Raw genomic sequence first — 72,089 nt, forward strand, 5'->3', positions numbered from 1 at the left:
TCTGTTTCAAGTTTCCCAGCTGTTCATTACAATTCATTTTAATATTCCATTTCCAGAAAAAAATATGTATTAGAGAGCATTCAGTGACCTACTTGAGACAAGAACTTTTGAATAATTTGAGATTCTCAAAGGTCAGATCTGGTGCTTTTTTAGAATTGAGCAGAGATAAGGACCAAGGTACGTTTTATCAGTCTGTTTTCTGGGAATAACTGACATAAGGAGAAACCAGAAACAAGCCGTTTTTTCGTTTTGATCATAGACCTTAATGGCTTTTAATGGCTTTTTTGTATAACTGTTTAATGGGTTTAAAGGTGGTGACACAACCAGTATTCAATATGGGACAAAACCATACAGTGCAGGTCGGCTTTTGCAGCCACAGTTGTAATAAAAGGTCTGATTTGTTTAAAATGTTGTATATTGAATTTTAGGGTGCTGGTAATTTTCTTGGTGTGCTTCTTGAAAAGGTTGGAGTCCAGTATCACCCCAAGATACTTGAATTGGGTTACTGTCTCCAATTCCACTCCGTTCAAGAGAACAGCATATTCAATGTAATTACACAGAAACACATTACACATTCTCCCACTAGTACTGTTAGTACCCGGTAGAGAGTTGGGTTCATAAATACTCATTTATTTCTTTAAATATATTCTCTCATCACCCCATCCTCAAGTTGCTTGAAGTTTGTGATGGTTGTTTTAACCTGTCAATCTAACTACGCTGCTCTGACATGGTCTTATTGGTCACATAAGGCGTCAATCACACTTAGACCAGCTGTCATTGGTCAGACTGGGAGGTGCACACACCTCCCATTGGTTAGAGGTAGAAAGTCCCACCTCTCCAGCGAGGAGCTTGTAGACAGTAGAGCACTGCTCTAGTAGACAGCGGCAGGAACGACCGTGGATCATGGATCTATTATGAGACATCCATGATGCCGTGGATCTATTAGGAGAACGGTTTGAATGCACTTTAAATATCCAGTCAGAACAAAGACACCTCCTAACGACAGAGCAAATATTGACACCATTCACATCCGGAGACTTTTGACCACCAGGAGGAGGTGTTGGACATGATGAGAGTGACAGGAGGTAGCAGGAGGAGGCCTCCAGGATCAGTCATGTTCAGACATCAAACATGAACACTATTGGAGGGACATGTGCCGGTGTGCAGACAGGAGGTGGCATGAGAGTCAACCAGTAGGTCAGTAGTCAATCATAGGTGCCTGATTCAATCCAAATGATCAAAGGAACAATACAGACAGAGTGGGTCCTTCCAGTCTGGGGAAACTTTCATTGTTTCACAGATAAGAGTTCAGGATGGGGGTTGAATTATCTCACACCTTGTTCACCTACTTTCTGAAGTAAACATCTATAGAAATGTGTGTCAAACAACAAGGCTTACTCAGAAAATGTCACTTTATTGGCAGTTGTTCTTATTATTCCTAATTTTGGCAGATAAGACCAGCTCTGAGCAGGCGGTCTGGCCTATAGGAGATTGCTTTGAGACATTTAATAAAGATCAAGACTGAATACAAAGTGGTATTTTGTTCAACTCAGTATTTCCCACCAGTTCTACAAAGCTATTGCTGACAGAGGGATGAGTTCAATGAGATTTCTTGGCATCTGATGGGTGGACTTCACAATCTCCTGCCCCATCAAACTTCCATGGGCCATTTTTTTTTTTCAAAACCCTGAATGCTTTATTGAAAATATGCATACATAACACTTTTCCTACACAACAATACAAAACAGTACAATCACTTTTGTAAATAACACACTGAACGCAAACCCATACATCACCCCTTCCCGCCCTTCCCAAGGAACTTAGAGCTGCTACAGTAAGCCCTTAGTATTCCCCACCCAGCCCCCACCCACACCCACACCCACCACCTTCACCTCAGAGAGAAATAAGACAGTTAAATCAGAAACAACTCCCTTGGTAAACTTAGACAAAAGAACAGAGTAGACACCAGGTTGCAAAGAGACATAGCATGTGCCACCAGCAGACGGATGAAGGATGATAACTGTAACTCTTGTTTTGGGTTCTTTAGTGTATGATTTGCCTCAAGTCTTCTGAAATAATGTCAGGTGTGGAAGAGGAGTCCATTCTGCGGTCCAGGCTTTGAGAAAAGAGCGTGAATATCAGACCATGACACAGGTAACCTACAGAAAACAACACTGGGCGCCTCAAGTGGTCTGGCTTCCATAGGGGTTAGAGGAGTGACACCTGTCAACCAACAATGGCACACCAAGAGAGAGATTTTGGTCAATTACACAGACATGCGATAAAGGAGATTTTCACATGAAGGAAACTCTTTAAAGGCGAGGGGTGGATAGTTCAAACCTGATTTGATTGTAGGTAACACACTTCCTAAAGACTCTTCCCACTCCTATTGGCATGGGTGTTACTGTGCATATTTATTTGAAATAGTAGTGGTAGATAAAATGCAACTGAGTACAAAGAAACAAAAACAAAAAAATGTACAAAAGAAAGTTAGGAGGGATTATAAAGATTACAAAAAAGTGAGGACTCCAAATGTCTGGTTATATTTTAATATGATCATACAGGGATAGAGGTCAACCAAAAATGATATAATGTGAACAAAAGATTTAAGTAACAAAAAAACATAAAGTTCAATAAAAACAGACAGAAAAGCACTGTTTTTAAACATTTTTACTGTATATCAGTCTGTAGCAAATAGTCATTACATACCCTGAAAAAGGGAGGAAGAAAGCTTTGAATGGTGCACTGAGCACTGGATAACTTGGCTGCAGAGCAACGGGGGAGTTAATGCTGAATTCTCTCTAAGCTCCAAGAGTGGTACCCCCCGAGATGAGGCTGCTATGCCTTATATGCAAGAGGTTTGTAATGTCTACAAGATAAATCAGTCACTGCTCTTGGGTGCATAGAGGCATAGAAAGGGCTCGTTTCCTTTCGCCGTCTCCTATTATGTTTGAAATCTTTGCCAATGCAACCTTTTAAGACAAAAGAACGGCAAGTGTGGCAACTCTTAAGGCCGTAAGAGCCTTATGGGTTTGTGCCATTGCAGTAGGTGTAAGAGAGCAAAAAGACCACTCAAAGTGCAGTGGGGCTGGGGGGGTGTCATACATACTGAAGGTATGTGTGCAACTGTATGAACAGGAAGGCAGTTTGTCTGTGTTTTAGGAATCCAACAGTACTCCCCAACACTGTGGGCTCAGAGCATGGTTCTAGTTATTGGTGCCTCTCCTCTCTCTGTGCTAACTACTCGTCCAGTAATTACAATCATTGACTTCTCATATGAAATGACCCTTTGCTAATAAACACAACAACTTTACAGCTTTTTTGAAACATGCCTCGATCAAATTAGCCTTTCTAAAATTTCCTTTTCTTTTTTCCCCCACAAAGATGATTTGATGCCAATAACTCGGTGCCGTTAGAATGCCACATGGTAAGGGCAAAAAAAAGAGGAAAAAAAACAAAACAAGGAAAAAGGTCAAATGTAAAAATCAAAGCCCCAGATTAAAATAAAGTTTTTTCTTTTACAAAATGGCTCTCAAGTATTCTTTGTTCCACAGATTGAGGTCCCTATGGGGCTTTGGATAACTTAGAATTGGTTTAAAATCCTCTTTACAATTTCACTATGGGATTGGGAGCAGAGGGGGGAGGGAGGGGAGGGGCGGGAAACTTCTGCTGGTGTGAATTGAACACACATACAAAAAACACGTGCCAATTAAATCTGCACCCACAAATGCCAATTCTCACATTAATGTGTGTATGCATAATCACTCTCGCTCTCTCACTCACTCTCACACACATGCACGCGCAAACGCAAACACACACACACACAGAGGAGGGACAGCAGTCACCGGCGTGCAATCTAATCACACTTGAACCCTTTCACATCTGAAAGCATGTGTTTTTGAGAAGGGTCAAAGTACATGTCCCGACAGTGGAAACCCCCAGCTCACCGAAAACATCTGACCCCCCCCCTCACCGCTGATATGTGACCTGTGAATCCCTCTGTCCTTCTCCTCTTAGGCAGATGTAATGGAGTTGTGCGGTAGCTAGCTCGACGGAGGGGGTTTTCTAAGGGAGGGGGGGCTGTCAGTTGGAAACAATACAGCGACTGTCCTGTTAGAAGTTAAATTAAGGAATAAAAAGTTTGTTTTCCTAATGTCGAGAAACAGAAAGTGGAATCTTCACGCTAAAGCTTTCCACGGGCACTACTCGAGCTAAGATTCACCTCTTAAATGAGAATAAACGCTATGACTATCATGAAAAAAAAAACTCCAACATTTAGCATAGCCTTGTTTTTGTGTTCTTTGTCAGCTGGTCGGTCAGTGTTTTTATGGTGGATTTTCAGCCTTTGTCCAACTTATCAAATGTGAAGAATATAGCAAGAAGAGGGGAAGAGGAAAACATACACAGAAGGTTTGCTATATCCCCCTACGCGCCATCCTCCCCCAACAACACCCCACCCATGTCCATGGAGACATTATACAGGTAACGTGAGAGACAAAACAGGCAGACAGATGTAGTCCAATGAGTAGACGGCTGGTCTGCCGTGTCCGTCTGGAGGCATCACGGGGACTTGATGTGCTCCAAGCTCAAGGTGGAGGTGGGTTTCCAGGGAAACTCTCGAGGACCTGGCATGGCTGGCGACCACGCAGCAAGATGGAGTAAAGAAGGGTCAGTTGGAGGAGAACAGCCTGTTAACACCTCACCAGTGGATGGCCGTCGTATCCCGCTGGCTGTTGACTGGTTTTCCAGGCCTCTGGGTCGGGATTAGGTTTTGGATGAGGACTTGAATTTTCAGAGTGTCCGTCATCACCATCACCATTTTTTCGAGGCCAGTCAGGAGACAAGTTTTTCTCACATGTGTTTTCTCTTTTTTGTCTTGGTGGCTTTTGTTTGTTATTCTTGACTTTCTTCTTCTGTTGTTAAGATTTTATTTGCCCGTTCAGATTTAGTTTTATTGTGGGATTCTTGGATTGTTGTCAAAGAGAGATGTCATTGCTCCATGAGTGACCATCAACTGTCCATATTACTGCAGTTCTCTGTGGAAGAAAACAACATTAGGTAAATACAGCTGTCACAGTAACTCTGGTGGCTAAAAACCACAAACAGCAACATTTTCATATCTAAAGCTACAAATGTGGTGAATACCATGAGTTAATAATCTTCCTCTTTGGGATAAATAAAGTCATTCTTATCTTATCAGATGCTTCAAACCACTCACACAGATTGATTTGAAGGGATAGTTCAACATTTTGGCAAATCTGCCTATCACCATAATCCCTATAGTCACAGCAGTAGGTTCGTTACCTTTAATCATCGGTGCATGTTGTTTTGAGATCTGCGGGACAGAGACGTGAGCTGCTCAGTGAACACAGTGGAGGTGAATGGTACAGGTCCCCTGTTCCTCATTAAACTCATCATATACACAATCCAACAACTCCACAACGCTCTGGTGGACAAGTTGTGACCTGCACATTCACCACGCTATGAAATAATCATGTAACATTACGAGACAGAGTTGTTTTAGAGGCAAATGCAGCCGGAACTACATCCCAGACATGGCTGCTGGGTGGAGTGATTTGAAAAGTGCAAGTAGTTCCAAGTATTTGCTTTGTGTGTCGTAATGTTACATGATTATTTCATAGCGTGGTGAATGTGCAGGTCACAACTTGTCCACCAGAGTGTTTTGGAGTTGTTGGATTGTGTATATAATGAGCTTGATGATGGACAGGGTACCTGTACCATTCACCTTCATTGTGTTCACTGATCAGCTCACATCTCTGCCCCGCTGATCTCAAAACAACATGCACAGATAATTAAAGGTTAATTAAACATTGAACTATCCCTTTAAGGTTTTGCCTGCTGAAACAGCTAAGCCATTAGTCAGTTACCACAAGCAGAGGCTATACATGACTATTTTTGAGTTTACAGCATCCATGTGCCCTGTGGCGGGATAAAACAGCTTTGGCAGTTACCGTTGAGTCCGTCTGCCTCTTGTGAGTCGAGGAAGGGTGCAGGACCCCAGACTCGCACTGTGCCGTCGTCTGAGGCAGAAGCCATGAGTCCTGGGATGGCCGGGTTCCAGCTCACACAGTTAACGGTGCGTGTGTGGCCTGTTAGCTCAGCAATGGGAAGCTCGCCACGCCGGTGCCAGATGTACACTTTGTGGTCTGAGGGGAGGGGGATGAGAAGGTGAAAGTAGAACCACAGATTAACCCTTAGGGGTCGGAGACAATTCTGGTTGTTTTGAATTTTGTTATATTTTACCTTTATAAACCAAATAGAAAATGTTGACCATTTCCATGTTTGGGATCTTTTTTTTCCCAGCACAACTTCACCTATATTATCTGACAGTTATTTTTTCACTTTAACCTATTTTATTAACATATTGAACCCGAAAGTAAATTTAAAATCACATATAGTAGTATCAGCTGATTCTACCACAAAAAAATTGAAATCTATCAAAGGAAAGGCGATGCGTGCCTGTCCCATCCCACTTTTACGCTCCGATAAATAGTTCTGTACTATCAAATTAAAACCGTCATCAACATCAAACAAAAACTGGGAGGAAGTTTCAAATCTGCATTGTTGAGTGAAGTCGACAGCAGCGCTCCAGGTGACACTTGACAGCCCCAATCGTGGCATTATGACATCTAGTATTTTGTACCTTCGCTGCCACTTGCAATGAAGTCTTCATTGTGTCCTCCAAAGCAGGAGTGGATGGTGTAGAAGCCCTGGGTCACACCTTGATACTTCCTCACCAGCACCCGGTCCTGAAGGTCCCAGAGGTGTACTCCCTGGAAAAAATGTTTTACATGAACAGACTTCAACTATGGACGCATCAAACAACATGCAAGTGGGGTTTCGAAATTGATCATCTTAACCAATAATTAGCAGTGAGCTTGGTTAAAAGGCTTACCTGAGTTGCTACATTTAACAAAGCTAATCTTCCGTTATTTGAAACAGTAAAAGACATGATAGGGTGGTCCTCCTGAACTCTGGGAGAACAACAGAACAGAAAGTCAGACACATCCAATATTATGTAGTGAGGATGACATTTTTTACATCTTGAATTTGAAGGACTCACAATAATACACTGTAAAAATATTTAGCTTTCCTGGAATCTATCAGAATGTGTTGTTCAACATCAGAGAAAGTACTCTGCAGAAAGTACACTCATGCAGTATACAGGTTCTTATGAAACCTCTTCAAAACATGAAGACCTGTACTATATGACTGTGTGGACTGTACATTCTAATTGCCTTATGAATCCAGCTAACAGTCAAGCATTAATATTTGTTCCATATAGACTTTTCTGAGAGCACAATAAACCTTTAAATATTAAAACCCTTATATCTAAATCATTTAGAAGGAAGGCAGGTATCAGAAAGTTGGCACGCACATGTTTCTGTCGGTAAGGTCCTCGAAGTTGTACCCCCGGATACGTTGGTGGGTGTCCGAGGCCAGCACTGTCCTGCCATCGCTCAGGCACCACAGGCACTGCACTCTGACGCCCTCCCATGAGTCCAGCAGATTCCCATCCAGGTCCTGACAACACAGACAGCAGACCTCTCGTCTTAGGGGGTTTTCACACATACTGCTGCTGCAGACCAGGTGCAAAAATGATACATTGTTTCATTTTTTAACTCGTATGGTCCAGGTTCACTTGTGTTTGTTTTCACTTGAGTCCGATCGCTGTACCGCTGACAGGGCGCCATGTTTCCATGACAACTGACCAGAAAAAGACGCATGGTACGTCACGTTTACGTAACCCCCGACTGTAAAAGTGAAACGCTTCATAACGCTTAACTTTAACAATGGAAACAGCAGGATCCAGGTCCAGCTGCATTCATGTAACAAACGGACCGCAGCAGGGCTCCACTCCCCTGCAGGACGGCCCCTGTGCGGCCATTTTGGTTCCCACCTGAGTGGTACTGTTGTGTTCACACTGATCCAAACACCCTTAGTCTTAAGAGGATGAAAACATGGATGAAGTCTACAACCATGAGGATGGAAGAGGATGCCGTAGAACCAAGAGTGCATCAATCAGACATGCGAACTGATCCTATTCTCTTTAGAATAATGTAGCTCAAACCATTGTCAACGACACAGACAAAATTAAATGTCATAACATGGGTTCATCAGGTTCATGCATAGAAAATCAATACATTGTAAAAAGTACAATTATCTGGAAGCTTCGTGTTTAAGGTCAGCACAATACTTTAGCAGCTGCTCTACAGACACTGGAACTCACACACTGTGTCATCCCTTTTCTTAAAGCCCCTTGCTATAAACCTTCACACGTAGCAGACATTCAGCACTGACTCAACACAGACACAAAACATTATACCCGAGAGGGAAAAGGCGCTTGTTAATAAACACACATAATAATAACAGTGCTGTCCATTGAGAACAAAGGAGATTGGGCCATCCACTTACACACTGATAAAACTGCCCCCTCTGTCCTCCTGTGACGAAGCGTTTGCCATCAGGGTTCCAGGCCACGCTTGTCAGGCTGTCTTCATGGGACTGGGACATTTTGGTCCGCAGCTCCCCCGTCTGGTCGGCAAGGAGATTAAAAGAGACAGTGGAAGGCAGAGGAGGAGAGAAAAACAAGGGGAAGGGAGACGGCAAGAAGAAAGATTAAGTAAGCGGGGGAGGGGTGATTCAAGGAAAAGAAAGGGGAGGGGACAAGAGGAGAGAGGTCATTGAGTACACACAATATACAGAGTGTCTATACACGGCTCAATGCATGTTTTCTGTTTCCACTTGTTTACTGAATTGGAATTAGACAGCTGAAATCTTTGACACGACTGATACGTTCTAGAAAAAAGGGACTTCCATCAGTAGAGAATCATAAAAAGATAAAAACCAGAGGGATGTTACCTGAACGTTCCAAAGCCAGAGCTCGGAGCAGTCGTCAGGTCCACAGGCGATCAGGTAGGTGTCGTCGGGACTCCAGGCTAAGTAAGAGACCCCGTACGCATGACCCTCCAGGGTTCGCAGCAGCTTCAACTGGTGGCTCTCCTGCATAAAGACAGGATTAAGATGATTAGGATAAAATTCATTCAGAGACATTGAGAGTTAGGCTCTCATTTGCACTTGTATTCACATTAAAGTCAAATGTGGAAATTTGTGAAATGTCTAACCAAAACAAGCAACTTGATAAAATTCATTTGTTTTGTTACAATTCTATTTTTTACAGGGACTTGCCGGGTCATTTTCATGTTTATATCAGAAGGATTATCGTGTGTAAATACAAAGAATATATTCTACGTTCAGGTACGGTAAATTCAAAAAGAGAAAGCTGCCTGCAAAAATGTACAAGTCGACCTAACCGATAAATTCTAACAGGGATGTTTTTGCTGTGGATGAAGTGTGTGGTTCAACTTCTTTGCACTCACCGGGTCCACTTGCCAAATTATGACGGTAGTGTCTTTGGAGCCAGTGGCTAGTTTGGTGCCATCGTTTGAGAATTTGCAGAACCACACCTCATTACAGTGCTCTGTCAGAATCTGCTGAGTGTAACAGGGGAACTGCTTCCTGTGATGGGGAAATAAAAAGTTCACAAGTTGAAATATTAATTGTTTAAGACAGCAATGATGAGCCTCATAAAAAGAGTAGTCAAGCCACAGAGAGAGTGGAATGATAGGGGGGAGGGTATAAAGCAGAAGGTAGATAAGTTTGCAGAAGACAACATTTGGAAACAAAACAAGGTCTTTCGGTCTTGTGACATTTTGGTTATGTAATAACAGGAGGTCAACTGATACATAAATATCAGATGCTGCACTCTGACAGCAAGCAGGGTCTTGAGGGGCCAGAACAGCACGCTAGCTCTGCAGTACCAACCTGCTGCAGACATGATCGAGGAGGAGAGAGACCGAGTCCAGGCTACTGTCCAGCTTGGTGTTGTGATAGAGGCAGCGGTCCCTCTGCAGCTCCACTGCTTGCCGCAGCAGGGTCTGCAGCCGCCGTGGGGGCAGCATCACAGAAGGTGGCAGGTACGCTACAAGGACAGAGAAAAAGACACGCTGACCACACATGTGGGCTATGCATGGAGCTCAAGGGGGGTCGGTGTATTGTCACGTGTCCTCACTCTGTAATTTGTCCAGCAGTCTGCAGCGTGAGGCCGTTCCCTTGCCCTCCCACTCTGCTTTGGCCCTTAGATCCTCAGCATGGCTACACATCAGGTACCTGCACATTTCAAGCAAAACAGCAAAGTAGGAGTCCTTAGCATGGATGGTAAGATTCTACCCAAAGATACGGTGGCAAGAAAAAGTATGTGAACCCTTTGGAATTTCCTAGTTTTCTGCATTAATTGCTTTACATTCCATTGCAGGCCTGGAGTTTGCCCCTCCACAAGACTAATGGGAAAATGTCTTGTGGACTGATGAAACTAAGATTTAATTTTTGTATTTTATGTACCTATTTATTGTGTTGTACGTATAGTGCAAAAATGTAGCAGCATGTAAACATCATGTCAAAGATGAAGTCTGGTGGAGAAGCATCATGGTTTGGGGCTTTGCTGCCTCAGGGTCTGGACAGTTTGATGACTTCCAGAGTTTATCAAGGCTTCCTACAGGATAATGTCAGGGTGGCGAGTGTCCACCAGCTGAAACTCAGTAGAAGTTGTGTGATGCAGCAGGACAATGAGCCTACACATTGAAGTAAACTACCTCGTGTCTAGATAATTTAGAGTAGCTTTAAAAACAGAAAATCCACCTTTGAGAGCGGCCCAGTCAGAGCCCAGACCTGAATCCAATAGGGATGCTATGGATGACCTCCAGAGAGCCGTTCACACCAGACATCCTAAGAACATGGCTGAGCTGAAGCAGTTCTGTCAGGACCAATGGTCCAGGATTCATCCTGAGTGTTGTGCATGTTTAATGGTTATGTTCAATGAAGACATGAAATATTATAATTCTTTGTGTGGTTTTAGGTTAAGCAGATTGTGTTTGTTTATACTTGTGACTAACATGTAGAGCAGATCACATTAAATGGCCAATTAATGCAGAAAACTAAGAAATTCCAAAGGTTTCAAATACTTTTTCTTGCCACTGTAAATAGATAGATATATAAATAGATTCAACAAAAAATTCATAAGTTATAGCTACTAACCAACCACTACAGTAGTACTGTACTGCATTTGCTCCTTTACATTGAGCAGAATGGGCTAGATTTAATGCAGATAACACATACTGAAAAAACCTCCAGTTGCCTGTGGTGTAGAACAATTGAGGAACGGCTTGACAGACATATGTTGACAGCGTTAAGGACACATTTAGATACAGCTGAGTGACTGACCTGAGACAAGCAACAGATCAATAAATTATTCTGTCAACTAAGTGACAGTGTGTTAAGACAAACAGGCTCGTAGGTGATATCGAATGCCACTAATTGATTAGGTAACATATGAGAAGAGTTTCTCTGCTGAAAACATGGGGACTATGTGTTGACCACACTAGTGGATCAGGGCTTCTGATGCTATTAGACTGTGAGTCAATAGAACAAATAGATGGTATATGTACTGGAGAATCAGGTAAATGACAAGTTTGCAACATTATTGCTTTTTAAAATAAATGTTTAACTAGCTGTGGAAGCAATCAAAGTGCACACTCTGGCCTACAAACTAAAATCATGGGTAGAGACTGTAACTTTTAAGGCCCCATGATTACTGTCAATAGTCACCCCTCCCCCCCTCCCCTCGGTTCATCTGTGCGATGCTGGTAGCTCTGTCTGTGCAAGATAAACACACATCTATGAAAATAAACATCACCCGTGTGCCTACATTGAACCTTAAATTATGTACTGCATCAGATTCATCACTGTGTGATTGGTTAAAGTTACATATTTAATCCCAATGACCAACCACATTGCCAATTTACTAAGGTCTTATTTCTTAGAAAACAAGATGTATATTATAAATATAAATTTATTGCATGACTCGTCACCAGTATCAATAGCTGCAGCATCATTCACTACAGAGCTACCTATTGCACTAATACATAGATGTTGGTAGGTGTTTGTTAGCCAGGTGAAGTGTCTGAGGGCTGCTATGACAAAGAAAATGAAATGTGTAACAGTACCCGCTGAGTACGTGGATGCGGTCTGTGTTGTACTTGAGAGGCGTCAGTTCTCCCCGGAGCACTTGCAGAGCCTCCAGGACTTTGCCATCCTCCAGATACTCTAGGTATTTCTGCTGCAGCAGCAGGAACTTCATACGCTGACCAGAGGGAGAGAAATATTAATACACAACACAAATTGTCTGTAGTTTGACTCACTGACTTGGCTAGCATGACAAGTATGAAAAAGTTCAAATTTCTAGTGGTACTAAATAATCATATAAGAATAAATTTCCTTTATCCCATTTTTTGTCATTAAAGTAAATGTCAACACCATGAGCAAACTTTCCTCAAGCTGAAGACCACTGGAAAATGTTTTCAAGTTGCAATATTGACATTAGTGGCATTAAGAGTCTGCGTCTTATCTAAGGTATGCAGTGGGAGCCACAGCCCCGACAACTGGCACAGTTACATCTACTACACATAGACTCAAGTAGACATCCGCCCACAAATGTCCGCGAAGAAGGGGCACACACACACACACACACACACACACACTCCTCCTGCCTCTCCAGCTGGGCCTGTGATATAAGCATAACTGCCTATGACAAGTAAAGTGAAAGTCATGTTGACAATGATAACACTAACCTGCCACAGCTCAAGAACTAAAATGGCAGTCCAAATTATAGATGCAGATTCAAATCACCAGCTACATTAATTCTCTTAATAACCAAACAGGCAGGGGCTCTTCCACCAACCTGAAGGAGCATTTCTGGGGCTCACACTGACAGATAATTAGCATGCCAGCTAAGGCTAATTAACCTGCACTAAGCCCTCAGTTTCAAATACTGTATTTAATGTCATACTGATCTTCACACTGGTATAATGTTTAGGCAGTCCAGGTAGAGTTCATTTAACTAAACAAAGAGTGACAGAAGACTAAAACAGTCCAATTACACTTGACATGTATGAAATGGATCCACACACTTGAGTTAACCAGGATAAATACAGGTGGATCATCTTTCACATGCAGTCTCTAAAACTCCCAATTCCTATTAAAATGTACTCAGGCCCCCTGGAATTTTTCATGTTTTATAATCTTACAATACTGTGTTAAGGTAGATTTAACTGGACTTTTCAGTCATCAACAGAAAACACCCCTTTAATGTACAATTTAAATAAAATCTTGGCAAACTGATCCACGTGAATGACAAATCACTTATTTTCACCATTTTTTGAGTAATTGTTTGGTTCATAAAGCAGAAAACTGGGCAAAATGTTTTTTTTAGAGACCAAAGAGATGTCCCCAAAATCCTTCAGAAAGAGCAGAGAAACAGGGATGGTTAAAAAAAAGTAATCAATTATCCTAATATCCTCTCAGCTTATTCGTCAGTTGTTCTATTAATTGATCAACCATTTTAACTACTGTGAAACAGACTCATGCGCACCATGACTCTAATGTCCCATTCATTCCTGTCACTAAACTTCTTTCTTTCTTTCTTTCTTTCTTTCTGGGAGTCATCCAGAATATTTTAGCATTTACTGCTCCACAACAAGAAGCTGCAGTCCTGCATTCTAAAAGCAGCGTTCTAGAAGCGCCAGCTGTGCCTACTAACAGACTGACGGTCATTCAGCCCAGTTCAGGTTTGGGGAAAAGGGAGCTTACCACAATAGCATTAGGAGAATGCATCAGTGCTCTCAGCTCATTGAGATCATTCTCAGCCTGGACCAAAACAAAGGGAGTTTGGTGGAGGGGGTGGGAGGGGGGGACAGGGAAAGAAATGGTCAGATCAGCAGTTTCCAAACATGAACAGATAAAAAACCTAGAGTAATAGACAGTAAAACAAATCTATAGTCATTTATGTTTATGATGATGACCTGAGGCTATAACAATGGAGCTGGTGTCCATTTGCTATAGTTATAGAAGGCAGCGTAGAACATTTATACCTTCCATAGTGGCAAGTTTTACCTGTGAAATATTTTTCGGCATCGCAACATGGACGAGTCTGTCACATGAACAGGTACCGGTAGTTTACTATTGGTTTGTATTGTACTTAAACGTACCTGCCATTATACTCAAGGCTGACGTTCATTTCTGTCATGGTTTTATTATTCATGAAGATTCACATGTCAACTGTAATGGAGGGTATGCGTTTACGTCACGTTGCCCTGGGACATGCCCCCTTTCGTTCGGACTGAGTGGCAAAACAAACCTCCCTCAACGTGGTGATGGGGCGGTGGACGCGGTGAAACCGGGTAAAACATGTAGTATCAAAACAAACTGAGGTCAGAAGGACTCGACAATGATCCACCAGCTCCTCAAAACCATCTGGTCCATGTTGCCAGAAATCATTAAATCATTTCAAAATGACATCCATCGGCCATTATTAGATTTAAACAGAAATAAAACCACTGGTGTCTGCCCTCCTCCTTCAGTATCTACATGTTTATACAGTCACATTGTTTACGTTGTGTTTTAATCAATCCTGTAACACACGCCCACACATGCCGCGGTACCGGCAGAGTGACAGACAGGATGATTGTGGGGAGGGACGAAATTACAGCTGTTACTTTGGTCCCGACAGTGACTCCTGACACTTAAACCTGAGTTGCTTCTATACTGAAAAACTCTGACGAGTCAAAGTGTGGGATGTGTTAGAGACTAATTCATATGTCCAACCGTCAGAACTATGACACCTGACACGGTAAACACAGCTGATCGATTGAACAAAAATTACCGCTCAGGTGAATTTACTTTTCGTCATAGAAACAGGTTCTTGATGTAACTCGGTCAAAGTAAGACGTATCCACAATATTTTTTTTTCCCGTTTGGTCATCCTACTGTATATGCTGACATCATGCTGTACATCAGACTTGTATGGGCTCGGAGGAAATCGCCCCATTACTTTCCTTGATTTTAAACTTTGGCGTCTCTGCCACTCGTCTTTTTGCCACTCAGTGAGCGTTCCACAGAGACTTCCGAGTACCGTCCGTGACGTCACGCGCATACCCTCTATATGTTGGAATGAGCTACCCTGTCGCCAGAAAAGCGTAATACAACTCAGGCTGCTGATTTGAAAGGCAAGCAAATAAAAACATTGCAAGATATAAACCTACTGTTTTCATTATGTCGTATAGAAAGCTCACATTATACAGTCCTATGCTATGCTTTGGGTTGCTCTGATTAACATTCATTTTGATCATTTCTTATGACTGCATTTCTATGATACACATCACTTGTTATTTTGTATATATATATATATATATATATATATATATATATATATATACCATAGTTTCAAAACTACAGATTTTTTATTGCCAGACCATTCAGTATGCAGAATAAGAAATCATTTCTACCTCTACCATATTGTTCAGTTGACCAAGCAAATATTCTTTTTAACTAGTTGAAGTAAGATGCATTTCCCTTGAGCCCTAAATAATAACACTTATAAAGAGATAAAAGTATTATTCTAGCAAACACAAATTAGACAAATAACCCACTGACAGCCCTGTATCATTCTATTAAAAGTCTAAAAGTTGAACTTGGCTAAAATGGACTCTTAATTTACGTTTTCACTGACTGTCTTCTACAGAACCGGTAAATACCGGTAGGTTTGTTTGTTTAGTTTGATCATGCACACGAGTTTGAATAACAAGATGCTATCTGCTCCTTTCTTAACCAAAACAAGCTTGACGTGCAACTGTACAATTAAGACAAAGGATCCCAAGAGGAGTCACTACTTCCCTGTCTATCAAAGTGCTCGCTGTTATGTAACCATGGCAACCTGAGACCAACCTTGTCCCATTCCCCCTCCATGACATGGTTGCGGAACTTGGTAGCCGAGGGGTGTTCCAGTCTGCAGCCTGACTCCTGCATCAGCAGGTCCACTGTCTGACTGCAGAGACACAGAGAGGGGGGGAGAGGGGCAGACATAAAGACACATGACAGACGGGAGGAGAGAAGAGAAGAGAAGAGAGAGCATGTCTTTAAAAATTACAAATCAAACTCAATCATGCCAAATTATGTTATGTCAACTATTACAGCCAAGTCCGAATGGTGTAGAAAGTTCAGCACCATTATTGCATGAAATACCATTTGAACACAGCAGATTCAACTTTTCTCATCTATCTATATGTTATCAGTTATAATTAGATAACCATTCTAGGAATTGCAAATAGATGAGTGGGAGATCTGGAACAATAATCTTAGTAGAGAATATAAATATCATTGACTGACAATGCGATGGGAGGCAATTTCATGGCTGACAATATCTGGAGATAACCAGCCTGGAGCAGTTTGTGTCACCAGGGCATTATTTGTGGATTGTGGGAGGTTGACTAACATCAACCCCGCTTTCACTGCAGTTGACATCACCCTCTCAGCCTGTCAACCATGAACCATAACCATCTGTCCAAACACCACCTCTCTGCTAAGCACACTCCACCAACACACAAACAGACCCGCTCATATGAGAGTGTGTATGTGTATGTGTGTGTGTGTGTGTGTGAGATAATGTAAGTGGGTTGGGAGTGGGGGGTGGCTGACACCTTCAGCATGATGACATCATTCTCAGGTATCAATGGAGTGGCGCAGCAGCTTTGTGTTGAGCCTCTCATCTAGCTGGCTGCTACACAGATTTCACTTGCATTTCCCCAGCTGAAATGTAGGGGCTCTGTTTCATAGAAGGCAATGTCATGTATCCCCCCCTTACCCACCCTCTTTGTAAACATAGCAGTGTTAGGTCGTCCTTTATAATGCCTAATTATGGAAGCTCCACTTCCTCAGCAAGGCAGCAGCAGAGACCAGTGGATGTCTAGCTATCCAACAGGGGCTACCACGGCTACTTTGAAGAAGAGGGCCAGACACACATTTCTTGAAATCCCACTGTGCTATAATTAGATTCAAACACTGCGTTTCCATCTAAAACAGCTGGTAGAAAAGCGCATTCCTCAGCCACCATGAAACCAACTGATTCTGTTCAATTTCGAGACCAACTGTCGCCCCCATATTGACTGCCGTCTTTAAATAAATACATGCACGCCACTGTGACTGTTGACACATTGCTGACACAGTGACAGCGACAGAGAAATGGAGACGTTCGCCTGGGAACGAAGTTGTTTTGTTCACGAGAAGCCTACAGAAAGTGGCGATTAATCTAATCAATAAAAGAGTTGCTCGACATGACAGCTCAAGACGCGCAGAGAGTGCACTCTGAATACTAAAATAACCAGGGCAGTTTTCATAACCATGCTCGTTATTAAACTGTGGCCGACCCATTAATGTTCCTCCCACACAGCAGCCCTTGCAACAAAACCCCCCCCACAGAAAACCATGTTATTTTCCCGAGGCGTCCGAGCTGGAATATGAAGAAAATCCCGAACCATCAGGACGAAAACCGACGTTGACAAACCGCACATTAAACATTTCCTCCGCATTTTTTGCGCAACAGCAATTGAAACGCAAAAACGGACACAGAGAACTCGATAATCCTGCTTGTGAACTTAATTAACAAGCTAAATCAAGTTTCTCCCTCATGACATTGATTTTAAGCTTTCCAACGGTGACAATCGTTGAATCTTGTTTTTTCTGAATAAACGTTGCTAACGTTAGATGATGTAATGCCTTTAATTCAGTGCAAAATCTATAACATTGATTAACACTTCGTGGCGTGAGTGGCATTTAAGACACATTTCAGCCCATGGTGTGCTTGTGAAGCAGCTAAAGGTTGGATTGTGTTTTATGTTTGTGTAAGGGTTTAATTCCGAGGCACAACACCTCAACGCAGGCTAGTGCTATTAGCCATCAAGCTAACTGTTATTGTGCAAGATGGACCCCTTCTTTCTACCAACTGCCGAGCTCACAGGCTAGCTCCCCCATCCCCCCATGTTTGTGTCTGTCAGCACACTAATAGCGCTTTTACCAGCTGCAGTTTCGCAGCCTCATACATAACACCAGAGATATGGACTGCAGATTACATTTTCAACACTAAAGTTAAACGCTTTTCTAGTTTTTGACTCGACTGACACACTGAATAAACTTACTTTAGCCCCAGTCCTTGGAGATGTTGTCCTATTAATCGTATGACATCTTCCTCCGCCTGCGATAGTCGTTTCTTCTTTTTCAACGAACCAACCTCCGTGCCCGATGTCGTAGATGCAGCCGAAGTCCCCGAACCGGGCCCGGTTGACGACCCGTTACTGGTACCGACACTATTCCCGTTGTCTGTGCTGGAGAGAAGCCCGTTGGAGTGGGTTCCGCCGGCCGAGGATGACTCCCCGTTTTGTGCGCTGTTTAGGCAGGAGAGCTCTGAGGATTCTTGTCCTTGTCCTGCCCCGTTTGCCTGCATGCTGCTGCTGATGTTGTTGACAACACTTCGGTTAAAGTGGATGGCAGAAGTGGCTTGAGAGTGTGGAGAGTGCGTAGCAAGTCCTAGGACAACTCCAGAGAGGCCTGTTACAACTGCTGAAGCCCCGGGCTCTCCTGCTCCCTCCGCCGCCGAGGCTCGGTGCTTCTTCCGCGGGGGCGGCGACGCTCCGCCGGTGTCCGAGTCGGAGGAGGAGGAAGCGGAGGCCAGAGTTTCCTCACCGAGAGCGGCCGTGGTTAGAAGCCGGCGGAGCTCCGGGTGGGAAATGAAGGTTAAGCTTCCAGATTTGAGGCCTCGTTGTCGGGCTAAGAGCAGACTGTCACCGCAGCAGCCCTGACAGTTAGCCCGTTTTTGTTGTTGTTTCTCTCAAAACAGCTGCAGCTCTAATGGAGTCCTAACGCCCTGACGTAACCGGAAATTCCTACACTAGCAGGCTTCCGGGTAGAATTATAATCCATGGGTGGCGCATAGGAACTTAGTTAGCATAATAATTATCAAACGACAATAATAAATACATCCCATGGAAAATTAATTTGATTATTCCAGAGACATGGTTTTAATACGTCAGTAATTTCATATTAGCATTAACTTATGTGTGAATCTCATATGGTCTTTCTACAGGCGTTCAGGTTTTACATTTTAACCAGAGTGCGAATTATACAATGACAATTGGGGGGGTCAACATTTTACACAGCGCAGGCGCGTGCTTGAGTTAACAGAAGTCTTACAGTATCTTGCTTGTTCAATGAAACGTCTCCAGTCTGTTGATGATGATAAACCAAATTTTACACAATTTTACAGTTCATGCGGCACATAATGTACCACACAAACAACTTTTGTAGTCGCCAACAAAATATTCTAGAGTAAGTAAGTGTATTAAATAGCTTGGTAGCTACTTACATTCATTTACAGCAGTCCATGACACGGTGTGAAGTCAGTTTTAAATGTACGCGCCGACTTGGATGTGAACCAGTCAGTGACATGCACAGATTCAGGCAATGAAATGGTTTAGTCCACTAGGGGTGTCTGAAATGTTACTACAAGCATCTTCCTGGCATGACTATGGAATACTGTATATTGTAGTATTTATGATTACTAATAAGAAAAATAAATGTTTCAACCCCCCCTATCTGTTATTTGTACCTCTTTTAGGGGGGTCGAAGTCGTAATTAGGGGGGTCAAACCCCCCCAAACCCCCCTGTAATTCGCACTATGATTTTAACACTAAAGAAGAATATCATGTAGCTAAATTATTTATCTAAGAGAATAGGCCTCACAAGTATGTAGGCCTAAGTAAAACTCACAGATTTACCTACCACATTAATCTTAAAATCAATTCGCTTCACGTATATGATGATTATAGCGAGAACACATGTGTAACCAATAACATAGTTTACTTTCCATGTTCTAAATGTCACAGTAAGCAAATTCAATTAGCCATCCAAACCTGACCAGTTATCACTAATCAGCCCCAATTGCCATTCATCCTGAACAAGTCTTGTTCAGTATTGTTTGGCATAAATAATAAACATATTTTAAAAAATGCTATTAAAAATCTTACTGAGGGTAAACATTTAAAACATAAATGGGATTTTTCTCTCTCTCTTTGTTCTCTACCTGAATCTGAGATTTTTCTAAATAATCTGATTAATTAATATGCGTTTGCACTGACTGCAGCACTTATAAAATCACTACTTGGCCATTTATCTATCAAACACTGCCACATGAAAGCTCATTCAGTGGCTTGCTAAATTCAAGCACTGCCTTTAGACCACGTTACTGCCCACATTGCATGGCAAAAAAGAAAGAAAAGAGTAAATAAACAAAGAGATAAAACTTCAAAAGCCTGGTGCAAACATTTTTTTATTAACACAATATACATAGTGCAATCAACCTACATTATTTTACAAAACACAAACTTGAGGTAAAACAACAAAAAAGTAATTTATATGTCTGTTCCCATCTTGTAATTTTCATAGCACTCTATGAATTAAGTGCAAAGTGATACAATATTTAATGCAGGAGCTCTGTGAGATATTGAACTCTATTCCTGAATTATTTACAACTATACAGAATTCTGTTCTTAAATTTCCCTGTGGGTGAAATGATATTTGACAGTCGTAATATTCATAATAGTAGCCTATTGTTATGTTGTATTGGTCTATGCTTTATGTTGTTTATGTTGTGACAGTGTGTATGAGAAATGAAGCAAAATGGATGTTCTGCCCGGGGTTTTCAAATTTTGTTAATAAAGTTTCTTCCAGTGAAAAAAGTCACGACAAGTCCCCAACTTGGTGTGGAAGGGCAGTGGTCACTGGGCCGCTGTTGCTACTGGGTTTGTCTTTGCCTTTCATGAAAAAAGTTAGCAGCTCTCCTTTCCCTTTGACAAATATGGGCCCTCTTCGGATAAAGCGGAAACCATACTGCTTCAGGATGTCATAGCAGTCCTCCACCACCTGAGGGCAGAAAAAGAAAGTTTAAAGACTGAAATGGGCAGCAGTAGTAGTAGATGTTAGGGGTGCTGTATATGATTTTGTGGTGTGTGTGTGTGTTTGCAACCTGAATGTTTCCCATCACTCCAGTTGACTCCATTCTGCTGGCCACATTAACCGTGTTGCCCCAGATATCATAGTGAGGTTTACGAGCTCCGATCACGCCAGCCAGAACTCCTCCCTTGTTCAGACCTGAAGGGAACAGCAGGGAATTAAAAACATAAAGGTCCTACATTTGAAATTGGGCACAAACACTAACAAACACACACATAACACTGACCGATTCGAAGCATGAAGTTGTTGAAGGACTGTTTGTTGAGGTTGTTCAGTGTAACTTTCATAGCCAAGGCAAAGTCTGCCAGTTCAGCGAGGTGCTGCCAGCGCTCAATCAGTGCCTGGTCCTCTGGCTGTGGAATGACAGTATACATCTCTCATCAGCCTTAACAGCACTAGTTCAACAGCAGGCTGATACACGTTACTACTCTCTATTTGTAAGATAGAAGCTGCAGAGGTGTCCGACCTTGCGATTGCTGTATCCATTAGTGTTGCTCTCTGGTGTGAGTCCTGACGCAGCCATGTATGTGCTTCCTATCGTCTTGATCTTAGTGATGCAGCGAAACTCATCCCTGTCGAGCAACTGGTGGAGAAAGTGGACACCAATCAGTCTCAGGGGTCGGAACAAGGCATTTAAAACTGTTGCAGTTTTTTTCACATCATGATGTCCTTTGTGAGTAGGATAAGGATTTTTTTTAAGCAAAAAAGGTAAGTATATGAACTTTGATGAAAGGACAAGGCTAATTTACCACTTTACTTTGCCATTCCCATATTCATCACAGTAGTAACAGTAGTTTCAGTCATTTACCACTATTATTTAACATAATGCATTTTATTTTGTTGTTAATCAATTGTGGTGATTAACACATTTATTCTGACAAGACTAATTAGTCCAGGCAAAATAGCGTTTTACGACAGACTAATTGTCACAGAAGGTTTTTCACCATAAATCATTTCTATGAGGTGTCTAGAACAACATACTAAAAGTCCTAAGAAATCCTAGTTGGGGAAATATGTTTAATTCGCATCATTATTTACTCTATAAAGTCTATGGTGCCGACAACAATACACCCCAATGGGGCTATTTTTCCCTTTACTCCTATCACAATGAAACTTTACATGATGAAAGTATCCATGAAATGTAACATTTTTTGCATTACAAGTTTCTTTGAAAATGAATTTGAATATGCAAATGAGCCTCACACTAATCAAATATGCCCAAAATACACCCGAATAGGCTTCTTTTTTTCCTTTACTCCTACCACAATGAAACTTTACACAATGAAAATAGACATTAGAAGTAACATTTTTTGTATTACAAGTTTCTTGGAAAATGAATTTGAATATGCAAATGAGCAATACACTAATGGAATATGCCCAAAATACACCCGAATAGGCTCATTTTCTTCCTTTACTCCTACCACAATCACACTTCACACAATAAAAGTATACATGAAAAGTAACATTTCTGTATTTCAAGTTTCTTGGAAAATTAATTTTAAATATGTAAATGAGCTCAACACTAATTGACTTATGGTCAAGAAGCCATAAAGCCGCATGCAGCAACAGGGGCCAAATAACTAACACATTCATGTCCATTCAATAAGTTAACCTATGCACTGAGTGCTGTCACTTGCCACACTTGACTTATGCATACACACATGTCACTTGCCACACTTAAAAGACCTACTGTATATTGACCTTAAGAATTAATTGCACAGTCTTGTCTCCAGTTGCTTTCTAAATTCTTTTTTTTTTATTAGCGAACAAGCCTTACCTAACGACTTTCCTCCCAGTTTGCAGAGAACATCAGATGAAAGTCAGAATTCATCAAAGTCGTTTCAACGACTGTGTGTGATGTTATATTAAATATGCTGTTATGTTCAACAACATATGAGCGGGACTAAGAACTAAGTTATTTGGCCCCTGTTTTTGCTGCTTGCGGCTTTATGGCTTCTTGACCATAAGTCAATTAGTGTTGAGCTCATTTACATATTTAAAAAATAATAATTTTCCAAGAAACTTGAAATACAGAAATGTTACTTTTCATGTATACTTTTATTGTGTGAGTAAGTTTTATAAGTGTGATTGTGGTAGGAGTAAAGGAAGAAAATGAGCCTATTCGGGTGTATTTTGGGCATATTCCATTAGTGCATTGCTCATTTGCATATTCAAATTCATTTTCAAAGAAACTTGTAATACAAAAAATGTTACTTTTAATGTCTACTTTCATTGTGTAAAGTTTCATTGTGGTAGGAGTAAAGGAAAAAAAGAAGCCTATTCGGGTGTATTTTGGGCATATTTGATTAGTGTAAGGCTCATTTGCATATTCAAATTAATTTTCAAAGAAACTTGTAATACAAAAAATGTTACATTTCATGGATACTTTCATCATGTAAAGTTTCATTGTGATAGGAGTAAAGGAAAAAATAGCCTCATTGGGGTGTATTGTTGTCGGCACCATAGACTTTATAGAGTAAATAATGATGCAAATTAAACATATTTCCCCAACTAGGATTTCTTAGGACTTTTAGTATGTTGTTCTAGACACCTCATAGAAATTATGTATGGTGAAAAACCTTCTGTGACAATTAGTTCTATTTTGGGGTCCAAAATGAGCTAAATTGCCTGGACTATAATGCTTATTATTAAATTATCCTATCACCACTCGCCACTGTGGAGCTATTTCTTAACATGCAGATGAACTAATGACATGATTTTGCTTTAGAGAGAAAAGCCAATCAGTTCTCAGATCAGCTAAATCGCACCAGTACATTTCTGTGGCCTCCTCAGGCTTAGCTTTACCTCCAGCCACTAGCAAACTAGCAACCAGCTAACTTAAGACAACAATGGGCTTTATGCACAGCTCCACTACTTCCTGAAATAAGCCAGCTGGTTTATTTCCTGTTTTACATTATTGGACCAACTGATTAATCCAGGTGTGCCTGACCATTGTTGTGAGGTCAGACACACCTGGATTAATCAGTTGGTCCAATAATGTAAGACAGGAAATAAACCAGCTGGCTTATTTCAGGAAGTAGTGGAGATGTGCATAAAGCCCATTCACTTGCGAACTCAATGATATGACTATTACCTCCTTTAGACAGTTGTTTTTCTCCTTTTATATGACAAACCAACTATTGAAAATTGATTGTTGGCCTTGAGGCTCTTTTCATTATGTTTCTGAGCAGATTATGGGCTTGACCAATTATAACCAGTTATATTAGCTTAGATTAGATTTATTTGGGGGTGTTATAACCTTCCTGCCCCCCTATAAATTACGCCTTTGTGAGTAGCACTTTTAAACCTCAATATATACAACCAGATGTAGAAATGCCACAACTCACACTGTCAAAGTCAGAAATGATCTCATTGAGGATCCTGAGACACTCAAGTCCTCCGTTGTTGATGCTCTCCTCCGTGTAGAAGTCAGAAAAGTTGGGTATGGAAGCAAACATCACACCTATCTCATCATAAGACTGGCTGTACAGCTCCTATGAATGATGAATGAAAATGTCAAGTACTTACAATTCCTGAATATGTAATGAATTGTGATGACGAGGCACAGGTTCCATAATCACTTAAAGGGATACTTCACCCAAAATCAATAATTCACCAATTTTCTACTCACCGTCATGCCAAGGAAGGGTTTGAGTTCACTTTTTTTTAGTTCACATTTGAATCGTCCAAAACACACACTGAATGAAACATCCAAATACCTCCATACTGCTCGTCCGTACTGACCCAAGTGTCCTGAAGCCGCGACATGAAAAAGTTGTTTGTAAAAAAATGAATTTGATCCCTGGAACTCCAAAAGTGTTTTGATGAAAGTTCTCCGAACCCTTCCTTGGCATGACGGTGAGTAGAAAATTGGTGAATTATTGATTTTGGGTGAAGTATCCCTTTAAGAGGTGAAATTATCTTAAGTGTATGTTGCTGGTTAAGTTGCTTTAGATGAGTTATTTATGTTGCCTCTGATTGAGGTTTGAACTGGAATGGCTTTTAAATAGCATCATGCTGTTGGACATTCCTTCCCCTCCTCCTCCTCCTACTTGACATTCCTCACTCATATCATTTTCTTTTTTGATACTGCACCTAAAACACCCACATATGTAAGATGATCCTGTAACTTCGCACACACACACACACACACACACACACACATATGTACCTCATCTCTCTTCTTAGTGCCCAGGAAGTGTTTGGCCACATGTTCTGGCAGCATGTTGGTGACCAGTGCCTCATTCCAGCGTCTCATCTCAAATACTCTCTCCTTCTGGTCATGGACGCCAATCTTCCACAGGAACAGCTTCCTGGACTGACGTTCCAGCTGTGCACACACAGTGTAGAAAAGACTCAGGTGACACAGATTCAGTGACGCATTATTTGGAGATAAATAGGTGTGATGACGAAATTTGAGAGTTGCTTTAGTCTGTGCTGACTTTTGAAGTCTACAGTCAACAGGCTGTGGGTCAGCTGAGGGTGACACTGTGTGGGTGTGCAGAAGAAAAAGGACTCACATGACGGGCGTAGAAGTAGAAACCAATCATCATGATGATAATCATAATGGTCATGAGGTACTTAGATGGTACCGTAGATGTTCTGAAGACACAAAGACATCAGTATCACCTAAAGGCCTCTGATCTTATATTGTATTTTATTATTTATCTGTTTTCTCACCTGTAGGAGGCAAACTGTATATAGTCATATAGGTCATAAATGTCCCGCCAGCTGTAGATATTAACAGCTCCAGTTGCTGTCACAACCAGCACCATGAGGCCCAGTTTAATCAGATGGCTGACCTGCACCAACATGACGGCTGCGATGAGTGACATCACAGCCATGAAGCTGTAGTGTTTTGGGTTATCGACACAGCCTTGGTCCCCAAATGACTCCAAGACGGGGCCAGAGGTGCTGTTGAAGATGCGGAGCGATGGCGGGGCACAACTTAGCTGCAACATGCAAAAATAAAAAGACAGAGTAGTTTTCACTGAATGCCTGTCAGTGCCTCTGTAGCTTGGTTTTACCAGGTAGGTAAACCGTTTCTGGCATTTGTAACAAGCAAGGACTGAACATTACAGAGATGATGTTAACTCATTCCATTCAGATGGGCAATTAGAAGTTACAGTTCATTCATCAATTCAGTTAATACATTTTCTGTGTGTAAACATGAAACTGGCAAAGTGACATTTAAAATATAATCAATCAACCACCAATAAGATATAATTTATGAACTCGTGTGATGGTGATTATTTAACTACTCCATATAGTATAATAGTCAATCAGTTTTTTTTTTCATCGTCCTTTTATTTTTCCTTTGAAAGTGTGTCTGTCACATCAACATTACAGCTGAAACAGAAATAAAAAAAAGAATGTTCACTTTGGTTTCCTGTGTTCCTGTCAGACCTTGAAGGCAGCAGTGTGTGTAACAGGCTGCTCCTGTGGGGCTGTGACAAATGAGCCAGCAGGCAGCGAAACAGACAGCTAATGGACCCCACTGGGAACATGTAGTCAGACACATAAAAGCCAGTGATAGTTTGATGAGGACAAAGTGGAAACACACAAATGGCAAGACGTGCGCACACACACACATACACATACACAAGCCAATTTTGCACTGATGTACTAAAATTTTAATTCAGTGGATTAGAAAAAAAATACACATTTCCATGACACAAAAATACACACACTTACTCAGTGTATTAGAATTTGGTAACGTAGCCTACCATGTCGGCGATCACAGCCATGGTAAGAACAAATATTGCTGCCATGGCCCATGTGTTCCTTGCCCAGCGGGTGCGATCAATCCACAGTGAGAAAGACACCAACTTCTTGGAGAACATCTGTGATAAACAAAAAACACCATCATTATCATCAACACTGAGTGTTGTGTACTCAGAGGGTCACAAACGGCCATGTGCGAAAACAAATCCTCTCAATACGATGTGTATCTATAAGTTAACACCAGTCGTAATTGTTTGATGCTGAGAATACATTTTGCATTGTGAATTCATTTTTTTTTGTACATTCACACAATAAATTCTGCTTCCCACCACAACAACCATGCATGGATTTGTTTTGCTCTCTCACCCTGGGGAAGACGGCAGCCAGGGAGCAAACTGTGAGGATCAGCAGCAAAACTTCTCCTATGGCCAGAGTCACATAGTTAACAACCAACCTAGAACAGAAACACATTTTGAGTCAGCTACTGACAAATTAACAATCTTCTTCATTAATAGATGTTATAATTGGTGTTAGTCTGGTTTCACACATGGTCAAAGACACAACTGAAAGGGTAGAAAATCAGAGTCTGCATGCATAAAGATTCCATAATTAACAATGCATTCATTTTGGTGATTTAAATACAAACATATGAACTCACAGTGGGTCTATGAACACCTGCATTGCTGTGATGAAAAGGAGCACTATCATAGAGCAGCAGAAGGCCGCTCCGCTCCGTTTCTCCTTCTCAGAGGAGTAATGCTCCTCCAACTTTCCATCCAAGAAACGCAACGATACCGGGTTGATCTGATGGTCCTTCAATCTGAGAGAAACACGGAGTACAGCTGAGTACATTTGTTTCTAGTTATTATGGCCTTTCCCAACTAATGCCACTCTTATTCCTTTTTTTGTTTGTTTAATTCTCCTGTCTTCTTACATTTGTTGAGTTTCTCTCTCCAGCAGCTCCTGTTGCAGCCGCCTGTTGATCACTTGCTCCTCAACCATCTTATTCCTCTGGGAATAAGAAAGGCAGAGCAGATTAGACACAGGTGGGATTTTAATGTGTTTACTGTAGACGATTTCTCAAAGAATCTCAATGCATTTCTGCATCAGTGCACTCCTAATCCAAGTATAAACATCAGTCTCCGTGTCTGTATAGCAGATATTTACTTCCAACATAACAACGATAAAGGCTTCTATTATAGCTCACCTCCTGTTTAGACTCAGTGGGTGTGGACTGTGGTGAGGCTACATTCCCGTTGGTTGCTGTAGTGTTGATCAAGTTGTTTGAATTTCTGTTATTTAGTGTGCTTGGTTTCTGAGCCAAGGAAATCAGGAAAAACAGCCGTTTAAGATTTTTAAATACAAATCTGAATCTGTGTATTTGGATCATAAATGACAACAGCGCTGCAACCACTAACATTTCCACTGAGCTCATCCGCCACCTGTTCAGGCACCAGGACCAAGTAGGTGTCGATGCCTTTCTCCAGCAGGTACTCACACCTCTCTCCACCGTTCCCCGGCTCCAGTTCAAATTCTCCGTGCAGACTGTCCTTGGTGGACTGGGAAATATGCACTTTCCTGTGTCGCATAAGCACCATTTAAAATAAAGTACAGGCGATAGTTTGACTTTCCATGAGTATGTTGCTCTTACCCAGGAATCCCTCCAGACTCCATCTTATTGGCTACAGTCACGTCTGTGGACCAAACATCAAACTGCCACCTCTTCTGACCCAGCACTCCCCCCAGCACCGTGCCCGTGTGGACGCCCACGCGCATGTCCACGTCAGTTTTTGTCTTGTCTCGAACATACCTGGAATAAGAAAGCAGAAGATCAATATGGTAATTTTGAAGTCATCACAAGACACAAGAAAAAAACAGTTTCTTCTTTATTTTCTAATCATTCCATTTCTGTCTTCCTATTCTCTTATTCCAGCCATCATTTTCAAACCACAAATTTCTCTTACAGCAATATTGAACTCCTGTTGATATACAAATAAAACCTGTCAGTGGTGCCGGTTTCCTCTCTCAACCGTGATAATAAAAACGACTTACGAGATGGCTTCAACCATGGCAAGGCCCATCATTATGGAACAGGCTGCATGGTCCTCTCTGAAGTCAGGAAGACCACAGATACAATAGTAGCAGTCGCCAAGAATCTTAATCCTCAGTTGATGATGTTCCTGTAAAATGAGGGCAGAAATCCACATTAAAACTTAGAAACAGTAGATTACTAAAAAAAATAATAATTAAACAGAGACATACCTGTAAGATATAGTCCTGGGGGATGTAATACAGAAACTTCCCATCTCACATGTTTGGTAACCATGGTCATTTGGGTTAGGACCCCATATAGGGAAAAACCATTATAGCTGATGCTGAATAGTTGCTAGGTCAAAATTCCTATGCTAACTTAAGATAGGAAACGTGTATTACAGTAGTCTACACAAACTTCCTAACTTCCTAGACTTGAATAAACTGCCATATCTTTAGGATAGCTGATAATTTTTCATATTTTCACTTGGCTAACTAGTTTACTGCATATTGCTCCTCTTGTATTATTTCTACAAAACAAGTGAAATGTAAACAGGAACCATACTTCTAATTTCTCTTTAGGTTAAGTGTCCATCATGGTTTTGATCCATTCAAACATTTTTCTGAGAACTATAAACAGATGAGAGGAACTGTGAAAAGTAACACCGGTTGCTATGTTACAGACATAAAAGTTGATGACCAATGTCGAATTGAATATATAACATTTTTGGTAACACTTTACTTGACTACGGGTTCATGAGATTGACATAATACTGTCATAACCACAACATGACAGCTGTCATAAACATAATTGAATACTTATGACAGCTGTCGTTAAGTTTCATTCGGTAAGTTATGTCACTTTTGATGCAAAGTTGACATTGTTTGAGATGTAGGCCTACTTGTTATGAGAACTTGACATAAAGACAACATAACAGACCTAATTGCCAAAATGTTTAAATTATGTCAAGTTCTCATAACAAGTACATCTCAAACAATGTCAACTTTGCATCAAAAGTGACATAACTTACCGAATGACACTTAACAACAACAGTCATAAGTATTCATTGATGTTTATGACAGGTGTAATGTCATGGTTATGACAGTGTTATGTCAGTTTTATGAACCCGTATTCAAGTAAAGTGTTACCAAATTTTTTAAGATGAGATAAAAAAAAAAAGGCTTTGTTTATATAGGACCAAATCCAATTTGGTCCTATATAAACAAAGCCGTATGGGTTGCTTTAATCATGTGACTCATTATCCAAGTTGTATCATGAGATGAGGAGAGAAACACAGAAGGGAATGCAACAGTATGTAAACACATACTTACTGCTGCCAGCTTATCGAAACTTGCAAACAGTTCGTTGAGTAGTTTGACGAGCTCGTGGGCGCTACAGGCCGAGGACAACTGGGTGAAGCCCACAATGTCAGCAAACAGGATACTGCAGTGGAAATGGAAATGTCACAATGTAACGCTCAACAAGTCCCCACACACCCTCCACAGAAAAGGTTTTACGGAGCTGACCTGACGTGTTCATGGCGGTACATGTACATAGTGTTGAACTGCTGCTGCTGGACTTCTTTCTGATTGGCCTGGTTCTTCATGCCCTGCAGCATCTCATCAGCGATGTGTTTGGGCAGGATAGACAGTAACAGTTCCTCCTACATGCAGAGGCAGTCAAGAGAAATGTGAGTGCTGCCATGTTCAGCAGTGACAGAGAGAATAAATTGTCCCATGTGCGTACACAGCCTGACTGAGGCAGTGAAGGGATCCTGGAGAGACCCACTCATCTGGTCAGATTCACTGTGGTGGGCCGGTTCTCTCTGTCTAGAACCTGCTGGGACAAGACACCTTGGGAAATCTTCCTCCACTTTCCTCTTCCATCCTTCACCCTACGCATCATCACCTTATCTTTTCCACCCCCACCTCAACTACTCCCACAGTTCTGCTCCCGTTTAATTGTCACAGGTAAGAAGCTTGTGAAAGTGAAGGGATATAATTAATAAAAGCAAGGTTGGTTGGCTAACTGAGTGACACAAATGAAAGACTAGTCAGTTAGGATAATTAGTGTGTAAGCAGATAAACAACATACAGAATCTGTAACACTTATAAAAATATCTGCCAACAGTTTTGGAGAAGGTTGTATTGGTTGTCATAGGATGACCACATCGTACCAGGTCCCTGATGGTGTCTCCACTGGTGAAAACAACTGTCTCTCTAATCAACCCATTAGTCTCTCACTGAGCAAAACACTCCATAATTAGGCAGCACAGGGTGTTCTTCCCCACAGGTGTGTTTCTGTGGTTGTATATATGTGTGTTGGCCCAAAATAAAATAAAAAAGGATTATGTAGTTATGTGTGTGTACATATGTGAACCACTTACCTGCTGGGTGCTTTGTTCCACCAGGGTGAGTTTGACCTCTAGGGACTGGCGTGCTTCCAGAAAAGCTGTTCTGTATTTCCTGTCCGCCATGTAGTACGACATCACACCCACAACGGCTGCGCACAGGTACAGCATTATGTTGGCTAGAAGCTGAGGGGGAAGAGAGGATGTGTGTTTGCACTGTCACTTTTTAACTATTGACTATGATGCTATGTGGAAAATTTTCTCTCGAAACTTTGAAAATGACACTGTGTATTTTGTGGTCTGAATGAGGAAACAATTTGTGTATTTCCTGTCTGAGCATCTATAGACACATTTATTCAACTATTCAGCTGATACAGGACTTTGTTTCTGACTAAGATTCCACATTTTCCTTTCAGAGAGAAACCAAAACAGGTACAGTACTGAATGGAGTGTACACTTTTGGTTTTTCAAATTTTTACTTTGTGGGATTGAGGACTATACTACTGCATCTAATATCACATAAGACAAACGATTCAAAATAAGTCAAATATAATTACAAAATCATTACACTGTTTAAAGAATATTTGTGTCAAAGATACAGTGTGGGCATATTCATTTATTCTTTTTAAATCACAAAACTGTTGAGAAGAAACCTACATTTGCAATGGTACTGAGGTACAGATGCAGAAATCATTACAGTTGAATTAATACATTTACATAAATAATAGAATAAAATATAATAAATAAAATGTAAAAACTAAAAATCCCAGTAACGCCTGCCTCTCAATTCATATCTGTAAAAATCTCATTAGGATTTTATTATAGAAACAAGTCTTGCTAGTTCCAAAATTGGTGGAAACAACCTTTATGCCTGCTGTTGACTATGGAGATGTGCTGTATATGAATGCTTCTGCTCATTGTCTTGGCATGCTGGATAGTGTGTGAACCATGGGGTACTGAGATTCATTAACAACTGTAATCCCCTTACTCACTATTGTGTATTCTGTTCTGGACATCCTGAAGTGCTCAACCCCTCAGCCATTGGTGTTTATTTGCAGAACCATTCTGGGTATTACTCCCTCCTATTTGTCTTGTCTTTTTTACAAGGAAACATGGAAGTCACAATCTCTGATCTTCCGTTAATCTGTGATTTGTAGTTCCCAATGTACAAACTGAAGTGAGCAAGAAAGCATTTAGGTTTCTGTCACTTAATGCTTGGAACAAATTATAATCTGAACTTCAACTTCAAGCCCTGGTTCTGGTTCTGGTCTGTGTGACTAATGTTGTAAATCTAATCTGCTGTTTACTGTTTTTACTGTAACTATGTGGCTGTCCTCTTGGCCAGGTCTCCCTTGGAAAATTGATCTTTGGTCTCAGTGGGACTAACCTGGCTAAATAAAGGGGGAAAAAACAAACATGTGGGTGTAACTATTCCTTGACAGTTGCCAAACTCTTGACTTTGGCTATACTCCTTCAATGATAACATTGTGCTTTTGTCACTTTACTGAGAGGCAATATTTACCTGTCTCACCAGCATGGGCCCCTGCAGGTTGGCATCAAACCTTTGAGCAACAATGACCCCCAAGACCAGGGTGTGTACTCCCGCGGAGAGGGCGGCCAGCATCAGGAGGGGCACCAGGGCCAGCGGCAGGGTCAGGAAGCTGGAGAAGCTGAAGAAGGCCTGCCAGCCCACCGAGTCGCTGGCGTGGGGGAACCGCTCGTTGTTCAGCCCCATGTAACATAAAACGTGGACGGTGATCATCAACCACAGGACGTACGGCACCGCTCCGCGTAACACAGCGGAGCCCGGAAGCTTCCGCAGCCAGCACAGCGCGCAGAGGACCACGTCTGCGGCCAGACCCACGGCCGCCACCACCACCATGGCCAGCTTGTCCTCGGTGTACACCACCGCGCACATGATGATGATGAAGCTGTTGAAGAGCGCGGCGAACATGGCCAACAGCGGCAGGTTGTCCAGTCTCTGGCGACGGAAGTAGCTCTGGTAAAGTCTCTCCAGTGACTCCGGGGTGAAGGTGAGGCGCACGGCGCGCGGCAGGCAGCTGCAGCAGCTGGACTGGAGCACGGTCACCTCCCGGGTCCCACCCGGGTCACAGGGAGCCGGTCCTGAGTAGGACTCCACTGAGTACTCTACAGACTGCTCCATGTCTGTTGTGTGGACCCGGTTCAGAGACATGCTGCTTTAATAAAGACAATCCTCTTGATTCATGTAATACTGTATTAGTATTCCTGTAGTGCACAGAATGCCAAAATACATGGAAAACTGAGCGTGACCCCTCTCTGTGCTACTTTTTGGGACAAATACATAATCAAACTTTTAATTGTGGAGAGATTCACCCACATGAGTCGAGAATATTTCAGTGCAGAAAATGATTCCATTAATTCCAGGAAGAAGAGTAGTTTGTTTCAGCATATATCCACCATGATAAGTCTCTTACCTTCAGAGTTTATTATCATGTTTCCTCTTGTAACTTTAACTCCTTAGAATAAATACGATCAGTGGAGCCTCTTGCCCACAGGCTGTGTCAGTAGAAAAACTTCTTGCAGCCTCTTGTTGCAGCTGAAGTCCAGTTTGCTGCCATGGTAGACCAGCAAAACAACCACCTCCAGATGAATATCCATTTGTATGCAACATATCATCTCTTCACAGATGGTCATATGTCTGTATACAGGCAGACTGGCACCACATATTAGTGTGTAAATCCATATTTCTTGTAATGATAGCGAGCTCTCCACAACTTATTCTGAGATGCTCCTCAGTCTTCTGATGTCAGCCTCTGTTTCTCTCTCCTCCCACCCAACACCCCCTCCCTTTTCTAAACATCAAGTCCTCTGTTACTGTTGCTAAGATGAAACCAAAGTAACTGCCAGCTCGTAATTATGTCTTGGGAAATGTGCCAAGTGAGGAGAAGGGATCATTAAAGCTTCTGTACAAAAAGTAGACTAATAAGCAATTTATTTGATTCTCTAGTGCTAATTGGTGATCAGTCTGACAATAATAAGGCATATCACAATGGGAGCCACACTAATACATGGTAATAATACAAGTTTTTTCAATTTAATGTAAAAAAAGAAAATAGTGCATCACATAACAGACTAAATTTCAAATAATTGAAATGGTCATATACTCCCAGATTTGCAGCGATATAGGCACATCTCTTTATACATCATGCATACTGTATGCACACAAATTGACATTACAGTGAAAGAGTGAATACTTCTTCCATTTCACTCTCAACTTCTTGCACCCTTTAAACTTAAAACTGAGGGGGAAAAAGACAACTTTTAACATTTATCTTATAAACCAAAAGAGTCTTTATTGGAAGAAAACAAATCAAGCAAGAATTTAAGGATGGATTTAGAAAATGATAGCATGACATACTAACAAAATGTGTGGAAATTCTCAAAAACCTTTCATTACATTCTCATCTGACACTTTGATCCAAAGCAATTCACCACTGGAGGTCAACACTATTAGCAATACATTCCTGAGACAAGGGCGCATTAGAGATACCCTAAGGCAACAATCACAGAAAAAAACATTGTACATGAACATCACCTTTTGAGACATGATTGACATCAGGAGCGTTGGCATCATTTAAAATTCTTTTTTTTTTAAATTATTTGTCCCTTTATTTTGGTGTTTGGTATAGTTGGTTCTTGTGGCCTGTGTTCAGGTAGAGACCAGCAGAAGTGTAAACTCAGCATCAGTCAGTCTCTGTGTGCACTTGTTGTTTGTGGTGATTTTCCTATCATGCCACTCAGAGCACTTCCCAAAGCCAACAATATAGCCGCCACAACTCCCACAGTCCCCAGTCTCCCCAGAGCTGCGGTGGCTAACGCTGCGGCCCCAAGTGCCCCGGCGCCAATAGGTGCTGCTGCTGCGGTGACTGTCTCCATGCCGATACCTTTAATTAGCTCTGGCCCCGTGAGAAGGCCCCTTTGTAGGTTCACCTGAGTGTTGAACGGGCTCTTCGGTGCACCCAGAACAAATGCCCCCACTGCAACAAGAGTGATGGTAATAAGTTCTGATGTTGTCAGCAGAGTTCCAGTCAGCGACACACCTCGCAGGGCCAGAACTGCACCCACAGCAACTGAGCCTAAAACTGTTAAAGTTGAATTTCTAGACCCGAACGCTTGTTTCGCTGCGACGCTTGCAGCTCCGAGTGACACCCCTGCTGCTGTAGCTGCTCCCAACGTTCCCCCAATGCTGCTGCGGGCCCCCGGGGACGATTGCAGAATAGCTCTCAAGGTCACTGATGATATTATAGCGGCTCCCACGGCGACCTTTCCGGCCGCCTCTGGCCCCATCCCAACCATGGCCACCGTTCCCAGTCCAGCTCCTAGCAGCCCTGCAGACAGAAACGCCACCCAAAGGACTGACTGCAGCATCAAAACCACCTCCGCCTTTGACCCCTCTCCTGCCTCACCTGCCACTAACCCTACTGAAAATCCTAGTATCCCCACAAAAACAGAATAGAAGAAAATCCTCTCCAACAATTTGGAGCCGGTTTTAGACTTTGGTCTTGGTGTTTTCCTCTCTGTCAGGGCCTTGCGCAGGGCACAGAGGAAACTGATGGTCAATCCTGTGACAAACACTCCAGTTATGACACCCATCCGTCCATATACAACGCTGCTGTAGAGGGTGGTGAAGATGATCACCAGAGCTGTGGTCATGTCATTAACATTAGAGTACGAGTAGACAACAAGGACAAGAACGGCCTGGGCTGCGATGAAGGCCCACGGTGGGAGGACGCCCACTAACACTCCAGTAGAGACAGCTCCCACCACAGCAGAGGCCCCGGTTGAGGCCTCCACAAACCAAGGCACCCGGCTCACGCCTATTTTGGTCAACAGGTTCATCACCATGGCAGCAAGGAGGAACCCACTTCCCAGGGAAACGAGCAGTGAGGTGAACACGAGGCACGCTGTTACTACTCCAACACCTGTGGTGCTGGTTCGACCAGCAGCCAGCACTGCAGTTTGCAGCAGGACGTCATCTTCAGTCAGTGCAGGCTTAACTGCAAATAATGCAGCTTCTCCAAAAGCAAAGCCTGCTGCTGCGCTTCTTAGGAGTGTTGGTGCTGGGAGGGGTAAAGACACGAAGATTTCAGTTGAGTAACTACATGTGCATCTCAGTGAATTAGAATATCATGGAAACGTTTATTTATGTCAGTAATTCCATTCAAAAAGTGAAAAGTGAGACTATTACATTATATAGATCCATTACATTATTTAATTTATTTTTAATTGTAATGATTATGGCTTACATGAAGACCTAAAATTCAGTATCCATCCATCCATTTTCATCCGCTGTAAATTCAGTAGCCTATCTCAGAAAAATTTAATATCACAATGACCAATTAAAAAAGCATTTTAATATGGAAATGTTGGCCTTCTGAAAAGTATGTCCACCTGTATGCAATCAATACTTGGTTGGGCTTATTTAATTTGGACTACTGGAAATTGACTTTTCAATGATATTCTAATTTACTGAGATCAAATCAAATCAAATCTTTATTGTCATATGCACCGAAGACAGCGTCACACAGTACAATGAAATTCTTATTCTGTGATACCTCCGACCATACAAATGCAGTTCAGTTTGCTCATCATGGGGATTCAGGCAGGTAAGTAATACATACTGTGGGTCTAGCTTTCTAAAGTCTGAGAATATAACCCCTATCATCAGGATTATCTTGAGGTGGGTTTAGAGATTATAATTTCTACATTTCTGGGGCATTTTTGTGTTCAATTAGTGAGTTGATTACAGCCAGTTCAAAGATTCAAAGCCCATTGTATATAAAACTACCATGTAAACACTAACCTAAACCAACCATGTTATAAATGAAACTTTCCAACAGCATGCAGAGTAATGAGTTGTGTCCCCACCAGCTCCAGGAGACTGCTGCTTTTATGTTAAAGCAGAATTTACAGCACATAATTTTACAGGATTCAACTTTAAAACAAAGTCATTCTGCATCACAAGAACTATTACATTATGCTAGGTTGACTAAACAGAAGAATCTGAATACAGCTTCCATTACTTGTTCGTGTTCATGTTCTGATATGCACTGAACTGCTGCTGTCACTTTAAGAGGAACGTGAAACCACTTGAACCAAACCATTCTGAAACTTAAACCAGGAAGTATGTTTGAACTGCAGTAAGAACAACAAACATTTCTACAGATCATCACAGTTATATATATATATTTATACACACACTTATATTCCTGTGTCAGTGCCGCTGAGTGATTGTAAAACTGCTTATCTATACTCTGGCTGTAGGCTGATTCATTTTTATATCATCGCAGCAGCAGCTCAGTGTCACAGCTGCATGCTTACAGATCATGATTGAGGATTAACTTATATTCGTCTGTTCACCATATAGAGGCAGCTGCATTTGAGTCACACGTGTGTGTGTTATAAATCTGAAGCTTTGCCTGTCTTCTGCCTATGTTTCTCAATATATTCAGAAGTGATCTTACCCAGGCTTTCTTGTGTCATGGCTCCCAGTTGCTGCAGCTCATAGGCTCCACCTTTTCCTGTTTGATGTCACATTTCCCCCACATGGGCACGAGCAACCAGTGACAGGCGCAGCATTAGAGTGCACGAAGGACTGGTCTGACAGGACAGACATATTCTGTCAGCTTAAATGTACATGTAGGAATAAAAACTCTTGTGTGCTAGAGATCTGTTTATTGGAGAGAGGACACAGCAATCAAGACAGTTATCTTTGCACATTTTGCACGGCAACTCACATATCACAACCATGGCACATTTAGTAGACCCATTGGTTTGAGTTCTTTTGTTCTACTTTTATGAGATCACTACTGGATTCATAAGACATTGCAAATAGGATTTACCCATTTGCAATGGTGGACATGACGGGACTATTTCTAGTCCTAGTGCGCCTCCCACTGGACATGTTGTAGCACCATGCCACTTCTCCCAACCACTTACATTTATTTTGTAACTTCTTGGGGAGGCCAAAGCACAACAGTCATCCGGCTATAAAAATTTAAAAAAAATCATCCTGCAAAATGAATGACTTCTGATATTTTGCTGAAAACACTTAAGTGCTTTCACCTCAGTTGGATTTTTTTGACAAAGGACCTAAGATCTGTGTCACACATTTGTGATATTATGAAAATATGCTAGTAAACTGACCATAAAGTTGGTCAGTTAATACAATCGTTCACATTTCGACCCTTTGAATATATCAAAACAGAAACAACATAGACTATGACCAAGGCCTACCAAATAGAAACCATGAAAGGAAGGGAAAATGCATTCAGACACTGCAAATAGGCTACCATTGTGATCTTGATAGATTTGTGAAAAGTTCTCTTTTCAATCAGCATTTAGTCTATGGGTGACTATTGCATATTTGGCTTACTGAGAAATGCATGGCGTTTTTATAAATGTCTCACTCATCTGATGACTTAAGGGATCTCTAATGAAATGACAAGTAAACGCATGTTGGTTTTTTTCACAACCTGCTGCTGGGTCTAACTATGGCTTAGCCTACCTAATAGCTGATGTATTAAGCATTGGTGGATGATTAAACCATTAATTCAGCCATAGCTACAGTTTATAAAGGCCGAAGAGAACGTCTCTGATATAGATACAAACGTCACCTATCGGGCGGTCACAGGTATAAAACTATTGTAGGCTACAGCAAGAAAGGACATTAAAAACGGTTCGACCGGTTTGCTCCCCGCTCCTCACCTCCTTCATACTCCGCGGTCAGCTGACCCTTGTCACGTGACTGTCGACTCGTTTCCTGCTTCTCGGTTCAGTCAAAGACGGTTTAGTTTATTTCTTTACTGTCGGCGTGTTGGAGACTTTATAGCCATGGAGTTCATTTAAGGGACGAGTGGGAATAAGAGTCCAGCGCAGAATCGCAGTCGAGGAGACTTGAACGCATCCTCCCTCGTCCTGCTGCTTCTTTCAGCTTCTCAGTCCAGTCACTGGATCACAGTAAGTTTGTTTTCACTGTGTTTATGGTGTGAATGCATAAAAATAACAATGAAACCATGTAAAGTACCTTTTCAAAACCAATTTCATTAGTTTTAAATAGAATACAACTGATTTTGGAGAGTAGGATGCATTTTGGTTATGTGTTTTTACTGTATCTGCCTTGCCCCAAGAGGTTTATGTGATTTAAGTCCTGGAGTTTTGATAAAGTCAGCTGATGTTTTCTCAGACTGTGTGATGGAGAAGTCACCTGTCTTGTTGTGCTGTTCCTGCTTTAAGCCTCAGTCACACCCAGTCATGTGAGAGCCGACAGGACAGGTGTATCTGTGTGAGAGGTGTCATTGCATTGACCGTACACAGTACTTTTAATATATATGACAATAAAACTAAACTAAACCCACAGTATGCCAGCATGCAGGGCATTGCTTTTGTAAAATGAAAAAGCACAAATGTGTATTTCCTCTGCAGAAATGCATTTGGCCGTGCTGGTTGTTGCGTTGGTGCTCCCAGTGACCACCTTCGCCCTTGACAATGGAGTAATGAGGACACCTCCCATGGGCTGGTTGGCATGGGAACGGTTCCGCTGCGATATTGACTGTGACCATGACCCCAAGAACTGCATCAGGTAATAGCCTTGGGGTAAATTCTGTTGTTAGAAAGACTAGTTATCAAGATTGTGAATGTCAAACATACTGTAGGCCTATATAACTCAGCAAGTTAAAGCATCAAACTGCCATAGTTCAGTGTCACTAACCTCCCTATATGATGATATTAACTGGCCCTTTATGTGGTAGCACAACTTGAAAAAATTATCTTACTCTGATATATGTAAATGAACTGTGTGGGGATTTTATTAGACTCTTAAACGGTTCATGAGAAACATCCTGTTTCAGTTGGTGGGTGTGGAGCTCTGACGGTCAAACCAGTCTTGTGAAAATCAAAACAATAGTTGGCCAACAGACTTTACCCATGCACATTAAACATGTTTACTTTTTACTTTGTTCCTTTTTTCTTTTCTTGTGAAGTAGGTCTTTTTTTTGCCAACCTATCAACTCAAGTAGGCTACCTCTCATTTTTAAAATGACAACACTCAGCAGTTTTAAGGCAAAGATATGACACTAGCATCACTGAATTATGTTCCTTAAGGAAAGATATATTCTACCTCCTAATGAGATTTCTTTCTTTCTTCCAGTGAGAATCTGTTCATCGACATGGCAGACAGATTGGCAGAGGATGGCTGGAGGGAACTTGGCTATGTCTATGTGAACATAGATGACTGCTGGTCTTCCATGGAGAGAGACAAGCAGGGTCGGCTGCAGGCTGACCCAAAAAGGTATGGGACATACAATGACACACACACACCCAAATGCACACACCTTTAATCCTGCAAGTCAATAAAGCTGTGAAAAGCAGGTGCGACAATGTGACAGTCATGCACTCATATGACTAACACAAAACATTAACCAGTAACTTCAATACTGTGCAGAGTTATTTATGGGCAGCATCAGTCTATGTGATAAAAACATTTGTCCTTTACCTCCCTGAAATGATTAAAATAGATTAAAGAGGAACTATGTAAGTCCGGTCTCTTTTCCGCTGTTTTGCTAACCCTCCTCCTGGCCATGTGCATTTTGTTTACAACGAAGCTGGCGAGAAATCGATCAAGAGAGCGGATCATACACGATGTTACGACGTGTATATTTGTGTAGATTAATCTGTTATGGGTTATGGGGCGCGATTGTGCATTAAGAGACACACACGTCACGTGGAAGAGCCTTCTAGCCCATTTATCAAACCATCACAAGCTCGAAGGTTAAAGGTGATAGCTACAAGTTTAATTCCTTCTGGCCAGTAGGTGTAGAACTCACACTGCCTGCTCTTGCTCCAACCTTCCGTTTTACTGGTTGCCAGTTACACATGACATCAACGTTCTAATGCTGTTGCCACAGAGATCATTCCATGCCGACGTTGCCAACGTAACCAGATGTAAATATTTACATATTTCGGACCCGCCAAAATTTATTAAACAATTATTTATATACTATTTTTTTTTAAATTCTGTAAAATTAATACTTTTATTCTGCACCCCTCTAGACATTCTGTGGATGCATTATTTTTTTTAAATTAATCCTTTTGATGAAAAAGTTGTAGCTATAACCTTTAAGGTAAAAATATAGCATAGTTCAGCTACAAGTCCTGCATAGTTCCTCTTTAGATCATATTAGAATAAATCAAACTGAGGTGATCATGAAAACCATGAAGGTTGAGAACTGTTCTATCTCAGTGGATATGTGTACTTTATAAGACAGCCGTGACACAAACTAATGATTTCTTTGTGTATTACGTAACACTTTTCTTTATCATAAACTTAACTCAGATTCCCAGGAGGTATCCACAAGCTGGCACGCTACCTGCACGACAGGGGTCTCAAGCTGGGAATCTATGGAGACATGGGCACACACACCTGTGGGGGCTACCCTGGCACCCCGCTGGACAAGATTAAAATAGATGCCCAGACCTTCGCTGACTGGGAGGTGGATATGTTAAAATATGACGGCTGTTATTCTAATGCCACTGAGCAGGAGCAGGGTAAGAGTAGACAGGACTTTTACATTTTAATAATAAAGCTGTTCTGATGTGATCTTGTCTAATATTCATTCCTCTCTTGAGCAGGTTACCCCCTCATGTCGAAGGCTTTGAATGCAACAGGCCGTCCCATTGGCTACTCCTGCAGCTGGCCTGCCTACCAGGGTGGTCTGCCACCCAAGGTATAATCAGGATGTTTTCAATCTAGATTTTTAAACTTCAAGCTTTAGATGTAACATTTTAATGTAACATTCACATCACTGAAAAGATTTTCCCTGAGTGGAATGAGACTGTTTCTCTGCATTATGTTGTAGTGTTTTTTAATTGTATTTTTGATTTACGTTTTTCAGGTAAACTACACTCAGTTGGGTGAAATCTGCAACCTGTGGCGTAACTATGGTGACATCCAGGACTCATGGGACAGTGTCCTGAACATTATTGACTGGTTCTTTAATAATCAGGATGTTCTGATACCTGCTGCTGGACCGGGAAGATGGAATGACCCTGATATGGTTTGTTTAACTGACATAAGATCTCCATATGGCCTGTTTGTAAGGTCTGCGATATTAGTTGCAAAAGTAAAAAAAAAAAAAAAACAATGGCCACAATGCTACAGCATGCTACTGTATGCTTCTATAATTTGAGATAATGTTCCTCAGTTGTGTATTTTTGACATCTGCAGCTCATTCTTGGCGACTTTGGCCTCAGCATGGACCAGTCTCGTACCCAGATGGCTCTGTGGGCAATAATGGCTGCTCCTCTTTTCATGTCTAATGACCTGCGTACCATCAGCAGTGGGGCCCGCAGCATCCTGCAGAACAAAATGGCTATCAGCATCAACCAGGACCCAATGGGTGTTCAGGGAAGACGAATTTTAAAGGTGATACTCTTTGCATGAATCTTGCAGGATGATTTACCATTTACCATTTGGCTTACTGTCATTTATTTCCATTTTGTTATCAATTTCTTTCTCCCAGGAGAAGAGTGGCATTGAGGTGTTCTGGCGCCCCCTGACAAATAATGCCAGTGCCTTGGTGTTCTTCAGTCGTCGTACCGACATGCCTTACCGCTACCAAACCTCCCTGAATAAACTCAACTACACCACAGGCAGCTACAAGGTACAGTATGTCTTTAAAGGACTTCTTGGCAATGGAGTCAAGCCCTCTTCCCATCAGTATTGGAATGCCACAGGGATCTGTTCTTCATCCACTGATATTTACATAACACATGAATAACAGTATTCCTCCTAATTATCAATTCAACAAACATTTTATGCAGATGATACAACTTCATATGCCCTGGCTAAACATCACAACCCAGACTTATATTCAGTCTTCCTTTGGGGATTTCCTCTTATCACTTCTTACTTAGGTTGCTTAGGTTTGTCCTTATTCAGATAAGATCAAATAGATTGTGCTCTTCACCAGTGTCACTGAGGAATGTATTAAAATCTAAACTGCCATTAAATGGTACACATATCCATCCTCCTGAGTTGTACACCTGTTGAGGGATATGACCTGACACCATTTATTTATTAAATCATTCAAGATCCAGATCAAAACATTTTAAACCAAACTTTGCTGTCTGCACAAGGCTGATGAAGGCTGATGCTTTTCTTGGCAGAAAATGTCTCATGTGTTGTTTACCCTTTTGAAAGAGTGAATAGTTAACTGTCTTCCTCATATCTCCTCTGAAAGATCTTAAGACTTTTATCTTTATCTTTATAACTTTTGTAAAGTTAAATTGAATTGCTTTATTTAGTTGAACTTGCACATAACAGTGTTGCTCCACTCGGCACACAAGATTAATAGCATCTATCTATGTTGTCTTTACTCTCTTTCTCAGATCTATGACGTCTTCACTGACAAGACCACGATGCTGAAAGACTCCACTGACTTTGTGGTGTCAGTGAACCCCACAGGTGCGGTCATGTGGTATGTCTCTGCACCTGCCAAACTGAACCTCCGCCAGTTCTACAAGGGTGGCAGAGTCCAGGGTTTTGCCTACAATGATGATGAAAATGCCATTCCTCGTGGGTTTCTCTGACCGCTCACTCTCTGATCCTCAACATCTAACAATCACATCGCAGTTTCAGCCTTAGCGCTTTGCTTTGATAAAGTGTTGACTGACAAGACCCCACATATACACTGTCTGGTGCTCAAAGGACTGCTACTATTACCCATGAAGTGCTAAATAATGAAATCACTGTGAGCATTCAGATGACCTCTGATCCTGGAAATTTTGCACCTGCAGCATCAGCACTGATGAAGTTAAAGGGTTTATAATATGGTCACACAAATCTATGTTAAAAGATGATGTGAAAACATGAAGGATGACAAAGGCCACTGCCATGCAACTTTTTCAGAACAACGTTTACATTAAAATCTTTTGCTTTGTTTGAAAGATAATTGTTTTATTCTGTCGAGATCCAGATTTTGCATTGCTCAGGAAAATTATAACGTGTGTGTGTTTCAAAAATGAGAAATGTTTTTATAAATTTTTGTGAATGTATTCATTGAATAAAATTGGTTTCAACCAAAATACTGTTTCTTTCAATACATTTTGAAGCAATTTGTTGCAGTTCTTATTACTCACTGGGACATCTTGATCTTACATTACCTCATCAGACTGGTGGGGTGAGGTGGGAGGGTATTTTGTTCTCTGGGCCTTTTACAGGCCTTTTGAAAGAATTTTAACAGAGCAACACTGATACTCTTGTAGGGATCCTGAGACATTCTCTCAGTGATTAAATGCTAAATTGGCACTTTTATTATGGATAATTGCACATTTTACTGGAGTGACCTTAAACCAAAAACCTGACAACAAACACAGCAGTATTGTGTTCGGCATACTTTATGCAGTTCCCATAAACAAGTGAAGACATTGTGTAGTGAAGTGTTGTCAGTTTATTAGGAAGTGATCTCCATGGTTTCACTTCAGCCTTTCAACTTCCCACATATTCCTAAAATGGCATTAGGATGTTATTCACTTATTTCAGCTTTCACTTCCTGGTTGTCTCATCTCATAGTGGTTTTAAGTTCCAGCTTTGCTGTGTGGGATAATTACAGTAGGCCTACCATTATCCTTGCCAAATAGGGCTTTATTTGTTAGTGCCACTGCCTGCACTGAATTCATGAGCCGATTTGCTGAGAATAATCCAGAAACGTTCAATTAATAACTTGACTTATAAATAAAAATGATTTATTCGTATAGTCGCTCATGGCTAACAAGATTACACCTGCCAGACATGATTGGCAAACACTGTTAGAAACTCAACTCAGTAGTTTAGAGTAGTTTAAACTGAGCACAGAAACTAAAGACAGAGGGAAACCTTAGCATTTAAGATGGCATGAACACAAATGTATTTAGCCAGTAGGGGTCAGCACTGCTCTTCAGTTATGTGTAGATGTGGCAGCGCAGGCCTTCAAGTCTGCTGCCAAAAAATGCACCTGCTGTACAACACAAGGACAGTCAGCCCATTTGGCTTGGCACTTTATCGCCCCTGTTATGATTTACTCTCCTCTGACATCACCTTCTCCTGTTTTTTTTTTGTTTTTTTTTTACACATGCACAACAATGTATAAACTCTTTCATACAGTGTTTTGTCTCTTGTTCCTCCCTGCTCCTTTATCCATCATCTATTAATTCTTCATTGTATTCCTTCTGCCTCCTCATTTTCATTCCTCCCTTCATTCTTCCTCCTCCTCCATGGTCTGATTCTGCTAAATATTGTGCACGACACCACCTCTGACCTTGACCTCAAGTCTTGTGTTTGCACACAGTCTCAAGATACTGAAGTAGTCACATGAGCGTGCATTGGCATGTGCGTAAGTATGACATGGTAAACTACCTTAGGGTGACACACACACACACACGCACACACACACACACACACACACACACACACACACACACACACACACACACACACACACACACACACACACACACACACACACACACACACACACACACACACACACACACACACACACAATTCCTTCTAGGTCATTTCAGGCCAGATTGGCTGTGTGTATGTCTGTGTGTGTGTGTGTGTGTGTGTGTGTGTGTGTGTGTGTGTGTGTGTGTGTGTGTGTGTGTGTGTGTGTGGGAAAAAGGATCTTTGCCTTCCCTTCTTTCCCTTTCAGTCGTCTCAGATGTCCGTTGGCTCGCTGAGCGCGACACATCCCTCACTGTCAAGGTCCTTCGTCATTTGGGAACATGATGTGGGAGAGAGTTATGATAGAGAACAAGAGAGAGCAGTGCAAGGAGGTTTTTTCAGCAAAGGAGGAAGAGACGCTGTCAAAAGTCTATTAGAAGGTGCAAATGAGCAAAGGAGGGGGGGGGGAATGGGAGAGATGAGAGAGGGTGAGGGAACGAGTGAGGGAGGGGGTGAGACGAGGAGAGAGCAGCGTTCCTGCCGATGCTCACGTAGGCCCACAGCTGCAGAGAGCGCATGCAGTTGCCACTCTTCTCTTTGTGCCCCCCCTCCCAAATCTGACACTGCTGATTCAGTTCTGTTGATCCCCCCCCCTCCTCCTTCCACCAACACATACGTTGTTGTCACACTGGCAGTCACACTGTCTGCCTCGCGCCTCTAAAATTCAAGCCAGATGAAGAGGGGGGGCGGGGGGGCAAAACACTCTGCACAGCTGCAGTGGGGTGGATGGGATGCACACAGGGCTTTTTGCATATAGGTCAGAATGTATATGGTCTCAAACGAGGCCAGAAATCTCTAAGGTGCTGCTACAGAAAAAGAAAACTAATTGAGGTGTGCCTAATTTGTGTAACATTTCCATTCCTGTTTGTGCATTGTCACAATAACTGCAGTTTTTATAGACAAACACAGTCTGAGCACAAGTTCTTGTATGCACACACACACAAACATACCAACGCTGGTGCTATGCGCTTTAGCTCATCCTGGTGACATCATCACACCCCCCTGCCTGCATAACTGCCTGCAACCTGTGACATCACCATCTCAAGGTCTGATTCAATGAAGTCAAGGTGTTTAACGTTGTTATCTCATCTGCTCTTATTCACTGTGTTGTCTACACTCAGTTCTAACATTTACTCAGACACTATATAACATGCTTCATGCTCTCCTTTGTTACTAGATACATAAGAGGAAATGGAGCATTTGACTACAAAGACATTAAATGTGTTTTCACCAAACTGTGGAACAGGTATAATGTGCACTATACTGATAAGATACATTGGAGTATCTTACATACGTTCTTTGATGTAGATGACAATCCGATTGTGCAGTTTTAATAAGTAAGTATAATATGTAAGTTTTTGTTGACTTGTCTTGTCTTGTCTTGTCTCATTGTAGATGTATGTTTAAATGTACTGGTTTTAAACGTGGACCCCAGGAAGACTAGCGGTGCTCTAGAGCGCAGCTAATGGAGATCCTAACAAATAAAACAACTGCTGCCTGACTCTGCCTAGCTGGGCTAGCCACCTTTGCACTGATTATCTTGTCAGTTGCGGAGAAAAGTATCTTAAAGCAGAAGAAAGCGGAATGTTTGTATTACGTAATATAAGTCTTAAATAGTTATATCCTCCGACAGCAATCACTTATGTGTTTGGTCTGAAACTCGGGTCTGTCAGTCACTCTGCTCTGCTGTAAGCCGAGGAGAAAACTTTCCTTGTATCCTACAACCTTTATCCAATGAGGAGAGAGAACGGCATAAAGGGGCGGTCCTCTCTGTGTGTTTTTTTCCCCCTCCCAAATTAGATATTTCTTACGGCTTAATAAAGCATTTTTAATTGTTAAAACAAATGTGAAAAAGTCAAGTTTCTTGGCCAACTTGTGCTTTAAGCTCGGTATGGCAGAGCTGATGTGAATGCCTTTGGGCTGTGTTCACCAGATGTTCTGCTTTGACATATGAGCAGATGAGGCAGACGCCACGGACCTTCCTGCTGCCTACACCATTACCACTTAGAAGTCACTTTGTACTTGCACTAAGCACTGATTCATCATTTTGTGTCTGTGGAGATTTCCAGCAGCAGTCCAGACTGGACACTGGTTTTATTTAATGCAAACATGGAAAGTCCTGCTCTTGCTGTGAAGCTTTGACATCTGTCCCCTCCTACTTTTACTTGCTCATGCATTAGGCAAAGACCAGACACCTCCTCCACTTGCCACAATACTGTCACTTACATTTCCTCTGTTGGACTGTGTGACCCATGAAGCAAAGGACAGAATGCTTGCTGCAGATTCATTGTCTGATCTACTGTCTCCTCCAATCCAAATGTACTGGAGCATTAAATTGATTTAGGTTTTTGACTCTGGGCGCCTGGTAGAGGTTGTTCTGTCCTCTTCTGCCCTATGGGCTATTACAGCAGAGGATGTCCTGCTGATTGTATAGAGATGCTGTTATTTCAGCTGTAGTTAGCATGTGTGGATATATATCTGCTGGGGCATTTGCAAGACGAACCAATTTGTCTTTCTCGTCTATAATTAAACCTTGTATGACATCAGTGCCTAAAATGTTCATGCTCTGGCATTTTATACTGAGATTGTGATGTGTGCAACCACTGAACTTCATGAGAAATGTTTTTGTACTTCTGCGGTAGAGATTTTTATGAATGAATGTCTGGATTTGACCACCAGTGGCTGCTGTTGACTCAGTAAAAGAAATGCCTGGTAACTGTTTCCACGACGCTGCTGTGTACGAGGCAGGCTGCACGTTGCCGAGGCGTTGGGTTCGCATGGCAACTGGCCAGGCTGTCAGCTGCCTGCTTACTGGCAGCCTGTGTGGGTCAAAGTCAGACTGCAGCCAATACTGCTCTCTCTCCCTCTCTCTCTCTCCCTTATACACACACAGACACTTTGACCACACACACATAGACTGTCATGATCTCATTCTTATTCACAAACACAGAACCTCTCATTTTCTCTCTTTTCTTTGCATTTCATCCTCTCCTCCTCCTCCCCCATACAGGAAAATCCTCTAGATCCTGGATCCCACGGGTTACTGTGACCATATTTACCTTGCTGCAGATTATACAGTACATCTGTGTGAGAGAGACTGTGTGTGTGTGGTCAACCTATTCCCTGACTGTATTCCTCTGTTCCACCTTATTCCCTGTCTAAGGTTTCCGCATCAGACCCCGAAGCCTTTCTGGCCAGCAGAACAAAAAAACCCATCTTCCTTTCACTGTCTGCAGCAGCACGGCCAACACAGGAGCAGGATTTGGTCCGAATTGGCTTCAAGGAGAATGGTTGGAAGGGACTGGAGAGAGCAGGTGGAGTTCTTTGGCAAGTGTGTTAGCGGGTATGCATGTGTGTGTGTGTGTGTGTGTGTGTGTGTATGCATGCGGTGAGGGTCACACCATCAGAGCCAGATTTCCAGCAGATATTTGATACGTATTCACACAGCAACAATTTGTTAGGTAACGTGATGCCATTTGAGCCGCTGCTGATAATGCATCTATTTTTGGGTTAAGGCCCATAATGAAATATAACATGAGTCTATAGAAATTTTGATTGACAACATTAGTCTGCAAAAAGGAGTCATGTGTGGGGGTGGCCAATAAAAACAGAGACGTGGTCGGTCAACAATGCTTCTCATAACCTTCACTCCGGTCCATGAATATCTCTGTGCATGGTTTTCTGTGCTATTTTTGTTTGCGTCTATCAGCGTTTCAACTTTTTTCTTTTTTATACGCCTGCTCTCTTGTGCTCGCTGGCCTTCATAATTGTCATCTCATCCGTCGCGGCTTGTGAGGCTGTCTGTCACCACGACCACTTATGCCTGTCTGCCTGTCAGTCTGTCACTTGTTTGTACAGTAACACTGTGATTAACTGTTAGTTGTCTCAGTGAAGGTTTCCTGAGCAGGACGTCAGACCCTGTAAATAATGAATTAATGGAGACCAATGAAACGGTCATTATTTCACATCAGCTCCTTTCACATCAGTCCTGTATGAAGTTCTACGACATCATATTTGGTGTTTGAATACATTTTTAAAAAAGGGATAGTTCAACATTTTGGCAAATTGGCCCATTAGAACGGCCAAATGCAGCCACGAGCTGTTCAGAGCTACGCTATGGAGGCTCATGGGATTTCTTGGTTTCCCTCATCAAACTCCTCAAATACACAATCCAACAACTCCAAAACACTCTGGTGGACAAGTTGTGACCTGCACATTCACCATGCTATGAGATAATAACACAACGTTACCAGACAGAGTTGTTTTCGAGGTAAATACAGAGACTGTTTACTGAAAAACTGTCCATGAAGGCAACGCGCGTCCGATCCACCCCCTTGGTTAAAGCCACCCAAAAAAGATAAGAAGAAGAGGAAGAGGAAACAGCAGCAAAGGCAGCAACAGCAGAGGAAGAGGAAGAGGAAGAAAAGAAGAAGAAGAAAAGAAGGAGAAGGAGAAGGAGAGGAAGAAGTTGTTTGACTGTCTGCAGTGGACTTTATGACAGTATCAGTTGGTTTGCATCTTGGAAAGCCTTTGTGAAAAACCTTCCTTAAAGCTTTTGGTCGGAGGATGCTGATGAATTAAAGGAACATGAGGACAATTGAGGAAAAGAGGGACACTTGGACCTCACCACCAGGTAGGCCTCTGTGATGAATCTGAATGAGAGAAAGTTTTGTTGTTGCTATTTCTGTTAAACGTGTTAAAAACCAAGCCTATTTTCTAGGCCTTTTCTTGAAAATTGCATATCCATAATAAAATGAGTATATCTCTGTAACCACAAGGTCTATTTGAATACTTTTGGTAGGCTATCATAGTAAAGGGAAAAAATTGGGAAATTGCTGAGATGTGTAAATTTCAGCATGTGTTACTGGTGAAGAGTAAATGAAGATGGCACACAGCAAAAATTAAATCTACATAATGTTTGCCTAAAAAAAAAAAAAAAAAAAATAATAATAATAATCATATTTTGGATGAGTGAATGATGCTGCTAAAGCTCAAAACCTCTATCAAATGATTGTACAATGTATGAACATTATCTCTGCAGTGGTTGATTCTGATAAAGTGAAGCAGTACAAAATTATTGAGATTTTACTACAAAATATTCAGACGAGCTTTCCAAAATGTCCATTTTTGGCACAGCTTGGAACCACCTGCCACTATAAACCATTGTTTAATCTTTATTTTCACACAATTTGTATAAACTAACTGAAAAAGAATCAATCGGGACTAAATAACAACTACTTTCTAGGCCCTCTGTGTCCCTCTGCGTAAATCTGCACTGAGAGCAGCTGATTTGGGTACTGTTACGCCTGGCTCTATCTCTGCAGCGGATTGGTTGAATGAGGCCCACGTTGATATGATTGACAGTACTGGCAGCCAATCATAATCAGAATTCTTCTCATGAGCCAATCAGAATCAGCAGAATCCTGAAATGTGTGACGTGCAGGCTGTAAAGGTTCCGCCTCTCCTAAAGCCCGTCCGGACCGATTTAGATGTAACACCTGTCAACGTTCAACTGGAAATATTGCGGATTTACCACAGTCTATGGGATTTACATCAAACAAACTTTTCACGGCAAAACAGCAAAGGTAAGAGGGAATTTACAACCATGTTTTGGCCACGCAGTGTCTGTGTTTTCTCGACTTTGCTAGTTTTTGGCTTCTCTCTCTAACGTGCTTCTGTGTAGCTTCTGTGTTAGCCGCGGTTGCTTTGTAGCGGCTCTTTCATATGAGCTGTAGCTGATGTGTTTTGCATAATGTACAGTAGTATACGAGCCAGAAATGTGGCGACTGGGTCCACACAGAGGTGCTTCATGAAGTTTGATGTTTAGTTGTTTATTTGAGTAGTGTTTGGGCTGTGTTTGGGTCATAAACACATGGTTTTTACAGGCTGTGGGACAGCTTCTGCTGTTTAAGTAACTTACTGTAGTGTAGTGGTGGCTCTGTGATTGTTCTGCGTGTCTTCAAGTCTCCCATATGGGGGACTTTGGTTTTTAGCAGGTTGAATTTATATCTTTATCCATGTTGCCATGTTGCTTTGCTGTGAACTAGTCACCAGGGTGGCTGGTGGTCACTTTGCTACCTCAGTTGTGTGTGTGTGTGTGTGTGTGTGTGTGTGTGTGTGTGTGTGTGTGTGTGTGTGTGTGTGTGTGTGTGTGTGTGTGTGTGTGTGTGTGTTTTACTATTTAAAGAGGAACTATGCAGGATTTGTATCTTAATTACAGTATGCTCCATTTGTTCCTTAATTAAACAGCTCTGCAGTATTTGTGATGGTTTAATAAATGGCTTAACTTGTTCCAGGGAGAGTGGACGCTCTCTGCCTTCCACCTAGCGTCTCTCTCCGACCCGGTGTCCCAGCTCTCGTCTCTGCGGCACCGCCATCGCACCCCGTAACCCGTAATATCTTGTTTATGACAGATTAAACTACACAAATATACCCGTCATAACATCATATATGAATGTTATCCACTGCTCTATTTATTGATTTCTCGTTGGCTTTGTTGTAAACAAATGCACATAGTCAGGAGGAGGGTTAGCAACACAGCGGAGAAGCGACCAGCCTTACATAGTTCCTCTTTAATTAGGCCTAATTAATTAATTCAAGACTTTTACAGCTTGTTTGTAGTTGTCACATAATTGCACTGACTATAAGATGGCCGCAGTTAGTTTGTGGATTTGAAAAAGTTTGCATTTGATGGTGCTATCTCTGGCATTATAATAGACTAAAAATACATGATGTACCACATTCAGTTTTAATGTTCTTTGGAGAACAAATTTTCCCTTTTTCACAGTAATTTTTTTGTTGAAATGTCCCTAAAGCAGGAACACAATATGAACTTCATTGTAAACAATGAAGTGCTGATACCTTGGGCCTATTGTCAACAGTAATGGCAGCTCTGTTATTCTGCTTGCAACAGTTGTCACCGACACACACAGGTTCTTTTAGATTCTCCCCAACAACCTCCTTCTCTCTCTTTTATCGACCTACTTCTCCCGAGGTGATTGCGTCTCCTTTATGTAAAAGCTTTGTGTCAGGTGGGTCAGTCACAGCTTGTGAAGACTCTGCTACCTCTCGCCAACTCTCCCCTCCTCCTCCTCCTCCTCCCCCCAGCCCCGGGTCCTTAAATCCATGTCATTTGGCCTGCTGCTGGCTGGAAAAGATCAAACAGCACATGTGGGACTGACCTTCAGCACGGCGCCCCCACCACTTGCTGCGTATATCTCAGTAGGCACAGTGCGTCTAAACATTAACTCTGTGGACGGGGCACAGTTTAGTCTAATGGAGCTGGTTTAAGTGCGTGTGTGTGTGTCATATCTATGAGAGGCTGTTTAGGAAATAATTCATATTTGCTCTCACACACACCACTATACTCATACACACACACACACACACACACACACACACACACACACACACACACACACACACACACACACACACACACACACACACACACACACACTATTATACTCCACTATACTCTCTCACATAGTGTTGTGTGTGAGTATAGTGGTATGTGTAAAAGAGTAGCGTGTGTATGTATGAGTATAATAGTGTATGTAAGAGAGTATAATGGTGTGTATAAGAGACTATAGTGGTGTGTGTGAGAGCAAATATGAATTATTTCCTAAATGGCCTCAGTGAACATCCATAGTTGTCTGTTGTGTTAGTCTGTACACGGCCGTGGTGATGATAATTCTAGGGGCCCAGCGCCCAGTGGGGCCCACAAAAAACCCCAGTAGTCTAATCTTTGTATGACTGAATTATTCTGCATAAGACCCTGACTAATACTCATAGTAATGCTGCATTAGCATCAAAACAAAGTAGGCTAAATAAAAAATGATAATACGTACATAGTCTAAGAAAAAAAAGTGGAAAAGTCAGGGGGCAGGGGCCCACTTAGGGGCCCAGAATTCCTAGCAACGGCCCTGAGTCTGTATAAAGTGATCTAATAAGATAGAAGTCAGTAGGAGAGTGAAATGTTTCCTACACATGTTATTAATTAACAGAGACAAATGCAGAAAGAACAAGATGCTGCTGCTGCTGCTCGAAATCCATAATCTCAGTCATAATCACTTACTTGCAGTGTTGGTGAGAAATAGAGTTCAGGGTGCAGAAAGCAACTGGTGAACTGGCACAGCCCGACCAGAGTCCTTCTGGCACTCCTGGGTCTGATGATGAGCACCTGCACCCGGAGCCCACCTGTGCCGTGCCGTGCCGTGGGGGCCCACGTCCGCACCGAGGCCTCCCTCGATACCAGAGCACCTGCAGCACAGGGCCTTTTTTTCACACAGTCTTAGAGCTGACATGTGAGCAGCTGTTCTCTCAGTCCATTATGAGCACAGTTGAAGCTTTGTGTGGGGTGAAGAAAAGAGCTACTTGTCAAAACTGTGACGTAAAAGTCCCTCTGTGTCACAGTGTCAGGGGAGATTTTGGGCCAAGTCATATTATGTGTGAGCACTGTCACGTACGGCACTGTAAGTGACTTATGGTAGCACTGCATCCAAAAGGTACACAGTCAGATTTGCTTTATCTTTCTTCCTGTCAGTCCTGTTCATTGACTGCTGCTTGTCTGTAGGAAGTGAAAGCACACTGATAAATACTTCACATAAGACCATGTGAAGGCAGTTTGATACCTTTTCATTATTTCCTCACCTTGCCTGCAAGTTTCATAGGGAAGTGTTGTTTAGTAAAGAGCAGCTTCAGTTAGTTCTACTCTACTAGAGGGATGAAGATCTCATTCTCATTCTCATATTAGGGTGTTTTGGTGTTTTGATGGTGATGATGGTGGAGAGAACTTCATGTTCCTCACTGTAGGGTCCAACATTCAGGCCTGTGTTCTCTTGGTGGACGCCATACTTTCACCAACCTAGTCTACTCAGTGGTTGTTCTAAACATTTTATGAACAAACATGAGGAAAGTCTTTACAAAAACAACACAGATGACAAATTAAAGGAAAGATCAACATATCTTTGAAAGGTGTTGGAGCAGCACCAATGCTTCTTAAAAAGTGGTTCTTCAAGTCTCTGAACTCTACTAGAGGGATGAAGATCATGATTCTTCACAAATATATTGTCTCATTTGGTGTTTTGATGGTGATGATGGTGGAGAGAACTTCCTGTTTCGTCATAGGATGAAGTTGATCACTAGAACAACTTTAGTTTGCAGTGACTCTCCTCTCTAAGGGCACAAGCGGATCCCAAAAGATCCCCTCACTGTAGGGTCCAACATTCAGACCTGTGTTGTCCTCTTGGTGGACGGACGCCTCACATACTTTCACCTAATGAAGGACGCCTCATCGGATCATGAGACTTTTCTCCACATCCCCGTGGAGCAGTGCACTTGGTTTTCATACCACTGAAGTCTCTGATGTTGGCTCATGGTCCTAATGAAGAGCTTATGCTCTGCAGCCAGACTCTAACATCCCTCTCTCTCTATGTAACTGCTGACAAGCTGCTGTTGCTGACTCAGCCTGGTCATGTCCTGCATTGAGATTCTCAGCCACCTGAAGAAGAGTTGCTCTTCTGTTTTCTTTACAATAACACTAATCCCTGCTAACATCATGGGCATTGAATGAGCTGTGGACCACTGATGTTTTTCCCATCGAGGAATGCAGATGTGACTTTATTTTGTTCCCGTTGAAACTTGAGTATCTTTGTGACGGAAGCTCCTGCCATTCATACCCCAGCAGAGAGAGAACCCTTCTACAAAGTCATGGGCCTGATCAGTTTTTTTATAGCTGTGACAGAGCATGAGATGTTGTCGATTGTTAAACTGTACCATAGATGACTTTATTGATCCCAAGCTGGGAAATTACAGTGCAGCAGCAGCATTACACACAGTGACGATAACAACATACAGTATAATAATATAAAGAACAAACTATAATAAAATAGCAAAATAGCAATAGCAAATAAAATACAATGTAATGTACAAAAGTATACAACTAATTGGCAGGGTTGATTTTAGTGCAAAAAACTACAAAGGTTATTAATTGCGGCTGCTCTGCCAGGTGAGCTAATGCAATTACCTGCATTGCAGTGCACCTGTGGAAGTATCTGCATTTGTTATGTTTATCCACTTAGGTTTTCCCCTTAATTTGTCATCAATGTGTATATAAGAACAGCAATAGTTAGGCTATGCTTTTTACCTTTTTTTTAATATGATTTGTTTGATCCTCCTTTATACTGCCTCTTGAACTAGGCAGCTGCATGAATATGCCCCAACCTTCAAGGTCATTTGCATTTGCCCCATGACCACTGGGGGGCGGTAGGGTATTGCCTGACCCTTGATGGGGGCTCTGCCTCTGATCCCAAATAATATTTGCCCCCAGAACTCACAGAGCAGCACGTCTGCTGCCTGAATGACCCAAACCTTCATGAATGGCTGGCATTTGGCGTCACGTCAGTTTTAGCCGACCTTGTCTCCAATGCCGCACTTATGAATCACACTGGAAACTGAATCCTGTCCACGAGACATTACATGCAGCAGTGAAGATCTCAACAGGCTGTTTTGAGATCACTTTGTTCACTTTCCCCCTCTGCCATAGTGTGTTGACTGACAGCCGCTGTGATCAAAAGTGCATGTTGTGTGTGAAATGTTTGTTTCCTGGAAAGTCCACGCTCTCCTGTAATTTGGCTTTTTTTTTGGTCAGAGGGTACTTTCAGTCAAACACACACACACAACTGGGAAAAGACAGAAATGAGAGGTAGAGATTTCAGTGGACCTGATTACAACTTCTTTATTCTAAGAGTCCATACCTGCAGTTGATCATCTGACCCTGTTGCAACACCTGGACACCTCTTCCACTTCCACTGTTGAGTCGAGCAGTAGCCACAGGAAACATTTTTTCCTCAAAGGAAATCTCTGATAAGCCCTAATCTCTCACCTTGATATTTTATGCCACCAAGAGCCCGTTCTCACCCCCTCCAGCACTTTGAAGTCCTGAAAAGCAGCTATTGTTTATTTCAGAGCGGGGTGGAGGAAAAAAAAATCTGCTGATATGCCACTCATGTGAATGATATGGAAATTTGGGACATGGGAATTTGAGTCGGAGAATGCCATAAAAAGGAATAATAGCTTGGAAATGTGTGACTTTGATGAATGCGATTTGCAGTGGCATGAATGGAAATATTGTTGTAGGAGGATTTATTGTGGTTGTGTGTGGGAATTTCACAAAAACGAGGGCAAGGAAAGAAAGGGAAAATACGATAGATTAAAATTTTATCTGATGCTGTGCTTCCCGCTGTTATGGTCTGCTTGCTGTGTATGCACACACACACATGCACGCACGCACACACACATTGTCATGGTTCTCAGAGAAGAAACCCAAGGCCATGACTCAGAGGGCAGATGTAAAAATAGAGAGTATTAAAAAAAAACAAAATCAAGAATACGCAAATGGAACATTGAACAAAGTACAATTAATTGTGCTGAGGATAAAAAAAATCCAAAAGATAAGACCATGAAAACAGGCAGGGGTACAAGGGTGCTAATGAGGGAATTAGGAAGAGGTGAGCAGGTGAATGAGAGGAGGAGCAGGTGGGAAATAACAGCAGAACTGGACTGAATGAATGAAATGATGAACGAGCTGACTGAAACTCAAAACTGTTGACACACATGCGTGCGCGCCTGTACGGTATGTATAGATTCATGTATACAGTTTTAACGGCATGTCTTTGGATAGGCCTTATTTTCAACACCTTTAGAAAATATGACTGCCAAAGTCACAAGACTGCCTTTGTAATTAGCCAGTGTCAAATATTTGACTTTGTCATCACAAGCACCTGTCTCCCTCACATAAACATCCACACAGACTCCTGTTCTTGTCACAGAGGAGGACATTACACTGACTTGCATCACTTCCCTGGAGAGCTTGTCACATTTATTTCATTTGTGATATATTTAAAGAACGTCTAGGATAGCAGAATAAATTCCTAGGTTCTTTTTCCATTTGTTGTTTCTGCAATTTACTTATCCATATTATGATTGAGACAGCTATTCAATGTGTGACATTAATACCCCTTTCCCACTGGCCAAAAAACCCGTTTAAACCCGCTAACAATCGGCTTTTGGTGGCAGTGGGAAAGGCGCACCGAGCCGCGTTGACCCGCGTCGACGCGGGTCAAACGACTCGGCAAGCGACGCGGGTTAAAATCGCCTTTAATCGGCTCGGCTCCGAACGGCTTGCAGTGGGAACGCCAGACCCGCGTCAACCCGCTAATTTACGTGATGACACTGAACGTTACGTGACGCTACGTCATCGCGCCGGTCGCGTCTCATATCACGTACCAAAACAAAGCTCTGCTCCGCTCTGCTCTCATCCGAGACTGGGATCAAAACATCAGAGAACACTGACCAAAAACGATAGAAAAAAAGGAAAGAAAAGAAGCGACAGTCTGTTTAACTGACGTGTTGTGCCGCGGAGGTCCGTCATCCGGCCGCAGCAGACTCTCTGTCCTCCGCGGTCCTGGTGCTCCAGGTCAGCCAGCCAGAGAGTCTGCCTCGGCGGACGGACACTCCGCGGCGGGCGGCTGTGGCATGACTGTGTGTGTCTCTTGCACCGCGGATGAGAGCGGGGCGACTGGTTTCTGCTCTGTCTGATCCCTCAGCGGGGGGTCAGACTCGGCTCATTTTGGTCAATGGGAAAGGGGCCAAATGCCGATTGTTAGCGGGTTGACCCGCGTTTAAAAAACCCGCGTCGACCCGCTAATTTTAGTGGGAAAACGGCTTAAGATATATTAGAAAATAAGCACAAAGAAACTGAGTTATATGGACAATCAATAACATTTCTTCCAGCACACACGTGAAAATGCCCAGAAAATTTATGATAAATAAATGACTGTGAAACAACATTGAGGTGCACAAATCAATGAAGTAAAAGGTCGATCATTTTGACTCATCTAAGACTTTTATACGCTGGCTCTGACAGTGATTATGGACTATCTGACATCTTGTTAAAATAAAAGTTTCCCAGTTTGTACCCAATATTGTCTATTATGACATTAACCATGCTCAGTACTTAACATTACATTTAATCACAACTGTTCAATCCTACCTCCAGCTGTTCACCAAATCACACGGTCTCAACCACGATGTTGTCTTGACTTGAGTATTTTCACAAGAATTTTCACTTAACTCAAATAATCCATTACAAATATCCATTAGCTACTGTGGTTAAAAAGTAAATGGTGGAAACACAAACAATCATTACACAATCAAAAGAAACTCACGTGCATGTCACAATTTTATATTTATGCCCAACATCCTGCTACTGATCCAGTAATAAACCAGGCAAGTTGCCAGTTACAACGATGATGATGATGATGATGATGATGATGATGATGGTGATGATGATGACCGTTCAAGCTTTACAGGCCGAGCCAACTCCATTACCGAGAACCTGGTGGATATTTTAGACGGCAGCTCTCACCACTGCAGAATGTAGATAAACACATACCATTTAAGTTCCCTCTCATAATCCTACAGTCAACAATCCTTCCCTGGCAACACAGCCCCACCAGTTTACAATGCTAAGTCACAATTACAGTACCTCTAATTACTGGGTTACCTCTGTGTATGTATGTGTGTCAGCGTATACATGTGAGTGTGCATATATAATGCTTCTTCCTGGCTGTGTCTGTGTCTGCAGGAGAAGGAGGTTCGAGGATGTGGGTGGAGGAGGGTTAGTAGTGGAATCCCTTAGCTGCATTACTGCATGGTTTACCCCATGCTATGAAATGTATTTTGACCAGAGTGTCCCAAAAATAATAAATACACTGCTCCCTGCTAATAAAACGAGATGGAGACATATTCCTGGAGTAGAAGTGAAAAATGAGCACAAGGTGAAGAAATGACCCAAGAGAGAGGCGGAGGGTTTAATGTGTCCTGTAGCCTACTGTAACCTTATTTCTAAGAAATAGCAGTCTCGCTCTCCCTCCATTTTCCCTCCCGCAACTCAGACTTATATTTGGCCTGTGCTACTCTGCATTGCGTTGCTTCACGAGGCGTTTTCCTTCTCCCTTGCCAAGGGATGGATAGAGCAACAAGACTACAAGTGTACAGCAGTGGTCGGCTCCACTTAAACACAGTGGTGATCTGAGCTAAATGCTAACCTCAGCAAAACTAACAACAGCGATACCAACATGATGGTAAGGGGAGCGTACCTATGATCCCCGGGTATATAAGACCCTCTTTTTGAAAAAGGGTCCTATGTTCCCCGTTTTTCCCAAAAAAGGTCCTATGTTCCCCGGTCGCAATAGGGGAACATAGGACCCTTTTTCTGAAAAAGGGTCCCCGGTCACAATACATACTGGGGAACATAGGACCCTTTTTCCAAAATAAAGGCCCTATGTTCATCGCTGGTCGATGGACTCTCTCTACTTTTCTGGACTCTATCTATCTATCTATCTGGCCTGTCTCTACCTGGTCTTTTTACTAAACTTAACCAACTCCTTTCTTTTCTTTTTCTTTTCATTGTCTAAACCCAACCAATGGTACAATTTACACTTCTCACTCAAAGTCACAACTCAACTTCTCACGCAAAAATAGGCAAAAATATGCCAAGTCACTCACAACTCCACTTCCAGGTATGGGTACAAAAATTGCATGTTTCCTGGGTCCTTTTGGGGAAAAGTGGGGAACATAGAACCCTTTTTCTAAAAAAGGGTTCTATGTTCCCCGGTCCCATACAAAGTGGGGAACATAGAGATGATCCCATGGTGGGGAAGCGGTACATTGTTTACCATGGTCATTGTGTTGGTTAAGCGTTTTAGCGCGCTAATGTCGGCTAATTAGCACTAATCACAAAGGCCAGGTAGAGCTGGTGGGAATGTCATTAGTTGTGCAAATCAGTCAGAGGCAAAAAGTGTTGGACAAATGACATTTTTGACCTGATGATGGCGCTGGATGAAAAGTGATCCAAGTGTTAATCCAAGGGGGAACACGAATGTCTGCATAGGTTTCACGGCCATCCATCCAGTGTTTGTTGGGAATTTTCAGGTGGGATTATCATCTCCATCTTCAGTGAGCTGAACTCAAAACAGAAGGTTGAAGGAAGAGCAATGGTGGAATTTTTTTTCAATTGTTGCTCAATGAGTGTAGGCTACACTCATTGAGCAACACTGGAGACTGTGATTTATGAATCAGGAAGGAACAGCAGGACTGTTACAGGAAATAAAAGGAAAAGGAAATAAAAATCTGTGGCGACACAACCAAAATATTTAATGTCTGTCATTAAGAGGAAAAAAGAAGAAAAATGAAAAAAGAGCGGGCCAGTGTCACGTGACAGTTCAATTTCATATTCCAGCTCTTGTGTCCATGTTCACCTTGACCTTTTACTGTATATTGGCTCTACCAATCCCAGGGACACTCTGTGGTGCACACTCATGGGGCTAAAGCTATAAACTGTTTTTTTTTTCTTTTTTTAAATCTCGCTCTGTCTAACTGGGGAAAAAATGTAAATGACAGCGTGTGCCCATGCATAAAAGTGTGTTTTGCATGACGAATGTGCTTTCAATTAGTCACACATGAGCGTGCAGTGGGTATGCATTTAAACATATATTACAGACATGTACACAATCGCATGCACCCACATATGCACAGTCAACAAGGCCATATGGCGTTTGTGGAGTGGGTTGAGGCTATCGTCATTTCCAAGAAACCTCTGGCTCTCCTTGTGTAGCTTCCTTCTGAAACCCGAGAAGTAACATTGACATTATCGATGCTCAGAAGTGCTGGAAAGGAGTAATAGGGGGTTTCTGAAAAACCCCAAAGCAGTAACACCTGTCCGTCATAACCGTCGATGAACCTGCGTGCACCTGTTTGATAAAGCAAACCTCTGAATTCGGTCAGTCAGAAACCTCAGGAGACCGCCTCCCCGTGCATCCTGGTCTTAAATCTTCCTGTGCGGTGGCGGGACAGATGAGCTACAAGCGTCGACCTATAGCTCGGCCCGCCGCGGCCTCCAGAAAGCCCCCGGTTTGTAGTTGTGTGGTCGGCGTTTGCTAAGCTGCCAAATGGGAACACATGCCATTCCTAAGAACCCTGCAGGACTGGGGGGGGGGGGGGGGGGGGATCTGGTGACAGCAGCTCTTGGCTTACAGATTGTTGATGCTAAAATGAGATACACTTAGGGGCAGGCAAGTGGCGGAGAGGGGTGAGTGTGGGAGGAATGGGAGGTATGAGAGGCAGAGAGAAAAAGGAGAGATTGTGGGCAGAGGAAAGTGAGAGAGAGAGTGTAATGTAGGGCTGCCATGATCACGTGTCAATGAGTTCATGTTTATCCCTCCTCACTTCAACCAGGACTGAGGTTAGGAGGGATCCAGCTTTTATAAATCCACTGCACATTTTCTCTCCTCTGCTATCTCCCGTGCATTAGACAGGAGTTGAGATTAGGCTTCTGGCTTTCATCTCCATTTCATTTAATATTGTTTATGCAGTCTACACCGCAGGATGTGAAATCCCATTAAAGCTCTGGTCTGATTGTTGATACTGTAGGTCGGTCACATCTACAGCACCTGACATGCATTCTTAATGGGAGCTTGTTATTCCTGGAAATGCCTTGTGAGGCTCTCAGGTACATCTTACTGTACAAGGACAAAGTATAGATACCGGCATACATACATGTATATACTTCCTTAAGGAATACTGTGGAGATAACCCACATTGATCCTCTCCCCAGTCTGAGGTTGTGTTTGAGACAACGTTTCATTCCTTTCTAACTTTTTTACTGAATTTGATAAATATTTGATTAAGTCTCGGAAACTTGTGCGAGCGTGTGTAAATGTGCGCCCAGCGAGTTTGTGCGTGTCCTCTTATCTGTCTGTCCTTGAGCTTGAGCCTGCCAGACAAACCTGCATGGGTTAGCCTGCAAATACAGGACATAGGATCAGTCGTGCTTTTCTAAAGCCAGAAATATCCTGTATTTCGTGGATGTTTCCTCGTCACATGTGTCCAGGTATAAAATCACAGACATATTCCACTGAGCTCAGCAGCTGAACGTAGCAGGATTTCACAATGAGGGGTGACTCTGGGTTGCATGAGCGTGACAATAGTTGGGCTATTATGGCACTGTCATATGGTAGCAGCAATAAATCCTTAAAAATATTTGTCTAGCACCCACTGGTGCTGAAGTAGCCGTTGACTGAATGACGTTGTTTGTCTGCGGTTTCTAAAACTCATTCAGAAATAAAACTTTTTTCCGATCTTACAGCCCGCATGGTTTCAGCTTAGGCACGAAAACACTACCGTGAATTTGGGTTAAATTTAGTAAGGTTAGAGGGTCCTCATGGGGAAAATAATAACCACTTGGTTAAGGTTAAGGAATTACCACAGGATAATGGTCATGCTTACAAGAAACCAACCTCACTGTTGGTTGGAAAAAGGAAATGAACAGTGGCCTCAAGTGTTTTGTTGATCCTTCCAACCATGCAGGGCCGTGCAGAGACCTTTAGAGGACCAGGTGCTCAGAGCTAAATAGAGACGCATGGAAAAGGATCTTAAAAACATTACCCACATTAATGTTTACAGCACAACCTGTTGAATTCTAGTAACCCACGTTCAAACATCATGTAACATCCATGTGCAGAGGGGCTGCAGCTGTATGGCTCCAACCACCCTGACCTCCTCCATACAGACTATGTCAGTGTTTTTCAACCTTGGGGTCGGGACCCCACATGGGGTCGCCTGGAATTCGAATGGGGTTGCCTGAAATGTCTAGTAATTGATAAAAAAAATTACTGATACAAATATTCTTTTAACTAATAATTATTCTTTTTAAAATTATGATTAAAAACATCACACACAATCTTAAGCAACTGTATTCTATAGCTATACTTTCACTTTTTCGAATATAAGTAGAGTTTTAATAAAATGCACCATATAAAAATATCTGAGCATCTTGATTGACGGCCGCGATCACGGGGTCGCCAGAAATTTGTGATGTCAAAATGGGGTCACGAGCCAAAAAAGGTTGGGAACCAATGTGGTTCTATAACAGCAGCACTACTCTCCCCTTTGCTCCAAATCAATAAGAGTCATAATTATAAATGCCGATATAGTCACTTGAGTGTAAACAGAGTATATAGTCGAGGACCTTGCTGAAATGACTGCTTGTTTTTCTTTTGAGGATAATCTCAGTAGTCGTTGCTTCTTTGTGTCCTGTGCGTTAACGTAGACCTAAGGACAAAGGATTGTTGTCATGGTGCAAACAGCCAGGTGTGTGCTTTTGCAAGGTAATCAGACTGGTTGTTGCACAAGGTCCTGATCCCATTTGATTCTTGCTCTGATTCCAGTTCAGTTATAGAGAAACTGTATTTCAGGTAAAATATCAGTTTAACCTGGACATGAATGAGGTTCTCAGAAAACTAATGCTGTTAATTGTTCCCAACCTGGTGCACTGTTGAACTTAACTGTCCATCTGCTTTTGGACTTGCTGGTGACAACACTGGAGTCATATGCCATGTTTTTCTTTCTCACGTGCAAAGGTGTAGTGCTATTTGCTTACGCAGTTGAGCACGCCCACTGTTAAGCTGTGGCTTGATTCAAAGGTAACCACTGTTCCTATGCTCGCAAGTTTACAGAGTGACTATGAACATGACTAAATGTTTCATCATGTTGAGAATATGGTGCAGACATCAGACAAACATCCAGCTGAGTAATATTAAACCACACTATGAATGTAGCAGGTTGTAGTCAGTGTGATATTCAGCATCAAGTGAATGAACACATGTTGTATGTGTTTTTGAACTTGACCTGAGAACCATAAACTAAGTCAATGATACTGAGTTTTCCTGTGTTGAACAGAGAACCAAAGCCCACCTCCAATTATTTTTTGACAGTTAATCAATCTGTGATACCTTGGAGCCTGTCTTGAAATGTAGTTTATCTCACTTTTTCCTTTGCCGAATTTCTGGAAATTACTTCAAAAGTTGTGCAAAATGGAAATTTGGTTGAACTATTTTCTACAACAAATTAGGGTGATTCTTAGGCTGTTGTTGTGCTACTGTTATTGGATTTATCTCATCTGTGAAGATCTGTTATAGCCAAAGTAAAATACTTGTCTGTCATTGGCTGGCAAGCATCCAACAGCCACTGTTTACTTTAGTTGCTTGCTGGGACTGTGTTCAGCCCCCCTTTGATTTGAGAGTACATGTACTCATTATATTTTACTCCATAATTAATGTCACAAAGGAACAAGTCCATGGCTGCTTATACTTTCTATGAACTCTCTCCCGGTGTCATTGTGGAGAAAGTTACTGGTGTGTGACTCTGCAGTGCTGTGATGATCAGTAAATGTTTAGAATCTGAATTTACTGTTTGCAGGGAGAAGTGAATGAGTGAACGAGGGAGTGGTTTTGGACGCGACCTTTGTTTGAAGTCAACTTTCAGTGGCAACACAGAATGAATCGGGAGTTAAACAGAGTCTTTGTCTGTGATGCAACAGTTTACTCTGTGATGCAGCTGGCTCCCTCCATGATGTAACAGCCAGCCGGGTCGTGGCCTAAGTTCACTCGGTGATGCAGCGCAGCCGCCGGACCTGTGATAGAGCTGCAGCCGACGTGCTTTTGGATACATCAGTTTCCTCTTCGGGTCCTCTCAGTGTTGGGTCTGAGCTACAGAGTGTACAACAGTGTGTTGTGAGGCAGCGTTTCATTCACGCTGTGCTGCAGCAGAAGGGCCTATGACGCAGCTGTGAGCTTCACAAGTTAGCACAGGTTTTCTGAGCGGATTAGGCAGTAGCTATCAATTCACGTATGTGAAAATCCCAGAATATGAAACAGTAAACAGATTATACTTAATCCACTTATAGGGTTTTGGATTATTACCCTAATGTATAGGCAATATACTGTATGATGACAGCATGAGACATAATGCGACAAGGTCATTATGTGAGTTAAATTAAGTAACGGCAGCTCTCTGAAATTGTGGATATTGTTTTAACAGATGTTGGTAGCAAAGATTGAGGCATCATATGAAGAGACTGGGTTACGGATTTTATGGTTACATATCAAATAAGTAGCAAGGTACAAGATGAACAAGGACAGATTTCAACTCATAAGTACATGATAAACAAGGTGACTATAAACAGCCACCAACAAACCTCAGTGTACGCACTCACACAAGCAGGCTTCATATTACAGACTATTGGGGTCACACTAGAAATAGAGACCTGGACCTGATCTGACATTTGGACATTAATGAGAAAGCTTTTTATTAGTTTTTAGATGGTACAATATCATTTCTATCCAACACTGACCCTTTCATTTTCCCCAAAATGCAGTTTCATTGACAGTTGTGAGCCTCAGCAAAGTGAAAGTAATCGTATGTAAATGATTTACTGTAAGTGGTCACAAATAGGCCGATTTTACAGAGAACATGCAGGGAATGTCTTAATCTAACCTTTTACCGGCCCCTCAAACGGCTAATCTTTCAGAAATATCTGCTGCTCCTGGACACCATGTCTTAGGACTGTGTGTTACTGACAATTTGCCATGGCTAATTAGCAGCAGCACCGGTCAAAGTGTACATTAAAACAACAAGGCATGGCCGGCCCAGCGACGTGACATCCGGCTGTTATACACATTATGGTGTCTCACATTTTTAAAAGCGGTCATTAATCATCGATAAGTAGTGTAGCTATATGAGCAGCTCGCTTGTCTGAAGCCGGAACCTGACTTTATTACTCATATCATGTTGCAGATGCCTTTGTGTGCTAGATGTGTGTAGGAAATACCCCCACAGGACAGGTTTTTTTTTTTTTTTTTTTTCACTTTTTACAAAAGAAATGCCATGTGGTTCATCAAAATCAATGACAATCTGTAAATTGGACAATATGTAAAGATATCTCCTTTATCCACATTTGGTAATCGGGCACCATTTGAAGGCCAACTTAGGTCATGTTAAAAATGTGTCAGGTTTAATTGATTACAGGACATTATTGGACTATTCAACCCAAAGTAAAATATTTGTCACTGTCAATACAGTAAGTGAATAAATATGTGTTGTCAACTTTGCATTTGTACAATTTCTGCTTGCAGTTGCAGAACTTTAACTGCTATAGTTAACCTTTAGATGTGTATACATTTACTTATAACACATCTGTTGACTCATAAATGAGCTATTTCAGAAATTTAGCCATTTCTGTTAACTGGCAAAAGTATTTGGTCCATTTACTAAAAAGTAAAGATACAAAAGTACAAGTGTGTTGTCATGTTGAGTCACTGTGTTAACACATCCCAGCACAGTGAGTGAGCTGTGGGGTAAAAGTTATCCAGTAGTGACTGTGTGTGAGAGGGACAGGAGGCGGGTTCATTGTGGGAAAAGTCAAGGAGACACTGTAGCTAGAACATGTTTTTTTTGTGTTGGGCAGCTGATGCCAGTGAGCTGTTCTGGTCAGAGTTTGTTGTGGTCATTCACAGTGGAGAAAATAAAAGTCAGCGTCCGCCCTGAGGGAGTGAGATCAGAGAAGTGAGTCATAGTGGAGAGGAAGCGCCTGATGTACGGTGAAAGATGTATGAAAGGAGGGCGAGGTTGACTTGAAGAGAAGGGACCAACTTTGAGTGAATGACTAAAACTCTGACCTGTGCTATGACGTAGTAGGACAAAGTGTTATTGAGGTCGTCACCACAGTTTTAAAATTGTTTTTTATTTTGCAGATATATATATATATAGGGGTGGGAGAAAAATTGATTCATATAAATATCGCAATATTTTTTTGGACGATTTTTAAATCGATTTAAAAAATCGATTTTTTAAATTTTAATTCTAATTTTTTTATATATTGTGCAATGTGCATTTGCTCGCCTTTTTTACATACAGAGAGTCCAGGTTTTGAAAATGGTTTAAGTTCACCTTATAATGGAGTATGTTAATTTATAGGCTCCTACAGTGTTTCTGTAGATAAATGTTAAAATGTAGCAGTTTACCTCAGTCTAGGCTATATCTCACTTTATCAGAAAGGTTTCAGAAGCCTGTTTTTTCTTATTTTATGCAGTCCAGGCTTTTGAAAAGATAGTAAACATACAGTATATTGCTGCTGAATAAACCTTAAAAACTGACTTGTGATGTGTATTTTTTGGGGAAATATGGTTCCTGGAATAGTCTGTAGACAATCATAATCATTCAACTGTTTCGCTGGTGTTAAAAATGCAGACTAAAAATCGAGAAAATCGACAATATCGTAGAATCACAATTTAAATCGAATCGGCATCCAAAAAATCTTAGAAAAATCGAATCGGGAGAAAAGCGAATTGTCCCAGCCCTAATATAGTATATGTGGCAAGGTGAAGAGGGCCCGGGCGGGGATTGAATCCACACCTCCTGGGTAAGAGTCATGCGCGCTTGCCAGTCACCCACCCAAAGGGACATCCCCTTGCAAGTAGCCAGGACGCATGATCAATTGGGGGCATAGTGACAGGACCTGTCAACAGTCACATATATATGTATATATATATGTATATGTATATATATATATACATACATATATATAAGAGAGAGAGAGAGAGAGAGAGAGAGAGAGAGAGAGAAAGAAAAGGGCTGCTGACAATGCATACTGTATGTGGTACTTGCTCTACCAGGTGAGTCCCTGACCTGTCACCAGACCAACTACTGAACAATCAAATCACAGGACAAACTGAGTCATGCTGAATCATTCCTGTAGGAGCAAACAAGTTTACAATTAAATGAAAAATAATAATGAGTTGTAGACATTTTGATAAATCAGTGGAATATCACCAACATTCATCATCACACAAAAGAGCAAGTTTTTACTGTAAAAAACAATAGACAAAAAACAAAAAAAAAATTGCTAATAATTTGTTCACGTTATAGTATCACATATCCTTTAGCCTGACTTTTATGATCGGAAATTATTTCTAATAGGCATCTGTTTCATTTTGGCCATTAGGGATGGGCGATATGGACAAAAAAATGTATCACGATAATTTCTGCCATTTATCCCAGTAACGACAAAAGTGACGATTAAAAAATACCAATTCACCTGTACTGCAAAACTGTAATGACTCAAATCAAACAAGTTTGAAACGTGAGAACAGATTCAACATTTATTCAAATTCTGGAGCTCGTTTAGCTCGTCATTGTTCTTCACGTGCCAAGAGGTCAGGTCTGCACGCAGGTGCCTGTCACGTGAGCTGGGCTGCGAGTGCGTGGTTGCACACAACGTCATCAAACGGGAGTAAATCTGAATACAATAAAGTTAAATAAAATAAAAATAAAACGTTATCAACTGGAACTTATCGTTATTACCGCAATATGACAAATTCTTATCGTGGGGAAATTTTTTGACGGTATATCGCAAACTGTAAAATATCGCCCATTCCTATTGGCCATGTGGAAATATTTCACACTGCTGAACACTGAATATTGCTTAAGCAAATGTAGCCAGTGTTTCTACTTGTATCATATTTAGGACGTTATTCCTGGTTCTGATGATGTTTACAATGAACACTCACACGGACAAACTTGTATCCGAATTGGTAAACCCGAGTGAACTCAGCCCGTTGATAACCAGCATTCTGTGCATGTTGAACTACCTTTGCACAGGCCACTGACAGCCTTGTCAAACACGAGAGAAAATCTGGAAAATGTAACTTCTACTTCTTTTCAAGAGTATAACTTTCAAAATACATCGCACAGTTTTTAGGGAGAAGGTAAATGAAAGATAAGAGATATACATCGCATCATTCATCATTTCTGTGTTTCTATAAAGCACCTTGTGAAGGAGTCGACATGTAGGTCAGATGTTATGGAGGGTGGAGATGTGAGATTTACAGTGTATGTGGGAGAAAGAGCAAAATGTTTACACTGAGGAGGAACCTGTGGATAGAGCAGGGGGTGTATTTATACAGGCCTGTTAAGTACATTTTCTTTTTTAAAGCAAAGTCAACAAACTGTTTTTTTACTATAGAGTCATGTTCATAATAGTTTCATGTACTGGCTGTTTTGTCATAATGTGTAAATTGAGTTTTGAGAGGACAGGTGTCAGTTATAGGATTATGATTAACAGTCTTTTAAATAGGCAGTTTGCATCATAACAAATAAACATCTATTCTTCAAACACTGTGTAAGGTAGATAAGAAGTCAAACAATAACTTGCAGGTCATCACAGCTCCCTTTTGAACTTTGTGATTATGAGACTCAAGTTACCCCATGAAAGCATTTGTTACAGCGTCAACACAAACTCCTCATTTGCCAGCATCCGCGACCCTTTAATCACTGGTTTTATTTTGCATGAGTGGAAAAGTAACTCAGCGTTATTCTTTATCGTAATCCTAAAATTTCATGCTTTTTAAAGTCAGCTTCCTCTGCCATTTTCTGAGTGATTTTGGAGCCGATCAGGAGTTGGGATAGTTCTGCCAAATTTTAACACTGAGCCCTTGTGGATTCGCTAACAAGGCCGGGCCTGTCTAATACAAGAACACAAATCCAGCTCCTTTCTGCCTGATCTGCAGTAATTCCCCGAGCTCACATCACTTCCTCACTTGTAGATCTCACAGATATACAGAAGTATTTAAAACTACACTGCCCTCAAATTACTTGGGAGAACCCGCTGAAAAGTGTCACTGCAAGGGTCTCACAATTAGATGGCTTGAATTCCACATACTTGGTCGGTGCCCAGCTGAAATAGTTTTGAGCAAGACACTGAATCCCTTACTATTGTTCCTGATCCTGAGCTCAATCCTCTCTGAGCAGGGGCAAAGAGAAAAGAGCCTTTCTATAAGGAGATTGCTATAATATCACAACTGTTGAGTCTGTTCTGTGTTCCAAAATATATTAAAAAAGGATTTTGTTTGACATTTTGTCAATACACATATAGGGTCCCCTGCTTGAGAGTGACATGAGAAGACTGATACTGCTCATGTAACTCTGTGTTTATGTCTCCAGACCTTTTTTTGGAAGTCTTGGCATGGTCTAAAGATTGTTGCTTAAACACTGGTTTTCTAACAAAGATATAATGTGTTAATTAGCGGGTTTAGAAGTGCACGGATTTGTAATGAGAGAGGAAAAAAGGGCTAAAGGGGATTTTTTCCCCCTGTTCAACCAATCAATAAACAGCCACAGGCGAGTACATGTGTATACGCGCATAAATGCACACACACTTATTCTCAAACATGTCTGGTGAATGGTAATACTGTGGTAATGAGTGTAAGCTGGACTACACCCATGTGAGGGGTGAGTGGGTGCAGCCAGTCTGGCAAAACCACAAATGACCAACCGTCTATGTGCGACGGAAACGTTTCTCACCAGTAGCGAAGGTGTTTCACATTAAGTCAGATGTTAAAAGATTTCCTCTTGCATTAAAGTTTATCATCTACCTCGGGAGGAAGACGATAAAATATCACACCACTCTATCAGTTCACTCCTTTCCCTTTCATTCACATGTGCTCACACACGGATGAGGCATCTCGTCATCAGCCCTTCACCTCTCTCCCTCTCCCTCCTTCTCCTCCGTCCCATGCTTATCTTCTTTTCTCCCGCCCCCCCACCACCCCTCCGTCCCCCTTCAGCTCAATTAGTCTCTTTTCCACCCTGCTCCACTGATCCCTCTTTAAACTGATTTCAGTCTTATTCCCATTCCCCCTCCCTCCTTCACCTCTCTGGTTCCCTGCCTCATGACTCCAGGAGGATATTTTTCAGTGTCACAATCAGTCGGAAAAGTGGGTAAATATAGATCAGAAGCCTTAAAGACGTAGTACGTGTGAGTGCGCACATATCACGCAGGACACGCCTCAGGGAGGGGTTTTTGCAGAGTCGTGATTTCTCTCGGTTTACATCAGCAGTGTGGGGAGATTTTACCTGCCTGTGAGCACGTCGCCTGCCTCGAGTCTTAAAGCTGTGGTAGGAGTTTTAATCACACCCGCTTCCATTGCCCTATATTTTTTACACCATCGTCCCTTACTCCTTAAGCTCCCCTGTCTATTTGAACTTCATGTCTTTATTTTATTATGCAAATTCTTTGCTTGTCTGGGTACGACCAGACCTGACAAAACTGAACACAAATGTGTGGGAGGATAGACTAATGAATAATGGCATTTTATAACCAAAAGGTCAAAGGTCAACTTCACTGTGCCATCACAATATCCTGTCCACAACAAATTGGTGACGCTAATCTTGGGTTGTCTGTAGATGTACAGTAGATGTAAACAGCAAGGTGGACACATACAACTGCAACAAAGTAAATGTAGTTTCTAGGATTACCCTAAACTATTTTAGCATCTTTCAGCTCATTATTTTGGTTTTAGAGCCTGTAACTTTAGCATTTTGGCTCAAACAGCTCTCATCACTTTCAGTTGTACTCCACCTGCCCTGCCGTCTCAACTTAACTTGTGTTTACATCACATTTTCTTTATTCCAGAACATGCGCTTCAACTGGGAGCAGCAAAGTCTGGTAGCCCCGAGTTTTTACTCAACCCTTGCTTTATTTTTGTTGTGTTTTCGTCATATTTCATATATCATCAACTAGCCTACTG

General features: G+C 41.9%; 4 protein-coding genes across 4 annotated transcripts; 1 reads left to right on the forward strand and 3 right to left on the reverse strand.

Annotated features, from left to right (window-relative positions):
- Positions 1–1,878: 1,878 nt before the first annotated feature.
- On the reverse strand, positions 1,879–18,834 carry LOC311007656 (WD repeat-containing protein 26). The gene is made up of 14 exons (XM_084000912.1): positions 18,105–18,834; positions 15,859–15,958; positions 13,726–13,782; positions 12,084–12,220; positions 10,094–10,191; positions 9,847–10,003; positions 9,402–9,540; positions 8,884–9,024; positions 8,437–8,556; positions 7,400–7,545; positions 6,917–6,995; positions 6,665–6,794; positions 5,973–6,167; positions 1,879–5,036 (listed from the first exon to the last, which is right to left on the reverse strand). Exons 1-14 carry the CDS (start codon positions 18,407–18,409, stop codon positions 5,011–5,013), a joined length of 1,830 nt encoding a protein of 609 aa, XP_083857038.1. The 5' UTR covers positions 18,410–18,834; the 3' UTR covers positions 1,879–5,010.
- Positions 18,835–20,316: 1,482 nt separating this feature from the next.
- LOC311006990 (adenylate cyclase type 3-like) lies at positions 20,317–33,273 on the reverse strand (the record flags this gene model as incomplete). Its single annotated transcript, XM_084000066.1, has 20 exons — positions 20,317–20,883; positions 20,987–21,111; positions 21,200–21,326; positions 21,440–21,556; positions 24,321–24,467; positions 25,145–25,303; positions 25,494–25,575; positions 25,654–25,925; positions 26,700–26,816; positions 27,064–27,151; positions 27,356–27,517; positions 27,632–27,708; positions 27,905–28,012; positions 28,116–28,275; positions 28,349–28,507; positions 28,750–28,877; positions 30,061–30,172; positions 30,256–30,392; positions 31,116–31,265; positions 32,602–33,273. The coding sequence occupies 20 exons, from the start codon at positions 33,271–33,273 to the stop codon at positions 20,701–20,703; spliced, it is 3,282 nt and encodes a 1,093-aa protein (XP_083856192.1). The 3' UTR covers positions 20,317–20,700.
- A 1,009-nt stretch (positions 33,274–34,282) lies between these two features.
- Positions 34,283–37,683, reverse strand: LOC311007808 (uncharacterized protein). The gene is made up of 2 exons (XM_084001139.1): positions 37,586–37,683; positions 34,283–36,181 (listed from the first exon to the last, which is right to left on the reverse strand). The coding sequence occupies exons 1-2, from the start codon at positions 37,602–37,604 to the stop codon at positions 34,809–34,811; spliced, it is 1,392 nt and encodes a 463-aa protein (XP_083857265.1). The 5' UTR covers positions 37,605–37,683; the 3' UTR covers positions 34,283–34,808.
- A 1,166-nt stretch (positions 37,684–38,849) lies between these two features.
- LOC311006996 (alpha-N-acetylgalactosaminidase-like) lies at positions 38,850–43,775 on the forward strand. Its single transcript, XM_084000072.1, has 9 exons — positions 38,850–39,080; positions 39,546–39,702; positions 40,270–40,410; positions 41,455–41,666; positions 41,751–41,845; positions 42,014–42,175; positions 42,346–42,543; positions 42,641–42,781; positions 43,509–43,775. The coding sequence occupies exons 2-9, from the start codon at positions 39,548–39,550 to the stop codon at positions 43,707–43,709; spliced, it is 1,305 nt and encodes a 434-aa protein (XP_083856198.1). The 5' UTR covers positions 38,850–39,080; positions 39,546–39,547; the 3' UTR covers positions 43,710–43,775.
- Positions 43,776–72,089: the final 28,314 nt, after the last annotated feature.

The sequence above is a fragment of the Trachurus trachurus genome (genome assembly GCF_905171665.1).
Source record: "Trachurus trachurus genome assembly, chromosome: 24".
Lineage (NCBI taxonomy): Eukaryota > Metazoa > Chordata > Actinopteri > Carangiformes > Carangidae > Trachurus > Trachurus trachurus.

Excerpts from the sequence above, each read along its gene's own strand:
- LOC311006996 (XM_084000072.1), top strand. The coding sequence starts at position 39,548 with ATGCATTTGGCCGTGCTGGTTGTTGCGTTGGTGCTCCCAGTGACCACC. Across the intron at positions 42,176-42,345 it reads GATGGAATGACCCTGATATG|CTCATTCTTGGCGACTTTGG; the intron begins GTTTGTTTAACT and ends TGACATCTGCAG. Across the intron at positions 42,782-43,508 it reads ACACCACAGGCAGCTACAAG|ATCTATGACGTCTTCACTGA; the intron begins GTACAGTATGTC and ends TCTCTTTCTCAG.
- LOC311007656 (XM_084000912.1), bottom strand. The coding sequence starts at position 18,409 with ATGCAGGCAAACGGGGCAGGACAAGGACAAGAATCCTCAGAGCTCTCC. Across the intron at positions 6,996-7,399 it reads GACCTTACCGACAGAAACAT|AGTTCAGGAGGACCACCCTA; the intron begins GTGCGTGCCAAC and ends TTGTTCTCCCAG. Across the intron at positions 6,168-6,664 it reads CATTGCAAGTGGCAGCGAAG|ACCACAAAGTGTACATCTGG; the intron begins GTACAAAATACT and ends CCCTCCCCTCAG.